Source organism: Cibotium barometz, chromosome 15 (assembly GCF_041138505.1).
Source record: "Cibotium barometz isolate CiBa-2024 chromosome 15, ASM4113850v1, whole genome shotgun sequence".
In the NCBI taxonomy this organism is placed as follows: Eukaryota; Viridiplantae; Streptophyta; class Polypodiopsida; order Cyatheales; family Cibotiaceae; genus Cibotium; species Cibotium barometz.
The window spans coordinates 48,229,184-48,301,272 of record NC_141060.1 but is presented as its reverse complement, the minus strand read 5'-3'; positions in this window follow the sequence as shown (position 1 = coordinate 48,301,272).

The following is a 72,089-nucleotide window of genomic DNA, read 5'->3' as shown; positions in this document are numbered from 1 at the left end:
ATAAATCTTTTATGCATATGTTTATGCATACAAATCATTTATGGATGAAAATCACTCTTTTAATATAAAAGAATTTCTTTTATGCATACACTTATGCATAAAAATTATTTATGATAAAAATCAATATAAAAATAAATCTTTTATGCATATGTTTATGCATACAAATCATTTATGATGAAAATCACTCTGTTATGATCAAAATAAAAATTTTAATATGCTTCCTTCTATGCATAGAATTTAATTCTAAAGAAAGTAATACCTTTTTTTAAATAAAATATTTTTAGTAAGCATTTTTCTATACCTGGGATGAAAAATAACACTTTAAGAACACATATACGATGGGAATTACTCTTTTTGAATTAAAAAAAGTAAAACTTATTTTTTACAATTTTAGAAAATTTTGCCATAACCTTCTTTGTATGGTTGATCATTTTTTAATTTTTAGCTCTCTAAAATTAATTAGAAGTTCATCAAGAGTATTTAAATCATTCTAATGTAAACATTTTCTACTTATCAAAGAGAAACATTATGAAAAACTTGATTTTATCCATTAATCATTCATCTAGGATAAAGAATGGTTGGATTTACTAAAGAAGAGAGGGGAATGCCTTTTTTTCAATGAGACATAATATCATTATCATTTTAGAGAAGACAAAAATCATAAAAAACCATAAAATGAATAGAAAAGAGAAGAATCTCCAACTTACATGGAGAATTTGAGAGCTTTCATTTGGCAGCTTGATGGTTTGAGGGATCTACTTTTGTTTGAAACAAGAGTGGCCACCAATCTTTAGAAGAGGGAAGGTCAAAAACTAATGAATTATGAGTAAATTCACAGTTTTTGGCTCTTGGGAGAAGTAGGGTAATAGTGCAAAAACACTATTAAGCTTCAACAAAGAGGAAGGCTTCTATTTATAGGAAAAAGTGAGCTTCTAACCAAGCCAACTGATTCTAGAATTTTCCAGATCAGTTTGGTCAACTTTTGACCATTTTGGGTCAGTTTAGTCCACTTTTCGGATCTAGTTGAAACAGGAGAGATAAAAATATCTCATTATTTGGGAGTTTAAAACTCTCCCACACATGTGAAATAGGAACCTCCTTCATGAGGGGAATTCCCCCATACTGAGTTGTCAAAAATGCATCATTTCTTCTAAATATCTCTCTTTTTTAACTATTAACATTGTCCTTAGTCAACTCTTCATCTTATGTGAGTATTTACTCATTTTTGGAAGATTTTTCTTTTATTCTTCCATTTATCTCCTCCCTACATTTGGATGAATCTTATTGGTCCATAGGAACCTTAATTTAAAAATTTTCAAAAATATGGACCCCTAGGATAAGGCCTCTTGGAGAGATTATACTTGATTTCTAATGCACCTTCTGAAAATCTTTTTGAACATCTGTTTCGGGGGAGCTTATTTTAATAAGAAGAGATATTTTTCCATCCAAAAATATTCAAAATCTGAATATCCTCTCTCTAGAATATTTTCTCTCTCTAGGCCAAAACTGGTAGAAACAAGATCTTTTATATTTCTGAAGAGGGATTTGATTAGAGGGGAAGATGCTGGACATCTTGAGAGGCTGGGGAGGAATCTTACAATCATGTCTAGGCCTCAAGCAAGTCAGAGATTCCATGCAATTGTGGTACTTTCATCTGAAGACCGAATTACTAATTTATGAATTTCAGTCTGAATATTAATTTGTATGAATTTCATCACACAATTACAACCTTTTACTGCTATTTCATAAATTTTTGACATTTCTAGTTTCTCGATTGTTCCACATTAGCCAATTTGCTCTGATACCAGCTGAAAGATCCCTATCCCCACTGCGGAACGAATTCAGGGGTGCTAGCAGCACTTCTTGCGCACAGGGCAGGGTCCCTCACTTGGGGCCTTGCCCACGGATATATGGACAAGAGACCAATCCCTCGGTTCTTCCAAAATCGAACCCCACAAAAGCTTCCCTCACCTGGAAAGCACAGGCGATCCTCCAGGATAAATTTACTCTAACTTAGTGAAAAGCCTTAACTAACTGAACTAATCTGACCAAACCAGTAAGTCCCATAGTCAGATCAAAAAAAAGATTGCACTTGGATCACAGAGACCAATGCTTTTTTCCTCATTAAGAGGCACAGCCATTGATTCTTTTCCATAGAATATTTTTTATCCGGGATTTACTTCATCTATCCCATAACAGAATTGAGTCTCATTTTAGGGATCCATCAGTCCAGCATAATCCCATCCAATCCCGTGGGTTAGCCAACCGCCCAACCACTGTAGTGATGGGATTCGACTCGATATCTATAACAATCAAACTCTAGTGTGTACTACAAAAGTAAATAAATAGTATAAGATGATAAATCCAGTATCCGATGTTAGAATACCAAAAGTACAATTCAGGTCACATGACACTTACTTTTCATGGTAGACCATTATAAAGATCTGGGCTTGGTCCAAATCTACGTAGGAAACCTCCTCTGAAACCAGAAGTGAGGATATAAGAGAATCTACATAGGAAACCAGAAGTGAGGATATAAGAGAATCTAAAATATACACCTTGCACTAAGCTTTCCATGGCAGATTTGATAAAACCAGGCTACATAGATAATTCACATCATATTAGTTTGAGAAAGAATAGCACTTTAAATTAAAGTTTAGGACATGGAAATAACAAACTTTAAAATAGCATGCATACATAATCAAAGGAACTCTAATACACAAAATAGACTCAAATTATTACAAACAAAGAAAACATTTTGATAAAATTCACTACAATGTGTTAAGAAGACATCCAACACATTGAATCCCCCATATCATAATATATTGAATTCACAATCAAGGAAACTCCAACCTCGGTGGGTTCATGTAAAAATATGCAAGTGTAGCATGTGAGTTCATTAGGAGGGGTATATTAATTTAAAAAAGTTACAGAATTACATTTATAAGAGGGTTATTTTAAACCAATTTTGAAAAAAACCTTAAGTTTATGAAGAAAAAGGGGTCATTTTATTCATAAAAGTATGTAAGTGTAAAGGTTTTTTAAAATACCCCTTGAACGCACATGATACATAATATTTCTTAGAGGTGAACCCCCTGAGACTCCAACACACAAAAATAGGCTCAAATGACCAATAAAGATAAATTTTGGATAAAAATCACTATAACACAATATGCAAATGAACAACATATTTAAACTAATACATTGCATTGTGCTACATTCATAATCATAGAAAATCCAAGTTGCAAAATAGGCTCAAATGATAAACAAGGAAAGAATTTTGGATTAAATTCGCTACAACGCAATAGGAAGACTTCTAACACATTATTGAAACCCCCATATCACATTGTATTGACTTCATAATGAAGGAAACTCTACACATGTTAAACACCTATTTTACAAGTATGTATACCAATCAATATACAGTGCAAGACGAGAGTTCGTAAGTATGCTATCCTCACATTGTAGTGATCATACTACAGGAAGAGCGGTGTTGGAGTGCTGTGTTTTTTTTAAAGGAATCTCTCGAGAGTCTACATAGAAGAGGAAGAAGAATGTAAGATTCCTCCCCCCTGCCCTCATGATGTCCAGTATCTTCCCCTATAATTCATTCCCCTCTTCAGAAATATAAAAGATCTTGTTTCTACCTGTTTTGGCCTAGAGAGAAAAAATATTCTAGAGAGATAATATTCAAATTTTAAATATTTTTGGATAGAAAAATACCTCATCTTATTAAAATAAGTTTCCCTGAAATAGAAGTTCAAAAAGAATTTCAGAAGGTGCATTAGAAATTGAGTATAATCTGTTCAAGAGGCATTATCCTGGGGGTGAAGATTTTTTCAAAATTTTAAATTAAGGTTCCTATGGACCAATAAGATTCATCCAAATGTGTGGAGGAGATAAATGGAAGAAATAAAGAAAATCCCCCCAAAAATGAGTAAATACTCACATAAGATGAAGAGTTGACTAAGGACAAGGTTAATAGTTAAAAAAGAGAAATATTTAGGTGAAATGATGCATTTTTGACACCTCTGCATGGGGGAATTCCCCTCATGAAGGAGGCACCTATTTCACATGCTTGAATGAGTTTTAAACTCCCAAATAATGAGATATTTTCGTCTCTCCTCTCTCCTGTTTCAACTAGATCCAAAAAGTGAGCAAAACTAACCTAAAAATGGTTAAAAATTGACCAAACTGATCTGGAAAATTCTAGAATCAGTTTGCTTGGTTAGAGGCTCACTTTTTCCTATAAATAGAAGCCCTCCCCTTTGTTGAAACTCAATAGTGTTTATGCACTGTTACTCTGCTCCTCCCAAGCCAAGAACTGTGAATTTATTAATAATTCACTAGTTTTTGACATTTCCCTCTTCCAAAGATTGGTGGCCACTCTTGTTACAAACAAGAGTTGAATCCTCAAACCATCAAGCCAAAGGAAAGATCCAAGAAATTATGTAAGTAGAGATTCTTGTATTTTTCTTTATTGATTTTATGTTTTTCTAATGTTTATGATTGTTTGAAGTGATAAATGGATGTTATGCCTTGATCGAAAGGCTTTCTCTCTCTCTCTTCTTAGAATCAACCCTTCTTTATCCTAGTTAAGTGAAAATTATTAGAATTAAACTTTTTATAATGTTTTCTCTTTTATAAGTGAATTTTGATTAGTATAGATTACTTTAAATCAATTAGAGTTAACTTTTAAGACAAAATTAAGTAGAAAAAATTGAAGCCATACAAAGGAGGTTATGGCAAAATTTTAAAAAATAAGAATTATCTTTTATTATGCTAAAAGAGTAATTCCTATCAATTCTATACTCTAAAAGTGTCATTTTCATGCATAGAGGTATGCATAAAAGATTATTATTTTATTGTAAAAGTGTTACTTTTATCATAATTGATTTTCATGCATATAGAGGTATGCATAAAAGATTATGTTTTTATTATAAAAGTATTACTTTTATCATATTTGAATTTCATGCATAGAGGTATGCATAAAAGATTATTATTTTATTGTAAAAGTGTTACTTTTATCATATTTAATTTTCATGCATAGAGGTATGCATAAAAGATTATTATTTTATTGTAAAAGTGTTACTTTTATCATAATTGATTTTCATGCATAGAGGTATGCATAAAAGATTATTATTTTATTGTAAAAGTATTACTTTTATCATAATTGATTTTCATGCATAGAGGTATGCATAAAAGATTATTATTTTATTATAAAAGTGTTACTTTTATCATATTTGAATTTCATGCATAGAAGTATGCATAAAAGATTATGTTTTTATAAAAGTGTTACTTTCATCATAAATGATTTTATGCATAAATTAGATGCATAAAAGAAATTTTTTTATATTAAAAGAGTGATTTTCATCATAAATGATTTTATGCATAAATAGGATGCATAAGAAAAATTCTTTTATTCTAAAAGTGTAATTCCTACTAAATTGGATTTATGCAAGCATGGAAAGATGCATAAAGAAATCTATTTTTAGTTCAAAAGAGTTATTTTCGTCAATTTTGATTTTATGCATAGGAAGATGCATTAAAGATTTGATTTTCTATTCAAAAGTGTCATTCTCATTTAAAATGAATTGATGCATAGGAAGATGCATAAAAGATTGATTTTTATTTCAAAAATGTTCATAAATAAATGCGTAAAGAAATCTTATATCGAAAATAAGAATTCTCTTGTATTCTATAAATAGATATGAGGATGTGAAACGAATCTACTTAGATGAAAATGAACGAGGAATAGATGACTGCTACATGAACAGGAAACACAAGCTTTCACATCTCCAAATGAGAGCATAAAAGATGTGTGTGAGGAAACTGAGGAGTTTATTTCAGGTTCAAAATCCATTTTCTTACAGAAGAGATCATATTGTATGATCAATAGAAGGCCTATAATTCTTGCTCTCAAAGCTTCAAACTTGAGAACCTCAATGGAATCAGTTTTACTTGTTGCTACAATTGATTGTTGTCCTGCAAAGTGTTGTCAATATACTGATAGAGATGCAGTACACCAATTGCGGGCACTTTTGGGGGTTACGTTTGGAAGAACGTACCAACTATGTTTATGATGTTTTGGAGTCATCATGCCGCATTGACAATATGGGTACATGAAAATACAGTTTTATATTCAATGGGAAAGTTGTATGCGGTAGGGCATGGTATGGGATGCATGGCATCCCTAAAACATCTTTCTACAGGTATAGGTTGCAATTTGAGAATGGTGTAAGGAGGGCAATGCATGGCAATAAAGGAGCAATTAGAGCAGCTTGGGATCACACACAAATGGGCAGGGCAATCTTGAGAGACTTTATTGAGAAGAATGCAGAGCAAATGCCACATAAAAGTAGAACCATGCAGGATGGTTCTAGAGAGACACAATTGGTCATCCCAGATGTTTATAAGCAAATAGACATATGGGAAGAAGTGAATGCCACATTAGATGCTATTGGATGTAAGAAAATGTCTTTGTCCACATTCAATCGAATTTGGAATACAGAGTTCAAGCATGTCACCTTAGCATAGACAAGCGAGTTCTCTAAATGTAGTGTCTGCTCAGAGATCAAAGAACAACTTACAGCAACCAAATGCCTTGAAGAACGCAACATACTATTGAGGAAGCGTCGAAGTCACATGCTGCAACAACAAAGTTATCGAAACATATACTATGGATGGCGTCTAGCATCAGTGCTGAATCCTGAAAAGAACTTGTGCATCATACATGACAAGATGGACCAACAAAAGACAGCTATCCCGAGGTTGAGAGTTCGATCAAAAGAGACAGATAGATCCACTCAACTACCAGTTTCCTTGACAGGCATGATCACACATGGGGATGGGAAAGGAAGATATGGGCACTTTGCGATTGATCTTTGGCCCCATGATCCTAACTTCACAGTTGCCTCATTGTCTCTGTGTTTCAAGAACTTGGAGCGACTTGACAGGCATGAAGCTGGTGATCTACAACTAGATGGAATGCCAAGATCAAGCTCTTTGTTGCTAAATGCTTTAAACTCAAGGAAAGCACTAGACTACCATCAACAAGGTTCTCGTACTACTACACAAATGGAGGACATAATACTATAGGATGGACAACAAGGTTTTAAACGACTACCAGAGAACTTGTCTACAGCTAGATAATTGTGGATTAGAAAACAAAAACCGTTATCTCTTTGCATATTTATCATTGCTTGTGGCACGAGGGACCTTCAAGATGATCCAAGTTGGGTTTCTCATGGTGGGTCACACACATGAAGACATTGATGCAATGTTCGGCAAGTTCTCAGAGAAGCTTAGAATAAGCATGACATTCACTTTTCCTCACCTTATGCGGCATTTTCAATTGTGCCAGTCAACAAGGTCGCCTCCTTTTTGTTGACACATGTACCAGACTTCAAGAGTTACATTGAAGGATACTTATGTGACCCAAGGATGCACTTGTTGGTCACTCAAAACCACTTCACTTTCGTTTCTACATGCAAGGGGATACATCTCTCATGCAATACAAGATCCATCCTAAGTCAGTAGAATGGTTGCCAAGAGAAGGCGATATTGAACTATGGAAAAGAGACTCAACAACAGGAAAGCCTACCCTTCCAAAGGGTCTTCCAACCTTGCTACCCATGTCTGAGTATATTAAAGATCATCAAGAGGTGGTAAGTGGAATCAAAGACTATCTCAAGTATTGGGAAAGATGGTCAAGTCTACAAGGTCCTGAAGCGGAGTACACAAAGTTCATAACACCAGTGATTGATTATTGGAAAACCATGCTTGATGCACTTCAAGCTCCAAATGTTCAAGAAGCAAGAGTATTCATGGACTTTTAGCCAAGGACACAAGGTGATACATTATTTCAAGACATAGATGATGTGGATGACTTTCTTGGCTTGGAGGAGTTGAATGACCACTACTGTTCCTCTCAACAAGCGACCAAAAGATGCATTTCAACCAATGATAGATGTCAAGAAAGACGACTTTGTACTTGTTCGACCTTCAGATCCAATATATCCAGTATGGCTTGGTGTTGCACAAAGTGAGGTTGATACAAATAAAAAATCAAGCAACTATCAAAAGATGTGTATACAATATTGGGCACCAGTTTGTGGTCAACAAAATGCTACAGATGAGGAGGTATATCAGAATTGTTGGGATAAATACTGGATGTGCAATAAGAAAGATCCTCAACGTTGGGAGAGAGTGGATACAATTGTTTTCTCTTGGATAACAAAAGCTACCAAAGTTCCCAAAAAAAATAAAATCCCTCCAAAGGTTGTCTTGAAGGCCAAAGCCAATCTACAAGAATCATTGGGCTAAAGACTTCCATGCTGGAGAGGTTGCCAAAGATAAGGTGTTTATTAACACCACCTATTTAAGATTTTATCAATATCTTCTACATATACAATAAATATACTTCACCAATATTCAAGGTTCCAAATTAATGAAATTTCCAAATTCACGGGATTCATTTTGATTTGGAATTCCCAAACTATTGGGAGATTCCCAAATTCTTGAATATGGTGTTATAAGCTATTACAGCCTACTTTATATCTTGACTTCATGCTATTGTAAGATATCTCTGTCTATAAAGGTAGAATCATGGGATAGTGGTGTAGTCGAGATCTCACGAGTCCTATAAGAAGCTGATACAACCTACTCCCTCAAGGCAGGATCATAGGCTGGTGGTGTAGTCAAGAGCTCACGAGTCCCATAAGTTAATTATAGCTTTCTCCCTCTCTCGACATCATGCTACTTGAAGACATCTCTATCTATAAACCCGAAATCTATAATCAGCCTACGGTCCATGTCTACATCCCCTAACCTTGAGATGTCAAGTAATAATATCATTGTAGAGTAGCTCTACGAACATTTGAGTTATTTGCTCTACCTCTACTTGAAAAACCAAAATCAACATTGCTTTATGATCCCAATAATAGCTTGGCAAAAAGACGTGTTTCAAATGGACGACATAATGACTCAATGAGATAGGATAATAGTGGTGTCTTCTTGCATTAGTTGAGTGTCCTCAAATATACTAGAGTACAATGGATTAGGGCATGGTTAACCCTTAAACAAAATCGTAATTATCTCTTGAAGTGAGCACCTCCAAGATCTCAAAAATTCCCTAGATTTGGTTGCAAGTTTGAACCATCTTCCACTTGCTCTAGATGCATAGAATATTCCTTCTTGGATCCTTCTTTGACCATAGTCTACTATTTGTATTAAGGCTATTAGACCTTTGAACCTTATTCCCATGTCCCCAATGTCACATGTACATGTTTTGGTGTATTATTTCAACACAAATATGGTGAATTGGTTCTAATTTACTTCATACCCTAGATTTTCTTCATTTTCATCAATCAAGACTCTGATTTACTAGAGTGATTATAGTAAAGCTTGATGATCCATAAAGAAGAACTTATTAGCCAATATATAATGTCTATACTTTTTCACTACACGAACCATGCCTAACCCTTCCCTCTCTATTGTGGTATAATTCATCTCAGCTTCATTAAGTTGTCGACTTGCAAAGAAAACTGGGTAGTCTAATTTATGCTTTCCTAGTGGTTGTGCCAAAACACACCCAATTGCAAAGTTTGATGCATCAATATGCACATGGAACACAAGATCCCAATTTGGTGGTCTCAAGAAAGGCGCACTAGTAGCTAATTCCCTCTTAAATTCATCATCATAAGCCTACTAACATACCTCAATCCATTCAAAGATGATCAAAAGCTTATACAGTGGCCTTGCAATATTAACATAAAACATAATGAACCTTTGGTAATAGCCTATGTGACCCATAAACAGTTATACTCCCTTGTAATTGTTGGTAGGTGTGGTGGCAACTCTAATATGAGTTTTACCTTACTGTCATCATAGGAAATCCCTTTCTTGGGCACTATATGTCCTAATATCCCTCTATGCTTTACCCAAAATTGGCATTTCAAAGGGTTTAAAGATATAGGATATAATTGACACCTTTTAAACACTTTTCTTAGGCAAGCTAAATGTCTGGGTCAACGAAATGGACATGTATTTTATGCTTAATCCAAGGAGTGAAAGGTCCAAAGTCTATTTTTCCACTCTTCACACCGGTGAGGGATAGGTTCACACTTGGTGGAGACACATTTCTTCTCATGATTATGAGGCTACTACTTAGATAGTCTTTAAAGAGGAAATGAGGGAGACATCAAAATTTCACAACAATACGATCATTGCTACATTCAGACCATTTTCTCAAGCCTTCTTTGCATGCAAAAAGGGTGAGTGAAAAGTAACCAAATGATCAAGGGCTTAAAGCCTAGAATTGGTGCTGATGTGAATGCACTCAAAGGCATCCTGTGCTTAAAGAGGCTATGATGTTGGTAAATATATATGAGGAGAAATGTGATCATAATTGGCAATACAAAGGCCCTCAAAAGAGTGATTTGACTTATGTGAAGGCTCCATATGGTTCTACAATGGGACCTACTATTTTGAGGTACTCTATGGTCTATGGAAGAGATTCTTAGATTTGGTAATGCTTCTTCTAAGGGTCGGAATGGGGATGGAAAGCCTTTGGCATAGTTTAACCAAAGAGAAATGTGATTAAGGAGGATCACATTAATGAGCTCAATAGCAAAGGCTTATGTTTCAAATGTGGGGAGAAATGGAGCAAAGGATCACTAATAAATAAGCATACAAGGCAAAGAAGCTATCTTTGAGCATGATTCTAACAAAACAAGGTGTCATGGAAGGACTTAAGGATGATGCTAAAAATTTTATGGATTGCAATGAGCATGAGAGGATGATGATCGTGAGCTTAGTGGTGGGGGGAGTACACTCTATGAGTTTGTCGCCTCAGCTTGTTCTACCTCTTCCTCCTGGTGTTGTTGAGAGCACCAAGGTCAAAGCTTACTCTACCACTTGATCAAGAAGTCTGGGCTTGGGATCTTCTTTCTTGCTGATGGTAGTAATTCCACGGACCTCAACCTCATCATTGGACTCCTTCTCATTCAATATAAGGATAACTGTGTAGATCCATGATAAAAATTGAGTGTCGATCTCACCCATACCAAGGGCATCCATTTCCTTAGTGGTGATGAGCACCTTGAACTCGTTATCTCCTTGCACTGCTTGTTCCTACGCATCCTCCTAGGATAGTTTTGATCCCCCTTGTTGATGTAGCATAAGAGGTCGCAAGGTACCCAAAGGGTGTCACAGTCATCATGGTCATTGCAAATGGCTTCAAGTATGTATACATGTACTCAAGGGTCTCCTTGAAGTACTATTCGGCGAGGATAGAAGTTGCTTCAAAGTTGATGTTTCAAAGTTGATGATATGGGAGAAAATGAAAAATAACTCCTGCTAACTATCCCACTCAGTCCTCTCTAGGAAAGCAAAAGAAAGTTCTCATAAGATGACATGAAATGGTCCATGAGTATGGCGATGAGAGTGCAAAAACAAAGCTCTTGGGAGTGTAGGATAACTAAATGCGTGTAAGTGCTAATATAACATAAATAATAAAAATTAGAAGAGGTCCCCTATTTATGATAAATTTTAGGATGAATCGATCATTTCACACTAATTAAAAAAATAATCAACCACACAGAACACTTAAATGTGACTCTTGTATTTAAATTAAATTATTCAAAGTTCATAAAAATAGTAATTACATCCGAACATAATGAAATGGTACTTTTAAAACAAATAGTAACTAGTCATTCATCAAAGTGTCATCAAATGTGACCTAAATAATGAAAATAAAAAGTACAATAACAAGTCCAATCACACTCCCAATTGCAATTCCTACACTCTCATCCCTCCAAGAATGATGAACCACAAAAGGCATCTCTATACATCTCTCAATCTACACGATCATGGAGGGACAAATATTAGGAGGGCATGAAAGAAAGTTAATCTCTTAAAATTAATGAGGAAAAATTTGATACCTTTCATCATTCTAACTTGAAGCTTTCCTCTACTTATATGCCCTCAAATCCCATAATCAATAGAGTAGGTGTTGTCGAACATCTAAGATCCATTCCTTACTAAGCATTGACAACATAAGGTAGTTTGATCAGTAGTTCTATGAGTAAATCAATACCCTCACATGAGTGCAATGGTATATTCACTACCATTTTTTCTTTATCCCCATCACTTATAGTATATAAATTTGATCATGCATCTAAACTCTTTAGAATATACATCCCCCTTATGTTAGGGTCCATTCCTTACTAGCATTGAAAAGTTTAATATAGAGCCATCAAGTAGTTTGACCGGTAGTTCTATGTGACTGAATCAACATCCTCACATGACTACAATCGTATCCACTCCCCCCTTTTTCTTCACCCATATCTCATAGTAGAACCAAATTTAATCATGCCTTAAAGTATCTAAGTGTGATAGTTGAAATCACAACTCTACAATAATATACATATCCCTTATGCAACCCTTTACTATATCCCAACAATTTTAAAATAAGTTATTCATATGTTTGGATTGTAATTTCTTATAATGAATATTGTGGAGTGGTTTTTGGTGAACATGTCTATATGGGAAAATACCACAACTAAGACCTACTTATTAAGAGGGCTTTGTTGAACTTTGGACATTACTAATCATCTTGTGTTTGAAAGCATCTATAATCCATTTATATGGGATTTTCCACTTTGTACTATACAATAAAGGTAATGGAAGCTTTTCAAGCCTATCATAGTCCTTAGACCTAGAGGGAACCATTTAAGAGTGTGTGGGAAAAATATTATCTTACCAAGAAGTGTTCTAGGATTCTTGTTAGGAAACAAGGCCTCACTTGATGGCATGGAAAGCCTGGAAGGTCCCTATTAGGCTCTTAAATGGTTGCTCCTCTATGTAACTTGATGGGAATATGTTTGCACAACGAAATCCACCAAAAAAAGTAGTGAACAATATGGGTATAATGAAATGATTTGAGCACAACCACATTACTAACAAAATACTTACATTTGCAAGGGAACTTAGTTCTTGACATTTGGGGAGGAACGTTAATGTTTGAAGCCATGTACACACTTTGAGACATTGCCACCACACCTTCATTCATGGTTTTCTTAAAAGCTAGCAATCTTCCCTTTTAGTGAAGATCTCAAACACCACGAGCTCTAACCCTGTGTGGGGCTCTCTTCATCTTGGCTATAAAAAAACCCAATCATTGAACTTAAATATCTATCCAACCCACACACCTTGCTCATCCCTAGAGTTTTGAAGAAGATACTTAGAGATGGAGTCATTAGCTATCCTACTAGAGCTTTCCATGGCTAAGAACTCGCTTAGAGGAGGATAAAAAAAGAAAGACAATCCACACACCTTGCTCATCTTCTCTTTAAAAAAATGCAATCATTAATCTTAAATATCTATCGAACCCACACACCTTGCTCATCCCTAGAGTTGTGAAGAAGATACTTAGAGATGGAGGCATTAGGTATCCTAATATAGCTTTCATTAGCTGAGAACTAGCTTAAAATGATCTCAGTGGATGTAGAGGAGGAATAGGGAGGTTAGAAGTCTAGAAGAGGATTAGAGAAGAGCTTAGAAAGCCTACAGATAGATTTATAAGTAGTTAGACAATGATTACAAAGTTTAGAGAGATATGGAATCTTCTAAGAGGGTTAGAAAATTGAGCAAGATTAAGGATGGAGGTTAGATGCTTGTAACAAGATTATAGAGAGGTTAGAAGGTTGGAACAAGATTAGAGAGATCTAGAAGGAATCAAGGAAAGATTTACAGGTGTGATTAGTTAGAGAGCATAGAAAGGGGCTAGATAGATTAGAAAATCCTTTTTTCCCTATAGAATAATATGGAAGACTTAGTGCCTTTTTGGAGGTAAAATTGCTTTTTAGGAGAGGGAGACTAAAATTTTCCATTTTTAGGAATACTTTTTGGCCAAGAAAATATTGTGGGGCCCAAGGGAGATGAAAAATATGGATGTAATGCCTACATGCACTAGTGGGCCTACTATAAAAAATTTAACAAGTAATTGAGGTCACTAGGGGGATAAAGCTAGAGTAAAGGCGGATGTGACTACTAAGGACTACTAGATAAAAAAGGTGATTCGGGTTACTAGATAAAAAAGTTTATGTGATTAGGGGGACAAACCTAGAGTAAAGTAATAAATGCCCCTCCTTTAGGCCCTAAAGCTAGTGGATAGAATTTGCACTCCCCTCCCCTTCTCCCATTGGTCCAACCTAGGGGGACCAAGCTAGAGTAAAGGTGGATGTGACCCCTAAGGACTACCAGATAAAAAAGGTGATTGGGGTTACTAGATAAAAAAGGTTATGTGATTAGGGTTACTAGGGGAACAAACCTAGAGTAAAGTAATAAATACTCCTCCTTTAGGCCCTTAAGCTAGTTGATAGAATGTGCACTCCCCTCCCCTTCTCCCATTGGTCTAACTCGACCAAAATGTCATTAAAATTAATCCTAACAAGGGTCCTTTTTATAGTCCTTATTATAGTCCTTTTTATAGTCCTTATTTCCCTTAATTACTTGGGTATAAACATGAACATATTTGAATGACCATATTTGGGTGGGTTTTAAACAAGTTAAGGTCTTTTTGAATTTTGGTCTTAAGGGTCCCAAACACTGGAAGTAAGTTAGTGCTAGTAAGGGTCACAAAACACTAAAAAGTAACCCATGTTGGCTTGCATAGAACTCACTCAAATATGGTCATGTTTATACTGAAATAAATGGGAACATGCCCAACAAGTCTATCTAGCATGTCAAATAAAAATTCTAGAGTTTCACACTTATGAAATTTTTTCGACTTACATTCTGAAGTTGAAAAACCCAAAATGGCCTTAGCTTTCCTAAAACTCACCTTAATATGGTCATGTTTTATACTCAAATATCAATTGAAATAGGCCATTAATCTATTTGAAATATTAAAACTATAGAATTATACACTTATTTTAAAATTATATTTTGTCTCATAAGATTATACTAAGATTATAAGCACATGGGCCTCACATGCCAAAAGCAACACCACTAGTGTAGTATTTCACTTGGCATTTGAGGCCCATAGATCCAAAGCCCAAAATGCGACTTAACTTTACCAAAATTAACCTAGATCATGTTTTGTCCACCTAGCATGTCAAAATTATAGAGTTTTACACATACTTTTTTTTTTCAATTATAAAATTAAAAAGAAGTTAATTTTATAGAAATCTACTTTAAAATGTCCTTGTGTGTGAGCTACTATGTACATCATTTTTCATTTAATTTTTTTGGTGAACTTAGCACACTACTATTGTGCATGTATGATGTGTATAAGCATTATTTTTTCTAAAAATGGTGAGCTTTTAAACACCATTCTTAGCTTAAAAAAGGAAATTTAGAAAAGATCACCATTTCTCTAAAAATTTTGCAAGAAAAGCTCACCCCTATACTATAATCATGAGCAATAGCCAAAGAAATAGGAGAAGGATGGCAAAAGAAGTTGGAAGAGTTCTAAGATGTAATCGAATTAAGGTAGCGAAGTGATAAAATGATACGTAAGTTTCAAGGTGATATTGATCCTAAGTAATATTTAGAGATTTTTGAAAAAAATTGTAATACATTAATTAGTGACTTGGATGACTTGACTAAGGTCACATTAGTCTCACACAATGGATGCAAGAGCAAAGTGATAGTTAAATTTTTGAAAGCGGCTTTTATGATTGGATTTTCTTGAAGTGGAGCAAAGTAGAGTAGTGTAATAGCTTTGGAATTGAGTAATATTACTAAAAAAGAGAATGAAAGCCTTAGTGAGTTCATATCTTTTGAAGAATGAGAGTGTTATGATAATTTCTAATTTGACTATTTGATCCAAGGCTTCATGGTCATAACATGGTCATGTGATTGCTAGTAACTTTCAAACATGGGGTACATCCTTTCACCTAACCATTTGACTAAATGATGACAAACAAGCGGCTTATTAACATGGGGTGCATCATGTCGTCTAGCTATTTGACTAGATGATAACATAAAAGTGTGTGTAAACATGGGGTGCACCATGTCATCTAGTCATTTGACTAGATCATAACACGAAAGATAAAGTGGAGAATAGTTTGACTCTTTAATTATGTCACAAAAGAACGTAACTAATCAAGTTCCCAAGGAGCAACCAAGTGCTCAAATGTTATCAATGTAACGATGTTAGAAAATGTTGGGAAAAAACTCGAAATTGGAGATACACAAGATAATGCAAGATATGCACATTTTTAGTTCTTGCAAAGATCTGGTGTGATGATATGCTACAAAAACCACACAAGTACTGGAGGCTAACATTGTATTATGCATATTGTATGTGATGTGTTAATCATGATACCAGCTCATGTCATTATCCTAGAGTATCTAACACCTTGCCCGCCGCTAATACACTAAGAGGTGCCATTAGGAGGAATTTAGGCTCCAAATGGGCCCTTTAAGGGCTTTCTCTCTCCTCCTGGAATCCTAGAAAAGTGTAAAAATAATATTATTATATTGGTTTTTTCTCTCTTCTTTTCGAATCTAAATTCACTTTTTTCCATATTTTCTAAAGAGATTCAATGTGCTTATTTTATTCTAATGTCCTTAAATTCTACGTAACTTCAACCATTGCGAGTGAAAATTCATAAATGTGAAAAGCTAGTACTCTATAAAGTAAAAAAACAAGTACGAGAATATTTTTGACATATGCAACTATGCAACTATATTTCTAACATAAGTACAACATGAAATTAGAAGATGTTGATGGGAAATAGTGGCATTTTTTAAAAGAACTCGAATATATCTTGAAGCAAACTTAGTATTTTGAGAAGCTTAATGCTTTGGATATTGAAAATTTGTTTCTTCAAAACTTCACAATTATAAATCAGTGACTTGAACAAAATTTTGATTTGTTTCAATTTATGCTGCTTCACTATATTCAGCACCTCCCATGGATATTTTCAAACTTTTAGACATTAAAAACATGGATATAACAATAGAGCCAAATCAAAAAGCCCATACTCTAGAAGTATCATTGTATTACATTAAAAAATCAAATTTTTACAATGGCTACTATTACTCCTGATATCCTGATGACTAGCATCCTTTGGTGCATGAAGATTTTCCCTCTTTGAAGATGGCTCGGCATCATCCTGCAACCATAAAAATGGCAAAATTCTCGGTCTTTTGAATATGAGAAGATCCCTTTTGCCATATTTACTTAGCATCTTGGGATATTTGCTCCTTATAGCATACACTCCGAGGCCCTACTCGAAGATGCTAATAACTGCTTCTCTAGAAGAATGATTTTTTTTTAGCTTCCACCTGACGGGGTACCCCCCAAGATATCTAGATAATGTTTTGATTGCAAATAATGGGAATTGAGCTTTATCCTTTGAATTTTTTTTGTGAAATATAATGACCTATGGAGATTTTAGTCGGTTAATGTACTCTCCTAGTGTGAGTCCTTTCCGAGTCCTCCCACTCATGATCTTGATGTGCACACGAGAAAATCATCGTCATACACCACCAACTACAAAAAAAAATTTATCCATAATCCAACAAAACAAATGCAATATGAAGCTTCATCATGATATTCAAAATTATTATAATCAAACCTTATCATTCTCATCATTAATAAGTAAATCATTTTTCCATAAGTTTATTGATGACTCAGCATCCTGGACAGATGAAGACTCCTCTTCCCTTCCTAATTGCAAACTATTGAGTCTTTGCCTCGGGGGGTGAACTACTAAGAAACCCTATGTATCACGTGCATTCAAGGGGTATTAAAAGAACCCCTTACCTATAAATTTTCCATGAATAAAATGACCCCTTTTTCTTTATGGACTTATGGGTTTTTTTTTCAAAATTAATTTTAAAAACTCCTTCCGTACATGTATTTCTATAAATTTACCTTAAAATTTTGAATTAAAAAACCTGTTCATTTGAACTCACGTGGTATACTTACATATTTCTAGATAAACCCCCTGAGGTCTTCGCACAAATATCTTGAAATTCCTTCTTCAGTGGGAAGGTTGGCTTTATAGTGAAGAACATCCTTGTACATCATTGATCATATCTGAGGAGGAGTATGGAACTAACTATCCTTGACATTTGAATCCAGTAGAAGATACTTATCCACACTTGGATCGACAAAAATCATTATCTTCTTCAAGATTATTTTCGATGATGGCGAGACATTAGTCCTCCCTGATGTCAAATAAGGATTGAATATCTGTTAAGATGACATACTGGTTATCATCTATTGGACATGCAGGGAGGACTGAGGTCGGAATGTGCTCTCTTTCCTCTACCATAGCAAGGTCCTCGTCATAGCAACTGTTAACAACTTAGGTGTTTTATCTTGTGAGGGCATCAATATCAAGCTGCTCACTGAGTTCCCTCTCTGCAGTGAAGTTTATATCCTCTGCTCAACATCTTCTACTTCTTCAATGATTTCTAACTACACAATAATGAAAGAATAATTATGTAGATTTACAGTTACAATGTAAACGTGAGTACAACATAATTTATAGTGGATGTTGGCAAGTGAATCTTGATATCGTGTTGTGCTTAATCGAATTATACACCATCTACGTTGCACAAATATGCATCAAAAGATAGCAATACTACAACTTTTCATTACAACATAACTATGGGCCAAGCAATGATCTCCCATAAGGTTCCATGTTCAAGCTATACTGATTTGTATTGTTAAAATTTAAGCAAACACGACTATGAGACAAAGATTCAGAATAGGGTTCCATATTTGAGCTAAAAGGCCTGGTATATTGCAAGTCAGTACAACGCGATTTAGGTTGGACGTTGGTAAGGGGAAGCCTTATATTGCATTGTATTGACTTGCAATATACAAGGTCTATATTACACTAATATGTGACAAAGGCCTAGTATATTGCAAGTCAGTACAACGCGATTTAGGTTGGACGTTGGTAAGGGGAAGCCTTATATTGCATTGTACGTTGGACGTTGGTAAGGGGAAGCCTTATATTGCATTGTACTGACTTGCAATATACAAGGTCTATATTACACTAATATGCAACAAATGGGCCTCTAAAGCTCGTGATACTATAGTTTTTCGTTACGACATTGGGTGCGATTGTATGGTTTCACGTTGCACAAATATGCAACGTATTCGATCAGACGTAGGGTTCCATATTCACGCTATACTGACCACAAATATTATAAGTTAGTACAACACGATATACGGTGGATGTTGGCAAGTGAAGCCTTATATCACGTTGTACTGAATATACAAGGTCTATATTGTATAAATATGTAGAAAACACTAAAAATCGGCTTCTAAAGCTCATGAATCTAACATATTTTTATTCAAAATGCGAGTAGGGTACCAAATTTGTGCTATACTCACCTTGTACAATGCGATATAAGGTGGATATTGGCGAGTGAAGCCTTATATCACGTTATACTGAATTACAATATACAATATCTATATTGCATAAATATGTAGAAAACACTAAAACGCAGCTTCTAAAGCTTGTGAATCTAGCCTATTTTTATTCAAAACACGGGTAGGGTTCCAAATTTGCACTATACTGAGCTTGTATAACACAAGTTAGTATAATGCAATTTAGGGTGGATATTCTTGAGTGTGAAGTCTTACATCGCATTGTACTGATGCTCAGAATCATTTTTCAACTATACATGATTGCATAGGTAAAGGAATTACACTCATAATTATTTTTCAGTTATGAAAAAGAACATTCTAAGACCGATAAGACTTGAGAACTCACCTTAAAATTGCCAAAGGTTGGAGACTGTCACACGGATCAATATCAGGAAGATTATCGCAGAGGAGAGATAGAGCAAGATCAATATCAGGAAGATTATTACAGAGGAGAGATAGAGCAAGAAAATAGTTGCACAAAAAAAAGCCAAGAGTTTTTGAAACTTAAGCTATAAATAATGCATGTGGGAGTACGTGGTTATCCCATGGTCTTTACATATGGTAGGAATACATTGGCAGTCGCCCACGTTCTTTGACATGAGTGATAAACATGTGTCACTCATGCATTCAATCATCATCATTGCACACCATGTGCACTAATGCCATTACTTCTAACGTCACCATGCAGCATCACACCTACTTTTGTTAAACCCTTAATTATTGAATTAAGCAATGAGCTTTTCCTAAACAAAAGCTTATTTTCATTGATTTTGGTCGGTGTGATCTGCTCTCCGTTATCTATGCCATCTCACCCCTACGTGAACGACATTCTATTAATGATGAGTAAGTATTCATTTCTCAATCCAATGTTTATTAACTTTCGCCATGTCTTTTTTGTAAGATCCCTGTCCCCATCGCGCAACGGATTCGGGGTGCTAGCAGCGGAAGTAGCACATCTTGTGAGGGGCAGGGTTCCACACTGGGGGCCTCGCCCACGGATATTCGGATAGGTGACTAATTCCTCGATTCTTCCAAACCAAACTCGGAAAAACTTCTCTTGCCCGGAAAGCATGGGTGAATCCACCAGGATAACTTTTCCCTAATGTAGTCAAAAACCTTAACTAACTGAGCTCAGTTGACCGAACCTGTAAGTCCCATAGTCAGATCAGGGAAAAAGATTGTACTTGGATCATAGAGATCAACGCTTTTTTTCTCATTGAGAGGCACAGCCGTTGATTCTATTCCATAGAATAATTTTTGTCCGGGATTTACTTCATCTATCGAATTAAACAGAAATTGAGTCTCGATTTACGGATCCATCAGTCCAGCCTAACCCCATCTAGTCCAATGGGTTAGCCAACCGCCCAACCATTGTAGTGATGGGATCCAATTAGGAATTTGGTTAGGTTTTATCCCAGGTACCAAGGAAAAGAGTTCCCAGGCCCCCTCGCCGGATGTTCATGCAAATTTAACTCCAGTCACACCACTTACACACCCAATATGAAATTGCCTTTTTCCTAGATTCAATGTATTTAATTCAATCATTTAAAGAAATCATAGTGTTACTGATCATAAACTTCCAAGTATCCGGCTCAATCTTAATTTCCAATCATTCCTTCATCGGAGTATCTATGGCATCATTGGCAACCAGAACGCTCACCACCTGTTCACTCAGGGGCCTTTTCTATAGTTCCTAGCTCATTGTACTACATCTATTCTTTCACATACATACATCTCCATCTATTCCTCATTCATTTTCATCTAATTGATTCGTTTCACATCCTCATATCTATTTATAGAATACAAGAGAATTCTTGTCTTTGATATAATATTTCTTTACGCATTTATTTATGCATAAATTCAATTTTAAGGAGACACACTTTTCGAAATAAAAATCAATCTTTTATGCATCTTCCTATGCATAAATTCATTTTAAATGAGAATGACACTTTTGAATAGAAAATCAAATCTTTAATGCATCTTCCTATGCATAAAATCAAAATTGATGAAAATAACTCTTTTGAACTAAAAATAGATTTCTTTATGCATCTTTCCATGCATAAATCCAATTTAGTAGGAATTACACTTTTAGAATAAAAGAATTTTTCTTATGCATCCTATTTATGCATAAAATCATTTATGATGAAAATCACTCTTTTAATATAAAAAATTTTCTTTTATGCATCTAATTTATGCATAAAATCATTTATGATGAAAGTAACACTTTTATAAAAAAATAATCTTTTATGCATACTTCTATGCATGAAATTCAAGTATGATAAAAGTAACACTTTTATAATAAAATAATAATCTTTTATGCATACCTTTATGCATGAAAATCAATTATGATAAAAGTAACACTTTTACAATAAAATAATAATCTTTTATGAATACCTCTATGCATGAAAATCAATTATGATAAAAGTAACACTTTTACAATAAAATAATAATCTTTTATGCATACCTCTATGCATGAAAATCAAATATGATAAAAGTAACACTTTTACAATAAAATAATAATCTTTTATGCATACCTCTATGCATGAAAATCAAATATGATAAAAGTAATACTTTTACAATAAAATAATAATCTTTTATGCATACCTCTATGCATGAAATTCAAATATGATAAAAGTAACACTTTTATAATAAAAACATAATCTTTTATGCATACCTCTATATGCATGAAAATCAATTATGATAAAAGTAACACTTTTACAATAAAATAATAATGTTTTATGCATACCTCTATGCATAAAAATCAAATATGATAAAAGTAACACTTTTATAATAAAATAATAATCTTTTATGCATACCTCTATGCATGAAATTCAAATATGATAAAAGTAATACTTTTATAATAAAAACATAATCTTTTATGCATACCTCTATGCATGAAAATCAATTATGATAAAAGTAACACTTTTACAATAAAATAATAAATTTTTATGCATACCTCTATGCATGAAAATGACACTTTTAGAGTATAGAATTGATAGGAATTACTCTTTTAGCATAATAAAAGATAATTCTTATTTCTAAAAATTTTGCCATAACCTCCTTTGTATGGCTTCAATTTTTCCTACTTAATTTTATCTTAAAAGTTAACTCTAATTGATTTAAAGTAATCTATACTAATCAAAATTCACTTATAAAAGAGAAAACATTATAAAAAGTTTAATTCCAACAAATTTTCCTTAACTAGGATAAAGAAGGGTTGATTCTAAGAAGAGAGAGGAGAAAAACCTTTCGATCAAGGCATAACATCCATTTATCACTTCAAACAATCATAAACATTAGAAAAACATAAAATCAATAAAGAAAAATACAAGAATCTCTACTTACATAATTTCTTGGAGCTTTCCTTTGGCTTGATGGTTTGAGGGTTCAACTCTTGTTTGTAACAAGAGTGGCCACCAATCTTTGGAATAGGGAAATGTCAAAAACGAGTGAATTATTAATAAATTCACAGTTCTTGGCTTGGGAGGAGCAGAGTAACAGTGCATAAAACACTATTGAGTTTCAACAAAGGGAAGGGCTTCTATTTATAGGAAAAAGTGAGCCTCTAACCAAGCAAACTGATTCTAGAAATTTTCAGATCAGTTTGGTCAATTTTTGACCATTTTTAGGTTAGTTTTGCTCACTTTTTGGATCTAGTTGAAACAGGAGAGAGGAGAGATAAAAATATCTCATTATTTGGGATTTTAAAACTCATTCAAGCATGTGAAATAGGTGCCTCCTTCATGAGGGGAATTCCCCCATGCAGAGGTGTCAAAAATGCATCATTTCACCTAAATATCTCTCTTTTTTAACTATTAACCTTGTCCTTAGTCAACTCTTCATCTTATGTGAGTATTTACTCATTTTTGGGGGGATTGTCTTTATTTCTTCCATTTATTTCCTCCACACATTTGGATGAATCTTATTGGTCCATAGGAACCTTAATTTGAAATTTTGAAAAAATCTTCACTCCCAGGATAATGCCTCTTGAACAGATTATACTCAATTTCTAATGCACCTTATGAAATTCTTTTTAAACTTTTGTTTCAAGGGAACTTATTTTAATAAGATGAGGTATTTTTCTATCCTAAAATATTTAAAATCTGAATATTATCTCTCTAGAATATTTTCTCTCTCTAGGCCAAAACAGGTAGAAACAAGATCTTTTATATTTCTGAAGAGGGGAATGAATTACAGGGGAAGATACTGGACATTATGAGGGCAGGGGGGAGGAATCTTACATTCTACCCCACTTAAAAACGCGAGGTGTCCTCATCTCGCAAGTGGAGTATGATCTTTTTCATCATCTTCTTCTTCTTCAATCACTTCCAGCGTTACTGCTTTGGAAGTGGACGGTCGATTTGGGAACAACTCTCTTTGACTTCCCTTGTTCTGAGGTGGAGGTCTTGCATTACTTTGGGTTGAAACTGCAGGTTGGATAGAGGGTCTACCTCTCGGACTTCCCTGATTTTGGCGGATAGAACCGTGATTACTCTGGACGGAAGGGGCTGGAGTCTGGAATCTTGATCCTCCCTGATATTATTGCCCTGAAAACCTCGATCCAAAAGGAGTTGGGCAATCTATGCTGCGATGTCCAAATCCTTGAGAGGTATAGCATTTCACTCTCTTGTTCAAGGGTGGAACTTTTGAAGTTGAAATCCAGGGGAGTGAGTTTCGAGAAAAGGACATTTCTTCCATTTTGGAACTTCCCATATCCGGGTTTTGTCCCTGATATCTCTTAGGCGGAGGAAGGTTAGAATCATCTTCGGGGAATAAAAACCTTTTGAAAGGTGATAGTGCTAGCTTTGGCGGGACTTTGACATCAAAGGCTTTGGCGAAATCCTTCGCCATCCAAATGGCTTCGGCCATGGAAATAGGTTTGGCATTCTTGACTAAAGTATCCAATGGCTCGTTCATTCCCTGAATGAATCTGGCCATCAGTTGCTCTTCATCCAATTGTGGGGAATATTTAAGGAGAAGAGCAAAAGCCTGATGGTACTCTTCAATTGTCCGGCTTTCCTGCTTTAGTTCCAAGAACTCATTCATCTTAATTTCAAGAAAGCATGGGGGACAAAACCTCTTTCTGAGGTAAGCCTTGAGATCGGTCCAGGTTTGGGTATTTCGGTCGAGACGGTTTGTCTCGCAATGGTTTTTCCATGCCACTCTAGTTGTCTCCACTATCTTTAGCCTTGCAAGAGCCATTTTACTCTTCTCATTATACCCGGTGACATCGAAGTATTCTTCCATTGATTCAATCCACTTCTCCACAGTCTCACCCAAGTTTTCCCCTTCACCCTTGAAAGGTCCAGGCTGCGAACTATGAAGAGTTTTACGAACATCTAGGTCGAGCTCTTCTTCATTGAGTTGGGGGTTAACATTTCTACCACGACAACCTCGATCCATGTTCCTATCAATACGAAAATTCTTGTTAAGTCTCTTTATTCAAGATTCAATCCGATTTTTGATTCAACTGATTTCTGGGTTCTCTAAATAGGTCGGCTCCCCACAGAATCAAGGGATAAAGATACTCATATAGAACACATTATCAGTTAATAATTCATTCAAAATATCTCATTCATATCTTTAACACAGTAATGGTCCATTAGACTAAATTTTTCCATCCGAACAATCCTCCATGGGGATTTCAATTTTTCCATCTGAACAGTTCTCCATGGGGATTTCAAATTTTCAGATTTTTAATTTATCATCCCTTAACTTGATCCACTGATCAAAAGTTAACAGTAGTAATCTGGCAGCACAATCCACTAATCTGATAGTGATTGGCTGAAGTCATTAACTTCATTCTAGCTACAAACATTATCATAGGGACTCGTCCCATTCATCCTCATTGCGGTTTTGCTCAGCTTATTACATTTCAACCATTTTTCAGGGATCATCATTTTTTAATCAAAATCCAAATCAACTCATCAATTCTCAACCAGAATTTGAAAATCATACCAACCACATTCGAATTCATCAACTGGATAGCATTAATGCTTATAATTTCAAGTCTTAGATTTACTCGTATATACAGCCAGTAAAGAGCTGCAGTTATACCCTCGGTATATATGGGTAGTCCTTATGGTTCTTGGAACTATAAGATAAATACCATCATGTCTAGGCCTCAAGCAAGTCAGGGATTCCATACAATTGTGGTACTTCCGTCTAAAGACCCAATTACCAATTTACGAATTTCAGTTTGAATATCAAATTGTATGAATTTTATAACACAATTACAACCTTTTAGTGCCTCTTAATAAATTTTTGACATATTTGGCTTCTCGGTTGATCCTCATTAGCCAAATAGCTCTGATACCAACTGTAAGATCCCTGTCCCCACCGTGCAATGGATTCGGGGTGCTAGCAGTGGAAGTCGCACATCTTGCACGGGGTAGGGTCCCACACTCGGGGCCTCGCCCACCATGGATATCCGGACAGGTGAACTAATTCCTTGATTCTTTCAAACCGAACTCGAAAAAACTTCTCTTGCCCGTAAAGCACGGGCGAATCCACTAGGATAACTTTTTCCTAACGTAGTCAAAAACCTTAACTAACTGAGCTCATCAAGTAATCACATAGCATTGATAATGAAAACATGCATTAATAGATGACAAGCTGAAGTATACATTGCAAAATTAGTGCAGTATTCCAATATTTTCCAACATCATAAGAGAGAGGATAAATTTGACCACATGGCCAAAACTTGTTTTCTCAAAATGAACATGGTAGTATATCCTTGATCTAGATTACTTGAGTTACTAGATAAAAAAGGTCTATGTAGTCATCATTGCTTAGTTGAAATGGATGCTTTGACCATATGGCCAAAACTTCATTAGCCTATAATATATGCACATCATATCTTACTTTAGTATACATGCACATCATATCTTACTTTAGTATAAAAAGTATTCATGGTGTGTGTGATGGTCTACATAATGTTTTAGCCACATGGACAAATTCTCGCACGGCTTATCATTCTTAAGACATGGGTAGATCATCTGTTACTTTTCCATGGGAAGACAATTTATTGTGTGCTAGTGTAGATAATGTTTTAGCCACATGATCAAATCCTATCAAAGCTTATTGTTCTTATAATATGTACAAATCATATGTTACTTTTCCATGGAAGACAGTATATTGTGTGCTAGTGTAAAGAATGTTTTAGCCACATGGTTGAATCCTCTCAAGGATTATCATTATTAAAACATATGTAGATCATATGTTACTTTTTTGTGGAGGACACTTTATTATGTGCTAGTGTAGAGAATGTTTTAGCTACATGGTCCGATCCTCTCAAGGCTTATCATTCTTATAATATCTATAGATCATATGTTACTTTTTCATGGAAGACAAATTATTGTGTACTAGTGTAGAGAATGTTTTAGCCACATGGTTGAATCCTCTCAAGGATTATCATTCTTAAAATATACTTAGATCATATGTGACTTTTCCATGGGAAGATAATTTATGGTGTGCAAGTTTAGAGAATGTTTTAGCCACATGGTCGAATCCTCTCAAGGCTTATCGTTCTTAAAATATTTACAGGCCATATGTAACTTTTCCAAGGAAGACAATTTATTGTGTGCTAGTATAGAGAATGTTTTAGCCGCATGGTCAAATCCTCTCAAGGTTTAATGTATTGCAGGCATAGTATGAATAAGATTTGGTTGGTGCAAAGTTTATGTCCACGTGGTAAGTAGAATAGTTATTAATATATTGGGAAGCATAAATGTTAGTGCATGCACAAGCAATAATTTTGGATGCAAAATTGAATAATCATATACCAATAGTTGGTATTATGGCCTAAATGTAGTGCACATTGTCAGTAATATACATCAAGAAGTAACTAATATGAGTTGTGTCAAATTAAAAAGTAGTTTTGAAAAGAGTAGATTTATCCATATAATGAGAAGTAAAGGTCGTGAAAATAGAATAGCAAGATATGAATCTTATTTTATATGGCATTAATATTAGAATAGCCTCAACACCTTGAAATATCTATGTAGACATAGGAACTCTTTTAGTAAAGCAACAAATGATGCAAAATGAGTAATCCTATGTAACTAACTTATTGCTTTCTATGTTGTCTTATAAAAAAATATATCAATAAATTAATATTATATTTAATAACATAATATTTTATTATTTTATTATTTAATATAATATTTAATAATATAACTTATTATCATAATATAAAATAATATTATATTATAATAGTATATTTTGGAATATAATAATATTATAATATTGTTTACTATAGTGGTGGATTTCTTGGAAACTCTAAACGACATTTGAGGCACTAGTTGCTATGGGCAATGCTTCCTAATGGGGGTCTAGGAGGCAGCACCCTTGGTGGGGGTCTGGGGGCAATGTCCCTAGCCGGGGGTCCGCCGGGGGGGGCAGCGCCCCCTGGGGGCAACGCCCCCAGTCGGGGGTCCGGGGGGCAACCCCCCCGCCGGTGGGGGTCTGGGGGCAGCGCCCCCCCGGGGGGCAACGCCCCCAGTGGTGGCGGGTCCAGGGGGCAACGCCCCCAGCAGCGGGGTTCGAGGACTGCCGGTAGTCCTCGGCTCCATGGTAAGACCTATGTGTGATATGGAAAAAAATCGATTGCTTAATTCTTATTACGAACTTTGATAAAAGTGATTTTTTAAAGATAATTCCATTTATTGTCAAACGTCTATTTTTTATAAACGTTCTTCATTAAATGTGATATATTCTTGAGAATATATGCTTCATTAAAGAAGATATCCTTTAATGATGTGAACCTAAAAGTGATTTTTTAAAGATAATTCCATTTATTGTCAAACATCCATTTTTTATAAACGTTCTTCATTAAATGTGATATATTCTTGAGAATATATGCTTCATTAAAGATGATATCCTTTAGTGATATGAACCTTTTCTAAGAATTTGAATTTGGCCCTCTCTTTCTATCTTCTCTCTCTCTTCTCCTAAAAACGTACTCTTCTTCTTGCTCGCACTTTCGACCCTGGTTTTTGTTCTTGCTCTCTCTATGATGTTTTCTCTGCATTATGACTCACCTAAGCTCTCTAATCAAAAGATTTAGTTGTGCTTAAGCAAGATTTTGACCCTTCATGTATGCTTCATCTGCATATCTACTTCTTTTCATCTTCTTGTTTCTGTCTTCACACGCTAATCAGACGCTAATCAGAAGCGACTTTGCCAGCAAGCTTCGCAACAACAGCCATTCACAATATTGACGCTAATCAGAACTTTGCCAGCAAGCATCGTAACCATAGCCATTTAAAGGTAGGCTCTTTGCCTCATGCATGTTCTTTGTTTTCTTGATTTTCTGGTTCATAATACTTAATTACGTAATTAATCTTTCTTAATCATAATTAGCTAGTAAGATAAATAAGATCATATAGTACATTCATGACATAAAAATAAAAATATGGTTAACTTCACACCCAATTTTCTTAAAATCGAGAATGTTTCTTGACTACGAGCCTACTTGAAAAAACAAACAATGCAGAAATAAGAAAACAAGTATGAAACTAACCTTGATCAGTTTTTCAACACTCTTGTGGCAAAGATGCGACCTTGTCCCTTGAGAATGCTTCTGTCTTGCTGATTCTTCTTGTATGCTACGTTGACCTTGCTTGTATAAGCGTACTTGTATATACTACTTGCACATATGTGTAATCACTCGCTATGCAGAAAATAGTGATCTATCCATGTAGCACAATAGAGACTAATTGGACATTGTAGAATAATTCTCTGTATATGTATGCATTTTACATGAAATGACTTTTTCAAGACACACATATACTTGTGCTTACAAAAGAGGTAACAAAAATATACTTCTGGTTATATGATGCTTCAAACAAAAGTGACTGTGTGGCCAAAAGCCATGGTCAATATGAAAGCTTCTTTCTGAAATAGCCATAGGATATTGCCTTGTGGTCAAATCTTTGTACCTCAACTATTACACGTAACATGTTGTGTCTCTATTGCATATCAGACTAAAATCGGATGAAAGTAAGAAAATCATGCATACTTTCAATGTCACATAATAATATGGCTAAAATCCATGGGCACCTATGTTTGATTGTTACATGGAATTATGGTTAAAATCCATGGACACCTAGGTTATTAAGATGGTTCTTTTTGTGTTCTAATTTTTTTTAATCATCTTATATCCAAGATCACTTGTACATTGAAAGGATTTAAGGAAGTTGGCCAAGTCTCGGCCAAGTAGAGCTGTCACCTAAGAGTAAAACCAAACATAGCAAAGTTTTTACCATATGGTCAAATTCTATAAAAGACATCTCCTTCAAAAATCCATGCTACACATAGAATATAAATTATCAACTGGCCACTTTCATGACAATATGTCCACGATGAATCTATGACGATGTCTACATGAAATTCGGTATTACAAAAAAACCTTTCATTGTGGCATGAGAGTATGGATAAAATCCATGCTCACTTCTGTATATCCATTAGTGATCTCTAACATTAGTGCTCTCCATTGTCACAAGATTTGTTCATATGGTCAAATTCTACCTTATAATTATTACACTCAACATTTTGGACACATAGGCTTTTGCCTTGTGGTCAAATCTTTGTATCTCAATTGTTACATGTAACACATTGTCTCTCTATTTCATGTCAAACTAAATTTGAAATTATGGGAAAAAAGTAAGAAAATCATGTATTCTTTCAATGTTGCATAATAGTCTGGCTAAAATCCACGAGCACCTATGTTTGATTGTTGCATGGAATCATGGTTAAAATCCATGGACACCTAGGTTACTAAGATGGTTCTTTCTCTGTTCTAAAATTCTTTTTCAATCATCTTAATTACAAGATCACTTGTATATTGAAAGGCCTCAAGGAAGTTGGCCAAGTAGAGGTGTCTTCTAAGAGTAAATCTAAGTAGAGGTGTCTTCTAAGAGTAAATCTAAACAAAGCAAAGTTTTTTCCACATGGTCAAATTCTATGGAAGACATCTCTTCAAAAGCCCATGAATATGAATTATCAATTGGCCACTATAATAGGTCCATGATGAACCTATGACCATGTCTACATGAAAATTGGCATTACAAATAAACCTTTCATTGTGGCATGAGAGTATGGATAAAATCCATGCTCACCTGTGTTTGATTGTTGCATGAAATTATAGCTAAAATCTATGAGCACCTAGCTTACAAAGATGGTTCTTTTTGTGTTCTGAAATTGTATATGGATCAAGATCACTTGTATATGGAAAAGCCTCAAGGCTAGGTAGAGATTCCTTCTCAGAGTAAAACTAGATAGAGAAAAGTTTTTGCCATATGGTCAAATTAAATAGAACACATTTCATAGAAAAACCCATGATCCAAACTACAAGGTATTGTCCTTCTTGCAATTATATTTCATTCAATAAACCTTCATATAGCCATCTCATTTCTTGGAATGATATTTGACCATATGGTTAAAATCTAAGCCATACATAGAATATGAATGCTCAAGTGGCCAATTCCATTGTAATAGATCTATGGTGAAATGATCACCACTCGTACACAAGATTTTTGACATTACAACAAAACCTTCATACTCTAGAAGACCATGTTGATATGGACACTAGACCCTAGTCACATGGAATGTGTTTAGTTGGAAAAAGTACACCTCTACTACAATCCATTACTACTCTCGACTGTCCCAAGATTTGGCCATATGCTCAAATTCTACCTTGCAATTGAGGACAAATTACATTCAACATTTTGGACACAAGGGCTTTTTTTCTTGTTGTCAAATATTTGTATCTCAATTCTTACACTATAACACGTTGTTTCTCTATCACAAGTCAACTAGATTTGAAATTATGGACAAAAAAAAGAAAATAAAGCACACTTTTATGGTTGCATGATAGTATGGTTAAAATAAAAGGTATCCTTGTAATACCTTACAATATGGTCAAATTCTACCTTACAATATAGGCATATTGTAAGGTAGTATGGTTAAAATAAAGCACACTTTTATGGTTGCATGATAGTATGGTTAAAATAAAAGGTATCCTTGTAATACCTTACAATATGGTCAAATTCTACCTTACAATATAGGCATATTACATTCAAATTTTTGTATCTCGATGACGGTTACACAACACATTGAGTCTCTGTCGCATGTCAAACTACATTTGAAGTCATGGAAAAAATTCTTTGTGAATCATCTTGTATTCAAGCTTACTTGTATATGGAAATGCCTCAAGGAAGTTGACCATATAGACATGTCTGCTCAGATTAAGCAAATTAGAGCAGACATTTCCTTTACAATCCATGTTACAAACTACAAGGTAGTGTCCTTCTTGCAATGATGTTTTATCCAATAAATATTCATATCACACATTTATAGTCTAGAAGACCATGTTGGTATGACCAAATTGCCAACACTAGACCCTAGTGGCATGGAATGTGTTCAAATGGAAAGGACCTCTATTGATATCCATTATTGCTCTGCATTATGACAAGATTTTCAAACTCTGCCTTACAATTGAGGACATATTCAGTTTAATTTTTTGGATAAAATTATTTTTTACCTTACATGTTCGTGCCAAGGACATGTTACATTGTTTTCTTCTTGAAATCATACTTCACCTGTGGTACATTTTTGCTAGCCATATGAATCTAACACAGTCCCCTTTTACATAAGTTTAGACCATATGGAAAAAACAATTTTCTATGGTGAACTTATCACCACTCATTGTCCATTGTATTGCCATTGCAACAAAAATAATATACTCTATAAGGCTATGTTGGTTTGGCCAATTTTCCAAATATAGACTATGGTGGCATGCATCTTCCTTATTTAGAAAGATCAAATGTAATATTTCTCAATTGTTATAAGTTTTGGCATTATTATCACCAAATTATACCTTACAAATAGGGACATACTAACTTAACCCTTTGTAGGATGAGATTTGGACATATGGTCAAATTCTATATCTCATCAAAATGCATATTGTATTCAACAGTTTCTATTTTGAGATGTGAAAATATTATCAACATGCATACTAAAACATGGCGTGATATATCAAGGTCCTCTAGTACTAAAAAAACTTTAGTAAAGACTTTGAAAATTCATGATACTAATAAACATGTATATACCCTCCTTCTTGTGATAAGTATTTCATCCATACTACATTTTGTATAAGCCATAACACTCTAACTTGGTCCTTTTTTAGATAATATTTCACCAAATAGGCAAATCTATAAGCCTATGTTTTTATGTCCAATTTTCTAGGAATGGAATATGGTGGCATGCATCTTCGTCAATTGGAAAAGCCAAATTTGATGTTTCTCTTCATTGTGAAAATATCTTGCCATATGGTCAAATTCTAACTTACAAGTTAAACCCTTCTATGATAATATTTGGAAATACATTGGTCAAATCCTATGCATGCATATTATAATCATAACACTATTGAATAAAGTTTTGGCCATGTGGTCAAAACCTAATATTTCTATGCAATATCTTGCCATATGGTTAAATTCTAACTTAAACCCTTTCTATGATGATATTTGGACATACATTGGTCAAATCCTATGCATGCATATGGTAATCATAACACTATTGAGTAAAGCTTTGGCCATGTCAAAACTTGAGATTTATTTCTAATATATCTTATTTTTTGTACTTATGTAGCTTTATTCAATGGCAAAGAAATCTACTTCAGCAAAAGGAAGGAGAATCAAATCATTGATGGAGTTAGTGGGGATTTTGTGTGGCCTTGGTTTATGGATGTTTATGACAAAGAAGGAAAAAGGGCAAACAATGTCCTTTTATATGCTTCAAAGCTTGAGGATTCAACATATGATCAAGTTGGGATCATTGAGGGGTTGATGGATGGATGTGCTGGGAAGGAAGGGATCCTGTGTATTGTAGTAAAGATCAAGGGAAAGAACATTGAATACAACCTAGATCCCTTATCTTTTCAATCTACACATATTAAAGAGGATGAAGTATACTCTTTGAGAGCAATGGGTTGGAGCCTCCCAGAGGAGATATCAGGCACACAGGACATAATAGCTACATTTGAGTCTATCAAGCATAGTGAACTTCTTTTTCCTACAAAACATGGTGATCGACCAAAGAAGAGGACAAAGATTCAAGATGCACAAGCACAATCAATAGCTTCAAACTCACAGGCTCTTGTTGTGAGTGTACCTCCTAACACTCCTCTAGACAACACAAACCAATCTTCAAAGGCACAAGTAATCCAAGCAACACGTTGTCGTGACGTGTGCGGTACAGCCAGGAAAGTACGAAACTTCTAGCTGTGAGAGTGAATGTCAAATCCAACAAGGAATCTCACGCACAAAATTTCCCAAGGAGTATTGAACATCATTATTTCCAGTGACAAATACATGTGTCAACTTGCCTCAATACATCCTTGAATTCATCCAGATGATTGCACAGAATTGCATGAAATCCTTTGAACCATTCACATGTGGGCATAACAAAGCTTTCCAATTTTTCCAATATACATGTGGCCAGTTACATCCATTACAACCAATGTCATCATTCCCAACATCTCATAATGTTCTTTATCACCTGAAAATCTGGCTTAAAATTCCAACAACTCACAAACACAAAACAATACATGGCATAGCTTTAACATTTTCATATGATTTTTAAAGAAATCCATGGCCTGCATTTAGTTCCACTAGGATAGAATCAAAATCAGTTCTCACTAGAGTCGTTGCTGTATTTTTGACTCTTTAATTCCATGTCACTTGAGGGAAATTCCTCACATAACTTCACATCAAAACCCACCTTTTACTTTTTTAACAAAACCTTTGAAGGTTTGTTTACATCGTTTTCTTTACAAGAGGTAGGTAGGAAAATATAAAGAGATTTTATCCATAAAGGTTTACTTATCTGATGGCGGGGAAAGCGATTTTTTTCGAATTTCTTTTAAAATAAATCACTCCACGCTTCGCTGCAACCAGCGTACACCCGGCGCATAGTTGAGATAGAGAAATTACAGTAAGCATATCAAATGGTAGAGGCAACTTTGCTCTTCATTTCGAGCTCCAACACACCATACACAGTCGATCATTGCATGAAATCAATCCTTCTGGTCGAATGGACGCTGTTCATTCACTCTGCAGATTTTTCCCATTTCCTCTGGTTCGCCGTCGTCTCTCTCCGGTTGTTTTCTCCCTTTCCCGCGGTGAACTCGGCGCTCCCCATACCACCTTTTTTTCCAGCTGTACATACCATTTAAAAAAAAGCTGCGCGTTTTCTAGAAAATCCCCAATGTGCTTTGTTAACCTTAGCACTAAGGTTACAAAGCATAACCTTAGCATTAAGGTTAAAGTCCTCAATGCACCTATTATTTCCCTTTTTTCCATTGTTATGGAGTGTTGACCATATATATATATATATATATATATATAATCAAACTCCTTTTCACCTTTACACCATAACCTTTCTAAAGGTTTTTCTCACGCCTTAGCTCCATTTAGCATCCTTATTGTGCATATGATTTTGCCATTTAAAGCATACGATCAAGATCCCGACCAATATGCACCATTAAGTTCTCTGTCTCAGTGCTAATGTCACAAGCAAAATCCAGTCCTATCAAGGCACAAGATATCTGCTAGCTCCAAAATTCTCCATAAGCATAAAAAAAAATCCTCCACAATTCACACCACACTGTCAAAGGCTTCAAAACCTGGCTCAGCCTCAGCTCATCTTATTGAACCTTATCTACAATATGAACATATATACTCAGGCATCATATAATGATTCGTCATGGCACTTAACCCCATGCATCTGGATGTGTATTTGATGAACTCACATGCACGGTTTCACATCATAGACGTGCCATGGCACGACATCCACCCCCTCTAAACCTGCACATCCTCTGGTATGTGCCAAATCATCATCAAGATCTACATATAGCTGGATGTCGTTTTCATCTTCTGCATTGTCAGGAAAATCATCCTCTTCCTCTTCAACCATATCCATACTACCACTGTCAAGCCTCTCATCCTGAATCTCTTGTGAATCAAAAGGATCACCATCATGCCTTCTTTTAAATATCTTGATTCTTTTGCCAGCCACAAGATTCTTTACTTCTGTTCCATCAAGCTCACACAGAGTATACGTGGCATTTCCATGCACATGCCTGACAATGTAAGGGCCAAACCATCTTTTTGCAAATTTTCTTTGAACAGTGAATTGGTTGTCAAGGCTACTATCATACATTAGAACCCAATCACCTTCTTCAATAGGTTTTGGCCGGAGTCTGTGTCTACTATCAAATCTTTCTTTATTTTTCAACCTTGCATCTTTCAGGCGAGCTTTAGCAAGCTCTACATCTTCAGGCCTCCTCTCCAACTGTCTTATTCGCAATGCAAGGAGGTCATCTCTGCTCAATCCTTCCACCCAGGGCAATACATTCCAAGTTAGAATTACTTCTTCAACTGGCATCACTGGCTTCTGACCATACATTAATTCTGCAGGCATGTATCCTGTCACTGAGCTATGAGTTGTACGGTCAGCCCACAAGGCATATGGTAGCAGCTTTGGCCACTCTCTCATCCTTTCTCTGCATGCCTTAGCCAAAGCTTTAATGATTGGAGGATGTCCTCGTTCACTTTTCCCATTGCCCTCAGGATTGTAAGCACATGTTAGAGACAGTTTGATACCAATTCTAGAGAAGAATTCCTTTGCTTCCCCAACATCTAGCTCACCTCTATCAGCTGTTATTTTCCCAACACAACCATATCGGCAGATCACATCTTCCAAGAGAAATTTGCATACTGTTTCCGTACTCTTTGTTCTAAGAGCACGCCCTTCTACCTGATTTGTCAAATCTTCTCTTGCAAGTGCTATATACCGCATCTGCCAAATTCCCAAAGGCATTGTAACTAGATCCACTACCCATTTGTAGTGCATGGCAGGTGGGTAGGTTGGTTGCAAGCCATCACGATGCCTCACATTTGAGTACATTTGGCATACTATGCATGTTTCCACATATTGGGAAATATCCTTGTACATTCCTCTCCACCAATATTTTTCCTTTATTTTGGTAAAGGTGGCCCACACACTTCTATGCCCAGCCCAGAGACTCTCATGGAATTCTTTCACAAGCTTTCCTTGAGTCTCTTTATCACATATGACTCTCTGTGGCATAGCATTTCTCTGTTTAGGATGCTTCCAGAGATATCCATCCTTTAGAAAGTAACCATATGCTTTTCTGCGGATCCTCTTAAATTCTGAGTCAGACCAATTTTCTTGCCTTGTTAGAGTGCTCAAATATTGACCAATAAGCAACCAATCTCCTTCATATATTTCCTCAATAAAAGACTCAAGTGCATTTGATAGGCAAATATGATCCCCCTTTGCATATGCTGTAGTATAGAACTTTGTACCCACATCATCAATGTCACTAATCATCTCTTCCTCATCTTCATACCTGGCTCGTGATAGCATATCTGCAACTGGATTATCTTTTCCCGCAATATGCTCAAACTCAGGATTTAGTGACTTGATATAAGCAATCCACCTAAGCATAGCAATATCTGGAGTGGTACAACTTGCTATCATCCCAAGAAGTGGCAAGCAATCAGTCTCCACAAGTACAGATGCCCCAATAAGATATTCTTTTTCACATTTTAGAGCAGTGACTATCCCCCATAATTCTCTCTTGATCTGTGGATACTTTCGCTGCCGAAAGCTTAATACCTTTGCTCCAAATCTAATTACATACCTATGATCACCCTCATCATCTTGCCCTACTGCCCATCCTATCCCAGTAGGACTAGTATCAACTGTAACAATCACAGGCCTGCCACACTCATAATCTGCCTTTCTCAAAATGGGTGATGATTGGAGCAAATATTTCAGCTTCCGCATAGCTTTAATATGTACTGCACTCCACAAAAATTTTTGATTTTTCCTCAAAAGCTGATAAAGAGGATCTGCTACATGTGCATAATGTGGGATCCAAATAACATAAAAGACGCATGCTCCAAGAAATCTCCTCAGCTCTGTAACATTAATGCATATTTCCTTCATTCTTTGTATTGCATCTATCTTGGCTGGACAAGGACGGCGTCCACTAGTACTACAAAGATGTCCCACTATTAGCACTTCACCAACCCCAAACACTGATTTCTGCCCAGATAAAGTAAGATTCACTTCTTCAAGCCTGGATAGAATCATGTCACAATCCTTTATATGATCTGCCACAAACTTGCGGCACCCTTTTGAATCCAAATTCCCATCTTTGTCTTTCTCATCACAGCCCTTTATTGGCACATCATCCAAAAATGGCATAGTTTTTTGTGGTATGAAGTCCCGTAAGACTTTATTCATTCCATTCATCATATGTGCCACTGAGTTAGTGGCTCCCTGTGGTAAGGTACACATCCTTACTAATCCCAAAGGAGTTCTCATTGTGGTCAAGTCCCTGCTTTGTATATCCAGCTGGAACTGATCATATCCCGAATACAGATCACCCATAGAGTATATAGCTTTCCCTGCAAATGCTTCTGCAAACTCATCCACAATTGGACCTGCTCCCACATTCCTGATTGTGACTTTGTTTACAGGTTGCATGTCTTGAATAAAGCGCAATGTCCCATTTTTCTTTGGTACAGTAAACCATCTGTTGGAATATGGGGCACATGAAGGCTCCAAGATTCCCATCCTGATCTTTTCCTTTAGTAATTCCATCAACTTTGGCAGGAGAGCCTTTGGTACTGGAATTGGCCGCAGGTTCCAGGGTACATGTGGAACAGTAAAGATCACCATTGGTGCTGTTACACTTGGATCAACACATCCTATCTCATGCGGCTGAAAGGCAAAAGCTTTCCCATGTTTTACAAGCATCTCCTCAAAGCATTCCCTTTCAACTGGCAACAGAAAATCCCTCTCACCAATCTTCAGCTCTTTCAGAGTTTCTTGAGTAAATTTATGCCCAATTTTCTTCGGATCTCTAAGATTTGGCTGCATAGAAGCTTCATCTATCTTCTCCTTGCTTCCTGGTGGCAAGGGCAAGGCAACTGGTTTCACCTTCTTTGCAACCGTTTTGTACTTTGTATCCACATGAGCATCCATCTCACAATTCATGTTTTTACATTCCACCCCCTCAAATTCCTGGATTATATCATACATCTCCACAGATGACACCTTTATCATTTCATTTCCACCCTGTAAGCATGCTCTTCCCATATCAAAAAGCACATCCATAGTATCTATAAATGACACCTCATCAAGCACCCCTGAAATAAACTCATTCTTCTCCAAAAGACCACACTGCTCAAAACTTTTTTGTTCATTTTGTATATGTTTTTGCATGCCACGCTTTAAATCCTTGCTTTTTACAAATACCAGTGACCCATAGCTGGAGAATCCCTGAAAATTTGCTGAAAAACTATTTACATTGATTGAGTCCTGCGAGAACTCATTTCCCCTTGTACCATTGGAATCCCGCTTTACAATGGCACCTGGCCAAAATCCCTCATCTCCTTGTAATTCATAAACTCTCTGTTTATCTTTGGGAGTGACTGTGCCCGAAGAGATTCACGATTCCTTTCATGATTAATGCAAACTGTCAAAAACTGAACAGCTTTTTTGCCATCTTTACTCCTTATTCTTGCATAAGCTGAACCATCATCCAAAACCTTTGTTTCCATCCTTACAGCTGTAATGTAGGGTTGCCCAAGAATGAGGGGATACGATGACATCTCCTGAACAAAGAAATTCTGATCATCCTTCACATCCCCTATAGTTACCCTTACATTTGGACATGCTGCATAAAGCTCTCCAGACGAATTATTAGCTGCTTTAATCATCCACCCATGATCCACATCCATTGGCCACTTACATTTGTTGTAGAGATTTTTAGCCATAAGATTTATTTCAGACCCATGATCAATTAGAGCGACATACGGCTCTTCCAAATCACCTATCTTGACAAGGGTTTCAGTGGTTGCTCTTGCCCAATGACTCCTGGAGTAATGACTCTTTGTAAGAACTTCTTTTTCATCATCCTCTTCCACAAAGCGCACTTGTCGTGCCCCATCAGCAGAGTGATTACATTCCACCACATTTTCTCTCTCTTCTTTTTTCTGTATCTGTACACCATGAGTCTTGGAAGTGCTTGCTTCCCCTTGTGATGGAATAGATTCAATTATGGACTGCCTTTTTCTTCGTATAATATCAATTATCTGATCATGAAATTCTTTCTTTGCAATCCCCAAGACTTCCCCTAGTGTGAATTCCACCCTGCTGTTTAGAATTCTCTCTTCAAGCACCTTTTTGAGATCTGTTGCAACCTCAATATCAGATTGAAGCTTGTAGAGTGGACTTTTCCCTTTACCCTTCTCCTTCATTTTTGCTGGCACTTCTTCCATTGAAACATCATGTGGAGGTCTGCTATGCTGTGGAGGCATATGTGATGGCCCAGGATCCTTCTTTTCACTTCCACGTGTAACTCTTTTTGATGGCCCTCCTTCCTCATTTTCCCTTTTTCGCTTCTCCTCTACCTGTGCCTCGTTATTTTGGCATTTGGCAATATAGGCATGAATGGATAAAGAATCCACAGGCTCCTCCCAGTCAGTCTCAAGACGTATACAATCACCTACCTCATGCAAAGCTTGCTTTGACACTTTCTTTGATGCAATTAATTCCATTGTTGACGGCCAAAAATTCTCATTCTCATAATCCTCATCATTCTCAAATCCCTGCTTTTGTTGACCAACCTTTAATCCATAGGTTGCTGCCTCAACCATAGAAATGGCATGACTAGCAGCCATATCCTCTACCAGCTTTTTCATCCCTCCTTTCCCAAAGTTTGTACTCAATGGAAGACCAGTCTCTGTAAGATGGATTTTCCCATCTTTGAAGAACACATGTTGATTTTTAAGAGCTTCTTTATAGCTGGTACAATCCTTCTTTGCATGCTCTGGGTCATCACACCATATGCATCTATATGTAAACCCTTCTTTGATTTGAGGCCTTTGCATAGAAGCCTGCCCCAATGGTAGACCTTTTTCTTCGATCCTGGACATCTTCAATTTTAAATCACGCATACCCTTGATAAGCTCATCCATCGGCCCATCTATCTTAGGAATTGTGGCAGCTGGCTTGGATAAATTCTCAGGGGTAACAGCAGCTATGGGGGTTGCAGAGCCCATCACCATTTTATCCCTCCTCCGCTGCCGCTTTGCTAACATAGTGACTGCATCCTCAACATCATTCCAATCACTCTTTAATCCTTGCTCTGTATTTTTATCCTCAAGGAGGATTTCCAATTTCTCCTGAAGATCTTTCCCAGCTGCTTGCAAGAAGAGCTCTGTCTTTTCTCTGTCCAAAGTTGCACGCTCTATTCTTGACAACTAGGCATAACGCTTCTCAAACTCCCTTAGCAATTCTGTGGCAGAAATTCCCATTTTAGGTTTTGTGACCCATTCCAAAAAAGTTCGTTTGGTCACTCGCTCAGAATCCTCCATGAAGTATTCATCCTTTAAAGCAAGCTTGAACTCTTCCCAATTTCTGCCACCCTGTGCTGTCTGCAATCCTTTTATACGCTCTCTTATTTCAGGAACGCACACCAGCTCGAAACTTTGAACCATATCCTCTTCAGTTACCCTGTTTAGCTCCATCTCCTTTATATAATTGCGCAGATACTTTGTAATGTCCTTCCCATCAAATTGATCCACCTTTTTCACAATTGATTGTAAGGCTTTGGTCGTGGAAATCTGTCCCCTCTCAGCAGCTTGTTGCTGTTGCATGTACATGGTAAACATTTGGAACATCTGCATAACTCCGGGGTCAAAATGAACCCCCTGGCCCTCAGAATTCTCAGCCATAGCTTCCCTGTATATTTCACCACACTCTCACCCCAGCAGTTTCACGTCGGGTTCACCAAAAGCTGTCGTGACGTGTGCGGTACAGCCAGGAAAGTACGAAACTTCTAGCTGTGAGAGTGAATGTCAAATCCAACAAGGAATCTCACGCACAAAATTTCCCAAGGAGTATTGAACATCATTATTTCCAGTGACAAATACATGTGTCAACTTGCCTCAATACATCCTTGAATTCATCCAGATGATTGCACAGAATTGCATGAAATCCTTTGAACCATTCACATGTGGGCATAACAAAGCTTTCCAATTTTTCCAATATACATGTGGCCAGTTACATCCATTACAACCAGTGTCATCATTCCCAACATCTCATAATGTTCTTTATCACCTGAAAATCTGGCTTAAAATTCCAACAACTCACAAACACAAAACAATACATGGCATAGCTTTAACATTTTCATATGATTTTTAAAGAAATCCATGGCCTGCATTTAGTTCCACTAGGATAGAATCAAAATCAGTTCTCACTAGAGTCGTTGCTGTATTTCTGACTCTTTAATTCCATGTCACTTGAGGGAAATTCCTCACATAACTTCACATCAAAACCCACCTTTTACTTTTTTAACAAAACCTTTGAAGGTTTGTTTACATCGTTTTCTTTACAAGAGGTAGGTACTTATCTGATGGCGGGGAAAGCGATTTTTTTCGAATTTCTTTTAAAATAAATCACTCCACGCTTCGCTGCAACCAGCGTACACCCGGCGCATAGTTGAGATAGAGAAATTACAGTAAGCATATCAAGTGGTAGAGGCAACTTTGCTCTTCATTTCGAGCTCCAACACACCATACACAGTCGATCATTGCATGAAATCAATCCTTCTGGTCGAATGGACGCTGTTCATTCACTCTGCAGATTTTTCCCATTTCCTCTGGTTCGCCGTCGTCTCTCTCCGGTTGTTTTCTCCCTTTCCCGCGGTGAACTCGGCGCTCCCCATACCACCTTTTTTTCCAGCTGTACATACCATTTAAAAAAAAGCTGCGCGTTTTCTAGAAAATCCCCAATGTGCTTTGTTAACCTTAGCACTAAGGTTACAAAGCATAACCTTAGCATTAAGGTTAAAGTCCTCAATGCACCTATTATTTCCCTTTTTTCCATTGTTATGGAGTGTTGACCATATATATATATATATATATATATATATATATATATATATAAAATCAAACTCCTTTTCACCTTTACACCATAACCTTTCTAAAGGTTTTTCTCACGCCTTAGCTCCATTTAGCATCCTTATTGTGCATATGATTTTGCCATTTAAAGCATACGATCAAGATCCCGACCAATATGCACCATTAAGTTCTCTGTCTCAGTGCTAATGTCACAAGCAAAATCCAGTCCTATCAAGGCACAAGATATCTGCTAGCTCCAAAATTCTCCATAAGGATAAAAAAAAATCCTCCACAATTCACACCACACTGTCAAAGGCTTCAAAACCTGGCTCAGCCTCAGCTCATCTTATTGAACCTTATCTACAATATGAACATATATACTCAGGCATCATATAATGATTCGTCATGGCACTTAACCCCATGCATCTGGATGTGTATTTGATGAACTCACATGCACGGTTTCACATCATAGACGTGCCATGGCACGACAACGTTTGGTGTCACTTGAAGTCAAGGGTGTTGAAAGAACCTTTGACTTTCCGGACATGGTTAAGAAGAAGGGTAAAAAGGATGGTTTAGGATTTCACATGTTTGAAAAATACTTTCCATTTGGCTCAACCACACAGTTTCCTATTGATGTTGGTAGATGCTATGAGGCACCACCTTTATATGCCTATAGAACACTTTGTTGGGATTATGTGCAAAAGTTAACATCATCTTTTGTAAAGAATCCCATGAATCTAGCAACAACAGCATACCTCATGCCCTTTTTGGAGGAGAGTGATGTGAAGCGACCCATGCATCGCGACGAGGTGGAAGTGGATAAGCTACATTCTTACTCCTATTGGATCATATCAGGTCTTCACTCAATCCATGTAGCAAAGATCTATATCCTAAGTAGCACTCATCGATGCCTAGCAACCAAACATCTATATGCCACAAGGAATGCAAGAATCTTGGTGGACTGTCCTGCTGAAATGTGCATTGAGCTTTCTAGGATGATAAATATGGAATCCCACAATGTTATGAAGAATGGTCCTTATCTTGAGCAACTTCAACAAGTAAGGGATCAATGGATAGCATTTGGGTCTCCACCAAAACCTCAACAAGGGCTTCCAAAGGGTAGTCCTCAAAGAGTATCATGGGAGGTAATGATGTACAACCTTAGCTTGTCTTATTCAAGATGCATTTGGTGTTTTCTTTCTCATTTCATATTTTTATTTTTGATAGAGATTTATAGAATACATTGGAGAAAAGTGTGCATCACGTGATTGTCATATGATAGTGAGCACACAAGAGATATTTGATGGTTGGATTACCATCATAAAGAGATACTCAAAGAGGGAGCTTTCATCTCAAGAGGATACCACCACAAAGAAGGGAAGGCAGCCTTCTCCCGTAACTTTTCGTTGCCTTATGGGTCTAAAGGATGGGGACATCCTCACATTACAAAAGGAAGTTAATGATGGGGACATCCTCACATTACAAAAGGAAGTTAATGATGGACACATCGTATTTCTTAGAAACAAATGGGACAAAGAGGATGTTGTTGACATGGAGACAAGAGCAAAGCAAATCAAGCAAGATAGGGTGCTCATGAGGAGCTAGTTTCTCTCTTCAATGCCTTAACTCATGCTAGCAACAGTATGATGAAGAGTTGGGAAGCTCTTGTTGCTGAATATGACATCACCAACGATGTATACACAAAGATTTTAGGTGTTTGCAGTGATTGGGTGTCAAAAAAGCTCACACGTGGGGCTGATGCAGGACCATTGCCAAATGGTGCAAAAGACATTGTGAACTTTCTTATTGTGAAGAAGCAAGATCCTCTTCATTCTTCTACTAGCTTACGTTGGCAAGTATATATTGTGGGGTGCAACCTTGAGACATTCGATCTTATATACAATGTGTATAAAGATCCTATTACCATTGGTGTGGTTGTCCTAGAAGCGGCACATGGAGTTGGGGGCCTGACAAGGGATTCTATCATGTTTGGAAAGGTGGTCATCACATTGTTAAAAATGACATGTGAGCCTAAACAATTCATTTTGTTGTCATTTCTCAACCGCAAACAAATGGCAGCTATGGAGGAGGCCCTTGAGAATCTTTCATGCAAGTACCATATGCAAGTTGGAAGTGTTGACTTCCTACCAATGGCCAAGAGTCTTGCTTTTGGGGCCATGGATTCATTTGTTGTGTTGACACTTGTGACCATGGAGAAAAGCTTCATCAATCTAGATCGATATGTTGGAAATTCCAACAAGCCATGCATTTTTGGATAATGAATCCATTGAAGCCATTGACAAGGAAGGAAAGGATGGAGAGCTTGAAGAAGAACAAACTATTGCAAAGGCCATATTTAGAAAGAAAAAGAAGGTCATCAAGGCTACAATCAAGGCATTCAATGATGCACATGAGGTTGTATGTGATATATTCTCATGTGGTGTTGCATCAAAGCTCACATTGGAACATCACATGAAGACTATTGCAGTGGTGTGCAATAGTCAAGAGCAAAGAGAGATTGAAGCGGCATGTTGGAGAGCCCATGAGAGCGCCAACCCACCTACAAGTGCTCAAGAGGTTCCTCCCATTGGTGCTCTAGCTCTTGACCTACCGCCGGGGAGGGTGTGGATGAATCAAGCCAAGACATAGCAAATATTATTATGAAAGAGAGGTTGAAGGCTACTTCAGGTGTTTGAACCTCTCTATCTCTAACTTTTGTCAATGAGAAAACTATGGTGTAAGGTTGAACTTGTGTTTTGGAGGACGATTTCATGACATAACATTTCCTACATATTTTCTCATTTTGTGGTGCTATCTAAAGCAAGCCTTACAAGCCTATTTCTCTCAGTTTTGTGTTTATTGTTTAAGAGTCCTTATTTCTAGAAATATTTTCATCATATTGTACCTAAAATTGGTTGCAAAAAGTTTATGCTTTTGTATTAAAATACAAGTATGAAGTACATGATAATGTTGGAAGAAATATTTTCTTGTATGGTATAGCTAGAATGCTTCAATCAATTGCTATTACATTACTTTGATCCAAATGTTGGTATTGGTTTTCTCTAAAGTTTTGTGTCCTTCAATATTTTGCCATGTGGTCAAATATATTAGAAGAAAATGTTTTGTGTCATACAACTACATTGAGCTTTTCAATTTCAATTGCAGTGCTTTGATTGAAACATTGGTATGACTTGTATTATCAAAGGTGTCAATGTGGTGTCTATTGATATTAGGCCACATGATCTAATATTTTTTCTCTTGAAATATGTTTTTCTAAGTTTGCTCAACATGCATGTCCTACATGCACATCAATGTGGAATATTGTTGCATGTGTGTATGGAAAAATATTCTAAAATATTCATTGCAACTATATACATTGTTGTATCTTAATTCAATAGTCATATAATATTACTTTTTGAGATTTTTTTTGCCACATGGTCAAAAATATATTTTGATGAAGTATCTACCATCCATGCATACTATTTGCATATTAAATTTAATGTCTTATACAATGTACATATGGAACAGTACAATAAACTTAGCCCTATTGAACTATATATAATGTTTTTATCTTAGCTTACTATCTCTAAAATGAAAAAAAAAATCTTGTAAGAGACTAGATGTCTATTTTGTTCTTAACCTTTGTGTTGTATGATAGAATGATTCAAATTTGACTAAGAATAGTCTATTTGCATATTTGGCAGATTTGAGCAGAGCAAACAAAGTAAGTGATGTGGCCTTGGTGAAAAGTGCTACCAAACTATGTGTGATACTTGATCTCAATGGTCTTCTTTTACAACGTTGTTTTTCCAAATCAAAGAGGTTCCAAAGTTTTCGAGTGGGCAAGCAATGGGTTGTTCTTCGACCAAGATGCATTGAGTTTCTTGAAGCTCCATTTGCAAGATTCCAAGTGGGAGTTTGGTCTACAGCTTCACACAAAAATGTCATCGCAATAATCAATTGCTTGGAGAGCTACGCAAAAAGGAGATATCCTTTTTTCATGATTTGGGGACAGGAGAAATGCCATACGCATCCACTCAAGATCATCTATTGGCCAGACAAGATGGGGGTGGAAGCAATGTTCAAGCCCCTTCAGTATGTGTGGAATGAATATGGCAATGTTTGTGAACATAGCAAGACTATTTTGATAGATGATAGTCCCTACAAGGGGTGTCCTAACCCTCTTGAGAACTGCATCTATCCACAGACATTTGATGTTAACCAAGGAGACTCAATCTTGATTGAGGAACTTCTACCCTACTTGACTCGCTTAAGTGGATCCCATGATGCACGTGAAGTCATAAAATTTGATCGATATGGACTTGAGCCAGTTCAATATGGACATGAGTTGTACACACAATTCAAGGTTGTGATTGACACATGGCTTAAAGGAGATGATAATGCTATGTCATCTTCATCATCAATATAACCCAACGGCATCAATCGTGGAGATGGAATATATATGAAACAATCTTCAATCACTTCTTGCTTGAAGAGATCATCAATTGTACAAGGATCATCATCAAGAGTCTCAATTCATCCAACCTATCCATTGGGTGTCTCACAAGTATCGAGGTTAAAGCGGATTCCTTTGGTTTCTACTCTAAAGGGTATGGAAGCAATGCAACTTGCTCATCAGCTAGGATATAAGGAAGACTACATAAATGGTCGTGTAGCTAGACACTTCATAAAAAACCTTCAAAAATTGTACTTTCCACGAAAATGATGTGACACAAAAACAATACACTCTTTTCTACAACTTGTACCTTGGTGTTTATAAATGCGTTCAACATCAGAGAGACTAGCTCAAGATTTATGGATTGTGATTTCATGGAAGAATTCATTGTATTATATACAAGCTCCTCTCAATGAAGAATGATATTATAAATGTAATTTGATGGAGAAAATGTGTTTTTATGAAAAGACCGTATACTAATTGTGCTTTGATATTAAATGAATGCGTGCATGAATGCAAAATATACTAGAAAAGTTTAAATTTCAAATTAGTCTCGGTACTGTTGTTTTGAATTTTATTTTCAAGTATATTGTTGAAGTTATATCGGAAGAAGCAATTTCTTGTATGGTAGCTAGAATGCTTGAATGAATTCCAATTGCATTACTTTGATCCAAATATTTGTCTAAAGTGTTGGATCTTTTGATGTTTTACCACATGGTCAAATATATAGGAAGAATTTTTTTTGTATCATATAGCTACAATGCTTTTGCCAATTGCAATTGCACTGATTTGATTGAAATATTGGTATGACTCATATCAAAGGTGTCAAGTTGGTGTTTATTGATATTTGGCCACATGGTCGAATATTTTTCCTCTTAAAATATGTTTTTCTAAGTATAATCTACACATATGTCCTATATGCATGTGGAAGTGTTGTAGCATGTGTGTATGGAAATATATTCTAAAATGTTCATTGCAACTATATGCATTGTTGCTTCTTAATTCAATAGTCCTATAATATTGTCTTTTGTGATCTTTGGCCACACGGTCAACAATATACTTTTATGAAGTATCTTGTGGTCATGTAGCTAGACACTTCATTAAAAAACTTTAGAATTTTACCTTCTGCAAAAATGATGTGACAAGGCAACAATACATTCATGTCTCTAACTTATACCTTGGTGTTTAAAAATTCTTTCAACATTGGAGACTAGCTCAAGGTTTTTGGGTTGTGATTTCATATAAGACTTGATTGTTTTGTAAACAAGATCATCATGGAAGAGTGATATTCTAACTATATTTTGATGGAGAGAACGGGCTTTGATGAAAAAATATACCAACTGTGCTTTGATATTAAATGACTATAGTATGAATGCAAAGTATACTAGATATATTAAATCTCAAATTAGTCTCATTATTGTTGTTTTGATTTTTATTTTCAAGGGTAACGTAGATATCCTTTTTCCAACTTAGTTTAGCACAAATATAGACAAAAAGAATATAGTGTGCTTTGATCTCAAATAATTCTAAGTAATATTTTTTGGGATTTTCTTTTTGAGACTATTAACCACACATACATATTCTTTCCAACTTACTAGAAAGAGCTAACTAGAATTATAACCATACTATTATATTGTATGGCAACTATGCATATGTAGTCAAAGGTCAAGGGTTGGAGAGAGAGAGAGAGAGAGAGAGAGAGAATGCATTGATGTCCAAGCATCATGTATTAATATAAAGTGAAGTAAAGAAGAAATTCCTTAGGAAAACACACATGTACTCTATAGTTTTCTAGTTATTTTTTCAACATTTAATTTGCTTTATTCTCATAGATAAGGTAAACTTTTAGGTTTGGCTATAAAAATACAAATATTTCTATACAAAATGCACAAAAAATAGGTCTATTTCTCAAAGTGGGACTTAGGAAATTCCCAAATTCCCCATATGGTGTTTTATGGGACTCGTGATGAGCTCTCGACTACATCACCAGCCCATGATCCTACCTTTGAGGTAGACCTACCCATAGAGATTTGATGATCCGTATAGCTGGCACAACCTCCTCCACATGCACAGCATCCTCCACGTGTAGATCGACCCACCAGAGAGAGACGATGATATTAATTGGGTTCCTGTTTAATAATGACTAAACTTCGACTAACTAGTTTAGTTCCCTTACATTGTACTTAGATTTAGTGGCGCAGTAACTAAACTCAAACTAGCTAGGTTAGCTCACTTACATTATACTTTGATCTATTGAGACAGTGACTAAACCCGGATTAGTTGGGACATCCTCCATGTGTACATAGACCACCAGAGAGAGATGATGATATTGATTATGTGTTTGTTGATAGTGACTAAACTCAGACTAATTGGAACATACAATCACGTCTAGCTGCTCGACCCACTACCCACCTAAAATTCCCCAAAATCATTAGCGTCCAGACTTTACCTTCTACTACATCCAAATATAAGTGTGTGTGGTGCTATGGAAAGGATGCAAGATGTGGCACTCACCTTACCACCATTTGCGAGGTAGTTATGGCTACCAAAATGACTCCTCGACATGATGCCAATGCAACATCAGTAGTATTCCTCTTGTTGATTGGACACATAGGAACTATGCACACTACTCAAGACTACCATGCTAGCTCTCCTCTCTCTTCGACCTCCAATGTGGGTATGAGCCCTATACTCCACCATTATGGGATGCTCGATCAATGTGAACACGACCACCTGTGATGAGGGTGTGAGATCCTTGAAATAGGACTTGAAGATTTCTTTGGCACAAAAATGTACCCCACCCTTGGATAGTTCTCTCTATGGGCACCTCCTAGAGGAGGAGGAGAGGGCTGAGAAGGAGGTGGAGGATGCATGGATTTTTATGGAGGAGGAGAGGACATGGGAGGAGAAGGGGGAGAGTACGGTGAATATTTGGAGGGAGGGGAAGGGGAAGAAGAGGGTTTGGCTCATATACAATAGTTGTTTCTGCTTGTTGGCATGATCTTCACTCTCTATTTTTCTCACGAGCTATCATTTTCCTTTCCTCTTATGAATGAGATAGGTGGGGTGGTTTCTAGACCTATCACCTTTTTAGCCTCGACAGTTTTGGAAACCCTTTCTTAGAACTAAGATAATGATTAGAAGAGCTAAGAAGAGGATTAGACTCGTGGGGTGCACCACTAAGAAACCCTATATATATCACGGATGTTCAAGGGGTATTTTAAAAAAACCTTACCTGTGAATTTTTCATGAATAAAATGATCCCTTTTTCTTTATGGAATTATAGGTTTTCTTCCAAATCGATTAAAAAAACCATTTTGTAAATGTATTTCTGTAAGTTTACCTTAAAATTTTGAATTAAAAACCCCTTCATTTGAACTCACATGATATACTTCCATTAAAATATTAAATATACATTTTATTATCCTTAAATACATATTTTTAAATTTTAAAAATAAAAAACATTTCTCATATAATTTTAATGTCTGATTTGTTTATATATTTTGATATATATTTTACATATATATATATATATATATATATATATATATATATATATAGAAGATGGCTTAAAATATATTAAAGTTAAAGAATATATAAATATTTTTATTATTAAAAAACCCCTTCATTTGAACTCACATGATATATCTATAATAAAATATTAAATATACATTTTATTATCCTTAAATACATATTTTTAAATTTTAAAAATAATAAAATATTCTCATATAATTTTAATTTCTAATTATATATATATATAGAAGATGGCTTAAAATATATTGAAGTTAGAGAATATATAAATATTTTCATTATTTTAATAATTAATATAAATTACTTTATGTATATATATATTCTTAATAATATATAGTATTACTTTTAATATATTTTTCATTGTTAATATTTTTTCTTATTTTGAGTATATAATATTATAGCTAATTTTGTTTGGACTTTATTGGATACATATTTTACTTTAGAAATAATTTTTATGCTAAATAACAAGAATTAAATTATACATTAAAAATCATTTAAAGTGTATACATGGATGAAGCCATGGGTGGGATGGAAGATGATGTGGCATGGCAACTGCTACCATGTGGCAGTGTGATGATGATGTGGCATATCCATGGGTACATGCAAGCATGACATGGGATCACGAGGTGGCATGCCATGTCAACATATGGAAAGTAGCATACAAAGGTGGTAGGACACTACAAGAGGCGGGGCCATTATCCACGCTTTTTTCGATGCTTTAGAACTAAGCTTAAAATCCCCAAAACATCAAAATACGCGTCAAAATGGAAACGTCAAAATAAGCGCCGATATACCCGTCGAAATAAGGGTCGAAATAATTATGTTTTCCACACTTTTCGACGATGATTTCGAATAATATTTTGACGTTGATTTCGACTGACATTTCGACTCTAATTATACGACTGGCATTTTGACGCTGATTTCGACTGACATTTCAACGGAAGCAGGGAACTTTCAATGCTTTTTTTGACTGATGCAGGGAACTTTCGACGCTTATTTCGACAGATGCGGGTAACTTTCGACACTTTTTTTTACGGTTATTTCAATGGATGTAGGTATTAATTTTTTTTGGCATAATGGTGCATCCAACTCTGCAGTCTTATAGCTGGATGCACCATTATGCCAAACTTATCGAGTACCAAAGGCAACTGTACTCTGATGTGAAGAACAAAGTGAATTTGTTGAAAAAGTTAGAGTGCCATAACATTTTCAACATTACAAAGTAGGTACACAATTCACACAAGTGCAAACAATGGCCAAATTATATTGCAAGATGTGAAATTCACATATCAAGCTCTAACGAGATAAGCCAAAATTGCATACAACCTATACTCGATGACCAAAATTGCATATGGTAGTTGCATACAAGCTATACAAGCTCAAACAAAGATGTGAGCTGACCAAAATATGTATGTACAAGAGGAAATACATGGGCAAGGCCACTCTATGCGGAGCCCTCACTCAGTGTCAAGCATCGGTCCCTACGAAAACCATATAAGATGCTATTTTTGGTATACAAAACAACGCTCTAACATGACATGGCAAAGCAAGTATGCAAATCATAAGGTTAAGGCTTGCCGCACTTACTATATTTGCAATGCATCACCAATTGAGGTTGGTGCCTTCTCGCTCAAGCTTCTCCAAAAGAAAGTACATGTTATGGCGGGGGGAGAGCAATGTTCTCCTCTTCTCTCGTTGTCGGCCGACCAACCACTTGATTCTAAAAGTACCAAAACAACAAGATAAGCGTTGATACTTACAAAGTAGAAATAACATCAAATGAAACATATAAGATAAGCGTTGATACTTACAAAAGTAGACATAGAATGCGTCCCAACTGTCGCTTCCAAGGTGAGGGCTTCCTACACTCTCCATTCGGGCTTTGGATGCATTCTCTTGTTGCTTGTAGCATTGGGGATTTTTTGCATGCTTTTGCTTCTCCTCATTCCAATCCTCGGTGCTCATGTACCAAGGCTACTCACCCCCTACCTTCACTCTCCTAGTCACATCTCCTCGCCAATGTTTCATGACGTCCACCATGTGGTCCTTTATCCACCTTATGGAGACAACATTACTACCGACGGCCAGCTTGTACTCATCCTTGATTTGATTTATGACTCTATCTTTCTTATCTTTATCCAACTTTGGCCATAAAGTCATAAAGTCATTTGCAAAGACAATGTGGCAAAGCTCGCAACACGGATGCGGCTCTCTTGCCCGACATTATCCAAAACCACATTGCCATTGACAATTGTGTAATATTTTTCCCCATCGGTGGGTGTGGGCTGTGTGTCAAAACATCGCGGAGATGATCGCGAACATGGAGTGCTTCTGGCACTAGATGGGGAAGGACGCTCGCATGGGGGCGTAGACCCATCTGTGCCCCCACTTGGACAACAACCGCCTCCACCTCCACTACTCTAGCATTGTCCTCTACGAGTGGATAAGCGACCTGAGGGAGGGGTTCTGGTGGCTCTTTGTGGGGTTTCTACAGGTGAACTAGGGTTAGCGGTGGTGGTGCCCTAAGGTATGGCCAAAGTGCCCACCCCTCTCCCGAAATATTGTTGTGCCATCCCTCTTTGCTCGGGCGTGGCTTGTGCTAAAAAACCCATAAATTGGTTGGGCAACATGGCATATGGAGAGAAGGATGGAGACATATTTTCACACACACATAACAAAATCCACATGGACACTTTAATAAGAGCATACACATGAATTATCTCTCAACATTCATTCATTTATGCGTGAGGCCTTATGCATAAAGCCTATGCATAAAGCTATGCATGAGGCTTATGCATAAAGCATGCATGAGAATTATGTATAAAGCTTATGCATAAAGCATGCATGAGAATTATGCATAAAGCTTATGTGAAAACCTACAAACCTATGCATGAGGCCTCATGCATAAAGCTATGCATGAGGCCTTATACATAAAGCTTATGCATAAGGCTTATGCATAAAGCACTATGCATAAGGCCTTAACCATAAAACTATGCATGAGGCCTTATGCATAAAACTTATGCATAAAGCATGCATGAGGCCTTATGCATAAAGCCTATGCATGAGGCCATGCATAAAGCTATGCATGAGGCTTATGCATAAAGCATGAATGAGCATTATGCATAAAGCTTATGCGCAAACTTACAAAACAAATCCCCAGCACCCAAGGATGCAATAATAATAGAGGAAAGATAGAAAAGCACTTACCTCTTTTTTGTGATGTTGAAAGAGAGGATTAGAGGACCTACAAAACCAACAAAAGGGTGAGGAAAGGATTAGTAATGCATACATACAAAAGCTTATGCAAGCTATGCTAAAGCTTATGCAAACTATGCCGCTATCTCGGGGGGTCCACTATATGGAAGCCCCTCCTACGACGTGCATTCAAGCGGTATTTAAAAATCCCCTTATCTGTGAATTTTGAGCTAATAAAACTACCCCTTTTTCTTTATAAACTTACGGTTTTTTTTCCAAAGTACAATTAAAATACCCCACTTGTAATTGTATTTCTGTAAATTTACCCAATATTTTGGATTAAAGAAACCCCACCTAATGATCGCACGTGGTAGACTTACATATTTTGAGGTGCACCCCCCGAGGCCGCTATACAAGCCTTATGCAAGCTATGCTGCTAAAGCTTATGCATAAAGCATGCATGAGGCCTTATGCATAAAGCTATGCATGAGGCTTATCCATAAAGCACTATGCAAGCCACACTATCCTAAACTAAACTGTACCTCCAAACTATGCATTAAGCATGCATGCATAGAGATTAATGCATGCATAGATTAAGCTCTATGCATAGAGCTTAATCTATGCATATAATGCATATATTTTTGCATTATGAATGCATGCATAGAGCATTGTATGCTCCCTTAAGTTTCTCCAGTGTGTGTGTGTGTGTGTGTGTGCACGTGCGTGTGTGCGTGGGAGCGTTCCTTTGCAACCCCTGTTTCCAACACACAAGTGCAGCTACAAGGCAGAAGGGAAGCATGGAGTGCAGCCAATCCCCACCAGCCAAAGAGTAAACCTAGTATTTAAAGGATTTCTTCTACCAAAAAAAATAGGAGAGGATCATTGGGCCACTCCTCTAGTGCAAGTCTATTCTCTATCTTTTTCTCTATTTTCACTTGCAGCTGCATGTATAAATGATTTTACTTTAGGTGAAAGAGAGGGTGTGTGTGTGTGTGTGTATTGTTGAGAGAACGTGGTGCTCATGTGCTAGATTCAAACATGTGGAGGAGAGAGACCAAAATACAAGAAAGGATCTTCCTTATTAAGTTGCTCAAAATACAACTAAGCTTCGTGCTTATAAAATTCCTTCTAGCTCCACCTTTAAATAGGTGAGCTAGTGGACCATAAGTCCATTCACACACACACACCCTTCTCCTCCCCTTTTACATAACCTTAGTCTTTTAATACCCCCCCTCAATACCAACTATGAAAAAAAATTGGAATAGGTGGTATTGGACATAGGTTGCCTTTATAACATTAGGCGTACAAGGTTAGGAATATAGGTGTGGTTACATTGAGATTTAAAACAATTTCTCAGTGGAGTTAGAGGCTGATACAACGTTAGCCTCTGACTCTTTGTTAGGACATTTGGAAGTGATATGTCCCGTTTGTTTACACTTGTTACATTTCATTTTGTTGGGATATTTGATCCAACAATTATTTGCCAAATGACCCACCTTTTTGCAATGGGCACACCTTACTTTGATCACTTGATGTGACAAATCTTGTTCGATATTCGATGAAGTTGTTGTACTTGAAGATTCGGCTCCTCCCTTTGGCCTCTTTTCTTCTCATCAAGACAAGATTGAATGACTCCTTCAAGGGTGGGATTAGGTATGTTCTTCAGGGTGGTGACTAAGGTGGGGTACACCTTCTTGACTGCCTTTAGCAAAACAGCCACTGCATCATCTTCATCCATTCTCATATTCACTGATGCAAGTTGAGCCATAAGGCCCTTCAAATGAGAGATAAATGCTCCAATGCCCTCTCCCTCTTTGAGTTCCAAGCTGAAAAATTCAATTTTAAGTGAGATCTTGGAATTCTTACCACCACGAGCTTCACAGAGCTTGTCAAGCTCATCCCGTTTCTCCTTTGCAGTCGCGGAAGCTGGTCCACATGGTGAATAAGAGCCTCATCAAGATGGAGCATGATGATGGCTTGTGCCCTCTCATCATCTTCAATATCTTCAGCCTTAGCTCGATCAATAACCTTAGTGCCGGCCAAAAACCTTTGGACATCATCTTGTACTTGACAAGAACTTGCCAACAAGTGTGGAAGCCCTCTCGTGAGAACTTCTTAATTTGGGTGTTTTCCTTTGACATTGGGTATTGAAGGTAGATTACAAGAGTGTAATGGGCTGATTTATGAAGAAGAAAACCAAAAAATTTGTGATGTTTGGGTTTAAGTAGAAAGAGAATGGCTTAAGTAGAAAGAGAATGGCTTATGAGAGTACAACAACCCTTAATCAAGCCAAGGATGTTGCATAAAAAAGGAGATTAAGTTGAAGCTTATGGTTTAGCACTTAGGGTTTGTGCCCAACCACTAATTCTGATGGGGAGAGAGCTTCATTAGTGTCAAAGAACACTTTCTTTGGTGATTATGATCACCATTAGTGTCTAAGAAACACTATTAGTGCTTAAGAGCACCCTTTTTAGTGTCAAATGATACTTTCATTGATGGGCTTGTTGATGTCGATGAAGATGTAAACCTTAATGATGGTGCACCCCCCTCTTTGTGCTTGCTTGACCTCTTGTAGTTGACATGCTTTGGACATACATGCCATTGCTTCCACATGCTTTCCACGACCATTCTCACACACACCCTTCTCCTCCCCTTTCACATAAGTAAATAGGTGAGCTAGTGGACCATAAGTCCATTCACACACACACACCCTTCTCCTCCCCTTTTACATAACCTTAGTCTTTTAATATGTGTGTGTGTGTGTGTGTGCACATGCGCGTGTGTGCACGCCCTCAAAGCTTGTTAAGGCTATTTATGCTAATAAGATAGCTTTGAGGTGCTAGTTAGCATTGATTATACTGCTTCTATTAGAGCTTTATATGACAATAGGACAGTTGTAAATGCAAGAGAACTTTTATTGGCTTAGTGTTTTACTCGAAGACTTTATTTTATCCCTCTCTCTATCTATTTTCACATACATATACACGTATAAATGAATTAACTCATGTTGAGAGAGAGAGAGAGAGAGAGAGAGAGAGAGAGAGAGAGAGAATAAGATAAAGAAAATGAATTAACTCATGTTGAGAGAGAGAGAGAGAGAGAGAGAGAGAGAGAGAGAGAGAGAGAGAGAAAGAAAATAAGAGGGAGTGTGTAGTTAGGGTGCACTCAAATCTTGTTAAGGCTATTTATGCTAATAAGGCAGCTTTGAGTGGTAGTTAGCATGTATCATACAACTTCTGTCAAAGCTTTGTATGCTAATCATAAATGCATGAGAGATTTGGTTGTCTCTATTTTTCATTTTGGTGCAGCATTTTCATGCTCTGTTTTTAATTCATGTGTAGGGCATTGGGTAGCACCAAATATTAATTACCCAACTCAAAATAGGTTCTGCATGTGGAAAGAGGAATTCAATAAGGAGTATGGGCTGAGCTTAGAGGGTTTTGATCCAAAAACCCTCAAGGACTCAGATTTGATAGAGCTTAGAGGGTTTTGATCCAAAAACCCTCAAGGACTCTGATTTGATAAAGCGTGAGAGCATATTCAAGCATCCCACCCAGGATGGTGAATATCGCATCAATGGCAGCACTATTTGTGACATGTACGAAGACCTAATGTAGTTTCTTTATAAGGTGTACCAGAGAGAGTCTACCAACAACAAGGAGATTCCAATTCGTTTGGCTTGAGATTATGTAAAGGATTTCGATGCAGTTGCTCAAAATTCTAGGAAGCAAATAACTTTTAATTGGGCATGCTTTAAAGAACAAGTTAATGTCGAGCTACAGGAGAAAGGCTACTTTGAGAACCACTTGTTGAAATGATGAATAAGAAATTGGATGATGACCCCTCTACAAGGGTTGGGGCTCTTCTCAGACGTCAAGCCATTCAAAAACATGAAAGATGAGGTGGGCCATAATTGTCGCAAGAAGCCAAGCAACACTACACCTTCCTTTGTAGAGAATGAGAAGGCTCCCACATTTGTGCACTTTGAGCCCCGCAAAAGGAGGCATTTTCTAAATTCCATCACACTGTGGAAAACCTTATGGAGCATGTAGAGAAGAATCTGCACAAAGCTAGAGCTGAGATTAATGATGTCACAAGAGCTTTGGAAAAAGCAAAGATAGGGGAGAGGAACAACCAAAAAATGAGAGAAGCTGCTAAAGTTTTGAAAGGACAACTATCTACAGTGAAAGAAGAATTGAGCCACTTGTTGCCTCAAACTGAAGGGGAGGTGAATATGCACCAAATCAAGCTTTAGGCAATCATTGCAAATGCCAAAACAACATTGTTTACTACTAGGTTGTGATCCGAATCAATTCCAATCCATTGAAGGGACACAAAGATGGAGAAAGTTTTGTTGCTAGTTTTCAGTTGAGTGGTTACTTGACTCTTAGTGTGTTGTCAACAAAAATGCAACATAGCCAATATTGAAATTGCATCCTATATTTCTATTTTGCAGGCTCAAGTTGTGGTGCAATCCAGCCATGTGCAGGCACTTCAATGCCATTATGAGATTTTGCTAGAGATGTGCCACGGAGTGAAGAGCGGAGAGAACAAGCTTTTGTTATGCCTACACCTCCAAAGGTAGCAACATGCTCTCAATGGACAGAATCTATAGTGGATGTGGCTTCCCTCTTCATAATGAAGAAGCACTATGCTAGTCATCTTGTTGTGCAGACACAATTACCACGGATGTTCTTTGTATGTGCATGCTCATTGGGGAACGAACGTAGGTCTCTCAATTGTAAGCAAATGATTTATGCAAGTGCTAAGCCCATGCTTAGCTTTCAATGTTTATCAAACACACCAAACTCGAATAAACTTCTAGCTTTCAACATCCTTCAAAAAAACCAAAAGATAGAAGCTACCCATGTTTTTTCTCAAGTACACTTGCATTATTGGTAGTGCTAACTAGCAATATGTTCTATTGCTAACTAGCACTGAACAGATCCTAGCTAGCAAATGATCTAATGTGAAGCAACGCTAGTGTATGCAAGTGCTAGTTAGCATGATACCCACAAGTAAACAGGTGTCAATAATGTTAAGATTCTAGAAATGGGATTGGTCATGGTGAAGGACATAGATTAAGCATAAGATTAAGGTGGATTAAACCACACTAAAAACTCCATGACTAGAGAGAGAGAGATTGCACACTCAACACTATTCCCTTGTATTGCATATCACAATGAACCATACAATGATATAGGCTCTCTAGCCTTATCCCACTTTACATGTCATCATCTATGTGGCAACTCCTTTTCCACTTCTTTTGGTCAACACTCACACACCATACAATATTACATGTGGCATTCCATCTCACCACAATATCTTGCACTTCTAGAGTGCTTTCCCACATACACACATACACACAATATCTTGCACCTCTAGGGTGCTTTCCCACATACACACAACACCACGATTACATCTCTCAACACCCCCTCTTAATCGAGGTGTTCCACAATTCACCCATCATCCATCATCCATACAATGTAGCATTGCACAAACGCAATTGCTATCTCTCAACACTCCCCCTCAATGATACATTGGAGTGTCCATTAACCAAACATGTGTGCCCGTGTCTACCATCTTAGACACCTAGTCCATTTTGAGTCGACGCATCGCTCACAGCGGAACCACTGAGTCCGATTTGAACATGGAAGTTCGGGTAGGATCCAACCCATGCGTATGCACCTCACACGTGCATCGCTTTTGCACACATCACACAACAACCATTTTGAGCTTCTAGGTGAGCTCGGGCATGACGACCCTCATACCATGGTGAATGATACATATCTCGTTTTGAGCTTTAAACTCGGGTACGATTACCCTTCTCATAATTATGGGTGAAAATACAATCATTTTGGCCGAAGTCGGGCAGTGAACCCAAGTGTGTGTGAACAAGCGTTATCCTTCCAAAAAAAAAACACAATACCATTTACTCATCTATCGCCTTTAGCTTGCATGTGAGTACCCCTTGTGAAGGACACTTTACACCATCTCTAAGGATAACCCTTAGGGTTACTTTCAGCCATTAAAAAAATAAAATAAAATAGGTGCGACGACTTGCAGCTACTATTCACTGCCATTGATGGGCCGTGGTGGGTGGCCCTTATCCACCCACTTGATCCTTGGCTGTCTGTCTCTATTTCCAGCTTTTCTCTTCTCCAGCTGAAGATTCCTGACATCGCTGGTCGTCTTCCTCTTCACGACTGCTTGCGGTCTCCTTGCTCTCGACTAATTCTGCACTTGGCTACCTCTGCAACGGTGCCGACCTTCCATGGCGACCTTGTTGCTCAATCTACCTGTGCTGCTTGCCTGCTGCGCTTCAAGCTCTTGCTATTATTTGCTGCTGCCTTGTTTGCTCGTTGATGTTCAGGCTCTACTCGTTCATGTGAGCAGCACGATCCACAGCCCATGCTTCCTCTCGCTAGCCACTGCCTCCAAGTCTGAACTGCGCTACTGAGACTGGCTGCTCGCTTGCTTGTTTTTGTCTTTCTCTCACGAGCTCTCTCTCCTCTGTGCTTTTCTCTGAAGGTAGGTGTTGCCGCTGCTCCAACTCTTCCATAGCCATTGAGATGGCCAATACTGTGAGCTCTCCAATGCTCTTCAAATGCAACTGTCCATTGGTGCAAATTGTTGCCTCCAAAAACCTGTAAATGTAGCCTCTATCTTGACTAATGGAAGCTTCAATATGAACTTAAATCCTCTACATGCTTCTCCATTGCATGCAATTAATCCAAAGGTGCTATTATAAAGATTTCTTCCATAGAGAAACCAAGGTGCCAACCATGTGAAAGTCACTACTTTCACCACATCATGCCCATCATTATGAGCATGTCCATGAGTGCATCTTCTTCTTGATTCAATCTCTTTGCCTCTTCTAAACCTCTCTCATTGAGGTGTTCCATTACCATTGACATAGCCTTCATGGCCTCCAAATCAGCATGCCCTTCCTTCAATGCATGCATCCATTCAAGGGTGCTTTTCATTTTGGTTTCTCTCAAGAAACCAAGGTGCAAACCAATGTGAAAACTCCAAAAGCTTTCACCAAACATTGCCCATCTTCTATGAGCAAAACCATGAGCATCACTCTTTCCAATGTGCTCAACCATGGACTTCTTCCAAGCCCATAACCGCTTGTCCCTTCTTAGACAAGCATTGCACCTCTTACACTCTTTGCCCAAGTGCAAAGAACCATGGGATCCACAAATCCCACACATAGCAACCCTTCTCAAATATGAACATTCTTCCATGCTCAAACACAAAACTTTGAGGCAAAACTTCACAAAACCAACCTTCTTGAGGCATAATCAGCAGCATATCTTCTCTTGGCAGCTTCTCCTTGATGATGATGAAGACTCCATAGCCTTCATAATGCTGAAATCTCTATTTTCAGCTTCCTTGATGATGATCAAGCTCTCTATGTTGCAAAACTCCATTTGCAACTCTCTTGGGCAGCTTCTATGCAACCTCCTTGTTGCAAATCTCCTCTCAAATCCTCACAAATGCAAATCTCCTCTCAAATCCTCATCACAAATGCAAATCCAAATGATAATATGAGTGTGCATAATTTTTTTTCATAATAAACTGAAAATATAATGCTTAATCAAACAAACACACAACCAAACTAATATACATAATAATCACCCATGACCAAGAGCCCATTTGGCTCTGATACCATGTTAAGATTCTAGAAATGGGATTGGTCATGGTGAAGGACATAGATTAAGCATAAGATTAAGGTGGATTAAACCACACTAAAAACTCCATGACTAGAGAGCGAGAGATTGCACACTCAACACTATTCCCTTGTATTGCATATCACAATGAACCATACAATGATATAGGCTCTCTAGCCTTATCCCACTTTACATGTCATCATCTATGTGGCAACTCCTTTTCCACTTCTTTTGGTCAACACTCACACACCATACAATATTACATGTGGCATTCCATCTCACCACAATATCTTGCACTTCTAGAGTGCTTTCCCACATACACACATACACACAATATCTTGCACCTCTAGGGTGCTTTCCCACATACACACAACACCACGATTACATCTCTCAACATAGCAATTGCGTTTGTGCAATGCTACATTGTATGGATGATGGATGATGGGTGAATTGTGGAACACCTCGATTAAGAGGGGGTGTTGAGAGATGTAATCGTGGTGTTGTGTGTATGTGGGAAAGCACCCTAGAGGTGCAAGATATTGTGTGTATGTGTGTATGTGGGAAAGCACTCTAGAAGTGCAAGATATTGTGGTGAGATGGAATGCCACATGTAATATTGTATGGTGTGTGAGTGTTGACCAAAAGAAGTGGAAAAGGAGTTGCCACATAGATGATGACATGTAAAGTGGGATAAGGCTAGAGAGCCTATATCATTGTATGGTTCATTGTGATATGCAATACAAGGGAATAGTGTTAAGTGTGCAATCTCTCTCAACAAATAACATACCTCTTGGTTCTAGGTAGTATTTTCAATTCTTAATAGTGGTTAAAATGCACTCTAGCTAACGTATGCTAATCAACATACAGAAAATAAGTGTTAGTTAGCATGATACCTACAAGTAAACAGGTGTCAATAACATACCTCTAGGTTCTAGGTAGTATTTTCAATTCTTAATAGTGGCACTCTAGCTAACGTATGCTAATCAACATACAAAAAATAAGTGTTAGTTAGCATAGAAATGCTAGTTACCATAAATTGATATTAATGAGCACATGATTAAGTGTCAATAGCTATTATTCAACAAACTTCTAAATGCTAATTAGTAGTAACTATTCTTAATTAGTGTAAACAGGTGTTCTAACCTACTGCCATTAGGTGCTAGTTAACACCTATCTGGTCTTAGAAGCTGCTAGTTTTAGTATAAGCACTTCTTTACTTGTGCCAGTTAACATGACCAGTGCTAGTTAGTGTAAATGAGTGTTAGCCACCATGTGTTAGTTAGCACTTTTTCATGATATACCTAGGTGTTAGCACTTGTCTGATCTTAAAAGGTGCTAGTTAGTATAAGCAATTCTTTACTTGTGCTAGTTAATAGGACAAGTGCTAGTTAGTGTAAATGGGTGTTAGTTAGCTATCACCATGTGCTAGTTAGCACTCTGCATGATGTACCTAGGCGTTAACCAATGCTGGCCTAGTGTAGCAGGTGTCAACTAGCAAGATGCCAATTGTTAACAGGTGTGAACTAGCACTCTACATAGTTAACATGTCTGTTAGCTAGCACTTAGCAATTTTGAGGTGTTAACTAGTTCTTGTCTTATGTAATAGCTGTTAGCTATCAATCAACCATCAAAACATGTATTAATCAGCACTCTTCATTATGTATCCAGAACACTAACACTTCAATAGTGCTAGCATATGTTAATTAGCACTCTGTTCACAGTTAAATAGTGTAAACTAGTGCTAGCATATCCTAACTAGAAGTATGCCTTCTGTTAAACAAGCTTTAACTAGCACTAGTACTACATATGTTAACTAGAATTATCTCTACTATATTAAGTAGTGTTACCTAGAACTTCACTGTAAGATTCCTCCCTCCAGCTTTTGAGGTGTACATGTGTAAGAACCTCCCCTTCTGATCTTGTAATTATTCCCTTCTTTGAAATAAAAGAAAGATTCTGTTTTACCCTGTTTTAACCTAGAGAGAGAAAATGTCTAGAGAGAGATAATCCAAAGTTGAGATATTTTTGGATATAAAAATCCTCCTAGTGTCTAAATTTTTTTTCCCTGAAACAGAAATTCAAAAAGAACTTTCCAGTGTGTGCAATTGGAATTAATTTAAAATAGGTAAAAAGGACCTTAGCCTAAGGGTCCAGATTTTCAGAAATTTTTGAATTATGCTCTAATTAAGGTTCCTATGGGCCAATAGGATCAATCCAAGTGTGGGGAGGAGATAAATCCACTTTATAAAAGAAAAACCCCTAAAAATGAGTAAATGCTCACATAAGATTAAGAGTTGACTAAGGACAAGGTTTATTAGTAAAAAAAACTATGAGTATTACTAAAAAAATGAGATATTTTGGATATAATGATTCAATTTTGACACCTTGGTAAGGAGAAGGAGGGATCTTCAAGGAGGCGCCTATTTCACATGTGTGGTGGAGTTTTAAACTCAAAAATATTGTGATATTTTTATCTCTCCTCTCTCTTGGATCAAACCAAATCAAAAGGGAGCCAAACTAAGTCCAAATCTTGTCCAAATTCAGCCAAACTGAACCTGGAAAATTCTAGAAACTAGTTGGACTTGGTTAGAGGCCTCCCTCACCTATAAACTAGTTGGACTTGGTTAGAGGCCTCCCTCACCTATAAATAGATCCTTAGCCCTTTGTAAAAAAATATGAGAACTATACCATGCCAGTATTATACTGAAATAATGATATTTTCTATTATCCTCTAAAAATCCTCTACAAATTGAAGAGATTGGAGCTTCTCTCTCTCTTCGATCTTCCTTGGAGACTTCATCAACATACCAAACCAATTGATTGGTTGGAGGCCTCTACTTTGATCAAAGAATCAAGAAATCTAGGAGGTAAAATGTGGTTTATGGTCTTTTTTCTTTAATCTCCAAATGTTTCTCTCTTTTCAACCCCTCTCAAGCTTGAGAAGCATTTAATTGAATGGCTTTTTAATACAATTGAAGTTCTTTAATGAATTGTAGTGATAAAACACATAAATTTCCATTTATGCTTAAATTAAATGTTTTTTTAAAGCATGTCTCTCTCTCCCCCAAAGAATGGTCATTCCTATGACCTATTCTATGACATTGATGATGCATGCATCTAGTAGTAAGCAGCTATTGGATACTTCATGGAGGTTCTATGGGAACCCAATCTATGACCCTTTCTTGAGAGATGAGTGGAGAGTCTATGATTGTGACCTCTACAAGGGTTATCTAGACAGTGATGAGGATTATGCCTTGGTACATATGGATTATGCTCATGTATTCATTTGTGATGTGGATCATGCCTATGGACCCATGCATGGTGATGGATGCAGTGAGGACATGGATTCACATTTGATGGAACATACTATGGAGTATTGGTTCTAGTTAGCATTGAAAGCTGCATGTGCTAGTTAATAGTCACAGCTACATGTGCTAGTTAGCATTCAGAGCTATAGCACTCAAAGTTGCAGATGCTAGTTTGCACTCACAACTACATATGCTCGTTAGGACTCAAAGCTGCAGGTGCTAGCGCGCGCACGTGTGTGTGTGTGTGTGTGTGAGAGAGAGAGAGAGAGAGAGAGAGAGAGAGATCTATATTTATAACATATCCACAGCCGAACAAAAAGTTCGAGAATCCAAACAGTCTTGATAAATGAAGTGTTAAACATGATTACACGATAATACTATTTTTTATAATCATTTCATTAATTAAGGGAGACCATGTCTCAAATAGTGAAACATGTGTTGTAAAGCTTAAACTGCAAGACATTTGAGAGGGTAGATCCTGTTACCTACATCCATCCAAACAGACAAACAAATTGTTAGCCTGTATGTGTATTACACGTGTCCTAAGACTTACCACATGTTATAGATGTCACTCAAAGAACCACATGTTTAAGTTATGGTTGGGTCAAGTAGTCCCTTTAATAGGTTAAACTTTAGGAGTCAATTCCCAATTTTCAAATAGATAACTAGTTTTTTATCATAACCAGTAAAGATAACACATCCCATATGTCGATATTGTTCATCAATCATGTATCTTGTAATCAATATCAAAAAATGTAAAACAAAAATATGGCATAATAGTCCTCAAAGTGTGTAAACTAATGGACGTTGTATGTCCATGACCTAGCTACACCCCGCTGACATGTGTCATCTATTCTATTGCTAGTCATCCAAGGTTTGACTCATTAGTTTCTAACCAACAAAAAACATCATCAAAAGTAAGAGGTAAGTGGAGTGAGTCACTGTACTCGGCCATAGAATCAAAGCCAAAATTATCGGTAAAAAAAACAAGAAAAGGGGAAAAGATCTTGGTAAATGTAACCGTTAGAAACCAAATGATTATTATGCATCCAAGCAGTCTTAGGATCAAATAACTTGTAGTCAACTCCATGAGTATATTCATACCCGAGAGTTAGATGCAAATTTACTACTATAATGGACAATAGCAATAGTCCCAACCCATAGCTCATGGCAGTATTCCCTATCCTAGAGAGTCATCAAATCAATGAAAGCAAGTGTGTAGACCCACAACCATTTATAAATGTGTTTAGCAAATAGAAAAACTTATCCGAATGCCTTGTTTGAAATCAACAGCATTACCTCAATAGATTGTCAAAGGTGGGGGAACAAAGCATCACCCATATGGGGAAATCAGAATATACACCACAATATTCAGATTCTTAGAGCGAAAGATTTTAACAACCAAAGTGCAAGCAATATGAGCTAAAGATTGTTAGCTCTGCACAACCCTGAATCAGGATGTATATCAAAAAGCAAGCTTAATGCATGGTTTGAAATTAGCACTATACCACTCTTCCTAATCAAATGGTAGTAGCCAAATTCTTAGAGTTAAATTGTTTGTTGCACCATGTCCCAACATGCAAGACCATCATCCACAACCCTCAGCTAAGATTAGAGCTCTATGCATGCATTAAGCTCTATGCATAGAGAACCTACAAAACAAAACCCCTCTTTTTGGTAGATAAAAATAGAGGAAAGAGAGGAAAGATAGGAAAGCACTTACCTCTTTTTGGTGATGTTGAAAGAGAAGATTAGAAGACCTACAAAACCAACAAAAGGGTGAGGAAAGGATTAGTAATGCATACATACAAAATTGAAAAGAGAGGAAAGAGAGAAAAGAATTTACCTCTTTTTGGTGAAGTTGAAAGACAGGATTAGAAGACCTACAAAACAAAATAAAAAGTTGAGAAAAGAATTAGTAATACAAAACCCTACAAGTGTGAATAGCATGGATACGCAAGGAGGTTTATCCTTCAACACACACACACACCAATTTAACCAAGAGGAGAGGAGAGGAGAGGGGAGGGGGAGGAGAGGGAGGGGAGGAGAGGGAGGGCAAAGAAGGAGATGGAGAAGCTCTTGGGAGAGAGAAAGAACCTGCAAAACAAATGAGAAAACAAAAAAAGAAGAAAATTACCCATAATTACACACACAGACATTTTACAATACATGTACATGTAACCAAGAGGAGATGGGAGTGAGGGGAAAAGGAGGCATACCTGGTGAGGAAGCAAAACACACGTGCACGAAAAAAAAGCAGAAAAAAGAGAGGTTCTGTTTTACTACAAAAACCTGTGCCGTCGATATATGCGTCGAAATAACCGTGGAAAAAGCATCAAAATCAGGGTGGAAAAAAGTGTCGAAAAGTACGTGGAAAATAGCATGGAAATAAGCGTCAAAAAAATAAAATTCCCATGCTCTTTTTGACGGATATTTTGACGTTCTCTCGACGACCTTTTCGACGCTTATTTCAATGATCGCTACTTTTCATTTGAATTCAAAATCTTTCTAGATCTTGCGTGCCCCCAACATTTCAAATTACCTATCACCGACTACCACACTCCACAAATACTTAAGGGAGGATTCCCCTCTAAAAATAAGCATTTGTTTCCATTGCAAATCAATATGGAAACCATGGACGACGCCACACCCTCAAATTTTGTTGATTTAGAGGAGAAGACACTTTGCCCATGTACCCGCTGCGAATACCAAGTGGCTCGACATCGACGAATTTGCAATTATCATACAAAAAATGGAGAATATTTCCGGTGGAGATATTGGAACATCTAATTAGTGGCAATGACGAACCAGTGGATATCCGGCTTGAACGATGGAGACCAATAAGAGTAGCCAACAACCTGAGGAACTTGAGGCGGATTCGGAGCAAATACTAGAACATGACATGATAAATGCCTTACACGATGGAATAGAAGATCAAGGTTTGAAACACGAAGGGGTAGAAGAAAACATACGACGTATGGAATATGCTTCCCAAGAAGAGAAACTGCTACGCAGGCTTGCTCGTCTTCCACTATATCCTGGAGCACATGTGTCTGTTTTACTTGCTTGCCTATCCATATTGAACTTGCAATCAATTTTTGGATGGTCTAATATGAGCGTATCAAAACTTTTTGCATAAGTGATGATATCATATGCAATTAGTGAGTTATGTACCTTTATATGCATTTTCTTAGCCTGACTATTTTGTGTAACAGCTTATTGAAACATCAAATATTGCCAGAAGATAATGAGATGCCAGTGGACCGTAGTCGAGCAAAAGCAATGTTGCACTTGATTAGCATGGACTACAACACACACCATGCTTGTCCAAATGATTGTATTCTTTATTGACAAGAATATAATAACGCAGTACAATGTCCACATTGTGGTACATCGAGATATAGACAAGATGTGCAAGGAGAAAGGGTACCAGGCTCTAGCAAAAGTTTTACGACACTTTCCCATCATCCCTCGGATTAAAACAATGTTCAAGTGCAAATAAGTGCAAATCCTTTGCAGGATTGATGACTTGGCACCATAACACTAGGTCCACAGATGGTGTTATGTGTGTGCCCACAGATTCCCCTGCATGGAAGCACATTGAAGAGAAGTGGGTAGCCTTTCAAGAGGAGGCTTGCCATATTCGGCTCAGACTAGCGATGGATGGAGTGAATCCATTTGGTCTACGAAGTTCGTCATGGAGTACATGGCCTGTTTGTCTAGTTAACTATAATCTTCCACCATGGCTAGCGATAAAAAAAGGGCATCTTTTATTGTCTTTGATAGTTCCTGGAAAGTACAAGGTGAAGAACATGGATGTGTATTTAGCCCCTTTAGTTGAGGAGCTTCGTGTTCTATGGGAGGGCATTGAAGTTCATGATATTGGTTTGGCATTAGAAGAACTCGGAGCTCATTTTGGGGCCCTATAAGAAATTCACTATTTTCTTATTTATCTTGCTCTTAAACTACGTAAAATAGTCATAACAGGTCCAAAACCGTCAGTTTGAGGCAATAAATATACTGCTGCTCACAAACAACGAGGTCTTATCATTAAAATCTTTGAGAAGATACCTTTTTCATAGGTTTGGCTCACACGTATGAACGATTCTTCTGTCAGTATTACATAACTAATCTCTCTCATTTTGAATTTAAAAATGTTTAGCACCTTCTTCAACTCTCAAACAAAATAATATATAGTAAGAAAGAATACATCGCATTGTTGCGAAACATGGCAGAAGGAGAAACCAGTAGGAAACGACTTCATCATTTCCATGTCGGCTTGGAGCAACACTATGCACCGATATTGAAGCGCCAAAAGAGTTTGCATCTATGCACTGAGCAAAGAGACATGCTGCGGAAAGGAGGTTTGCAGCATATAGACTTGTGGTGTGACGGAGGCATCTATCCAACATGCATCATTAGAAATTCAACACCTCCATTCTCTAGTCCAACAACTCTATTGAAGTTTGTAGGCAATGGAGTAAATGGATTGTATGGATACGTCTCAGCTCAATGTGCTAATGCAAATATGTACAAGAATTTATATCTACGAGAGGAGGCAAGATATGTACAAGAATTTATATCTACGTCGAGAGGAGGCAAGCAGAAGGCAAGATAAGATAGAGTGTGTGGCATTGAAGCAACTTCTAGAAAATGAGAAGGAAGAACATAAAAAGATAAAGGCAATGCTACTGAAAGCGAGGAGAAAAGGCACTGTATTAGGAGAGAGACTACGGAATAGAAAAATCCGCAACATTGCAGAGTTGAAGGCTGGCTCTGGAGGATGTAAGCACAAAATTCAAAAAGCAAGGTATGACGATATCTTATTGTTAACTTCCATTAATGGGCATCTAGAAATGTAAGTATTTGCATGTTTATTTCTTTATTGCATCCAAATTGTTTAAACGAATGAAGAAGTTCCAAAATTTATGACTTCATAGATAAATATATCCATGCTGTAAGCAAAAAATTTCAATGTAAATCAATGAACTTTTAAAGGTGAGTTATAAGTGTCTCATTGTAGAGAAGTTATATATATTTAAAAATGTATAATTGTAGATGTGTTTCTTGTTGTAGGGAAATTTTAAGGCTTGGTGAAGTAAATGAAAATTCCAATCTTGTTCCAGTGAAGCAAATAAAAGGTTTAGTCTCTAAAGTTGTCGTGCTGAGCTTGATAGATGAAAAAAAGTTCAAAAGGGTGAAACGTGATGCTGTCGAAAAGTTTATATCAGAAAGTAGAGTTGATGTCGAAAAAATTCAAGAAGCCCTTGATATGAGTGGGGTGAGTAGAAAAGGATATGCTTCAATCTTTAACATTACTCTCAAAGATCAACGGATAAAACGTGTATTGTTACCCACCCCAGCAGCAGCAGTGTGGCGCCAAAGAGGTCTTCTAAATCAGGAAATAGATGACTTCATTGGACAATATTTATATATCGAAAATGTATATGAAGGGGCCAAAGGAAGGACTGTATATGATCCTTTGAATAATATTTTTGTGGGGAGATGCAACAATTACAGAGAAGAATGGTGGAGTTTTTTAACATCACACTCAAGGAATGTAAAGGAGTTTTAAAGTTTGTTGTTAAGCTTGACGAATGTGAAATTGTAAAGGAAAAGAAGATAGAAAGAGTGACTATTACCTTGATGAATCGGGCACTTCATCCATCAATCACAAAGACCACTTCAAAGTACTTTAGCGTCCAATAAAAAAAAACATGTATGGTGGTTGGGATCATTTGAGGTATGGATTTTCTTATTTTGGTGTTAGTATTTGTTGAATATACATGTATATTTTTTAATAAACTTCTACCATATCATTCTATTATAATGGCAGGTGAAGACAGAGGACCATGAAACACTTAACTGGGTTTTTCACGAGACAGATATACCCTCAACTGTAAGGAGTCAAATTTTAGAGAGTCATCTTCATGTTGTTTTTCTATATATTGGATTTGCCTGGAAACTTTGGCCTGAGGTGAATAGAAAAGAGGCAATACAATCATTGGAAGCGGTATTATCAGAAATTGGTCTACATGGTGGAGATGTTCATATAACAAAAGATCTTAAGAAATCTACAAATGGTAAAGAGGTACCAAACAAGCCATCCATTGGTGGAGTAAAGGCCCAAAGGTTTTTATCACGTCCACAAAATACAACAAGAAAACAGGGTAGATAATCACAATATGTATCCAGAATAAAATACATAAAATACAATGTGTAGAAGCAAGTCCACAATGCAGTAAAAGATCATTAGGTAGATGGGATGGCACGAGATGTGAAGGCTGAGGTGTGGAAATTATTGGACAAGCTGTTTGTTTATTGTGAGACAAAGTTTCTTGGAACAAAAATGATCAACATGCATTTGAGAAAGAGGTTAAGAATTTCGGAAAGGCAATGAAGGAAGCATGGACAACCTGCAACATAACCTATTACATGGTAACAACACTAACTTCCACCCAATTGTTCAATTTTGAGAACAAAATGAATTGTATTTTCTATGTTTTCTAATGCTAGACTCTTTTTGTGTCCAAACAGCATATAATCTACAACCATCTTCCATTCTTTGTAAAAAAGTATGGATGCCCTGCAATCTGGTCTACACAAGGAATGGAAAAATCACACTACATGGCCCGTAATGCTTTCTTTAGACATACACAACATTTTGGAGGAAAACAAAAAGGCAACAGCTTAAAGGAAGTGTTTCAATGGTTTTATCGAGGCGTACTTCAAAGGATCGAAACAAAGAGAAAGGTCAATGCATCTCAAGTCAAGATAGCCTTTCAAGTAGCTCAGAAGCAGAGAAGACAGAAAATTTTAGAGAGTTTGAATGCAGCAGAGAGACATGCTGAATGGAGAAAATCAAAGGTCTTTGTAGATCACAAATGGGTGGATAGAATACAAGTGTAAATATAGTGTATCTCATAATCTCATAATTGAAAACACTTCTCAAATTTTTATGCAGAGAAATACAGCATGTGTGTTTACAATTCTTTTGTGGTGGATACAGAAGAATACAGTGTAAAAATTGTGTATCTCATAATTGAAAACACTTCTCAAATTTTGATGCATAGAAAATACAGTGTGTGTATTTACAAATTTTTTGTGGTGGATACAAAAGATACAGCAGAAATAAATTGTTGTTCTAAACCTAAATATACAATGACAATCATCTTATAGCTAATGGTGGCCTTAGGGTTTCTCCCAAGGTCTACCAATGGGAACCCTCCCTTTCACTTTACTTGCAGACTTCTTTTTCTTCAATGACACCAGAGTGCTCTGAGATCTTCCTTGTTCTGGTGAGGTTGGTTCTCGAGCACTTTCTCCTTCCTCCAATTTCTCTGGTGATCCCAATAGTGCTGGCTCTCGGTTCCGTATAAGTTTGTGCTTACCATAAGGCTCGAGACTGAGAGGATTCTTTACACCAGCAACGAGCGCATAGGCAGTATATGACAAAAAATATCCTGCTCTAGAGCACTGTTTTCCGGAATAATAACCAAAAATATGTAAGGCAGA